Source organism: Triturus cristatus, chromosome 6, assembly GCF_964204655.1.
Source record: "Triturus cristatus chromosome 6, aTriCri1.1, whole genome shotgun sequence".
NCBI lineage: Eukaryota > Metazoa > Chordata > Amphibia > Caudata > Salamandridae > Triturus > Triturus cristatus.
The window spans coordinates 793,194,641-793,266,729 of NC_140589.1; positions in this window are offsets into that span (position 1 = coordinate 793,194,641).

Sequence of the window (72,089 nt, forward strand, 5' to 3'; positions counted from 1 at the left end):
AAACGCGACTACTAGTTAAAAATCCATCGAAATTCCCTGAAAAAAACAAAGGTTACAGGGACATTATAGTTAGGAATTAGCATTTAAAAAACGTTAGAAATTAACTGAAAAAAATAAAGGTTACAAGGGCATTATACTTTTGGTCAGATCTCACATATTACATCACTCATGACATGGTCTGTGACATCACTGATGACATTACTGATAACATCTCAAATTACAATGCCGGCTCACTCTGGAAATCAGCCTGGGGAGGGGAGACCGTGCTGTCCCCCTCCACTTCAGTAAACTGTCTTGTGCAAGTGTGATTCCTCTTGTACCTGAAATCCTTAATGGAGGGGACTGCATCATTGATCTATTGGAGCGCAATCTGATTTGGGGTGACTGTTACAAGTGCTTTCTTTCTCATCTGTTGGTGGGAGCAGAGTCCATGGTCCTCCATTTTAATTACCCTGAATCTGGAAATGCCCAAAATCATCTGCACGCCCGTATGTTTGGACTGCCCTGTTTTCTTTGTAATATGTAAAGATCCCCCCTCCTTTTCCCAAGTTGATGGACAGCTTACAAAAAGGCCCCCCAAGGGCGATTGCCGAGTTTGGTGACACATTCTTAATTTGGAGGACTATGAGGACATCTCCACTAAACAAAGGATCACTTACTTCATTTAGTTAGGGGAAGTACCCCTGTTTAGTGGCGATTCACCTCTTTGTAGCCTGGTCATCTTCTCTTGACGAGGATTCGCGTTATCACAGATTTGTGGATGAAGATGCTTGAGGAATAATCACATTGCCAAAATTACATGCACACCTAATGGTTCTATATGCAGCTTTAGTGTAGAATATGCACTAGACATTTACCCAATGAGGTGGCACTTACTGATTAACCAAATGAAAGTACTCCATATGGGTAGACATTTTCGGGGAAACTGGGGAGTCTTCTTGAAAAAAACAATTGGTTAGATTCTGGCCCTGGTGCTGATTCCACAGAAATTAAACCACAATGGGAAGCACTTACAAATATAAACATTGCAGGCGCCCCAGTTGAAGCTCCACTTCAGTAAAGCACAAATGATCCTAACGTCTTGGCGAAGGCAAAACAGGTGTGTTTTTCTCGTATTCCACGTTGCAAAACAATATGAAATCCTAAATGGTGGTGAATTCATCATTGATCTATTGGAGCATAATCTGATGTGTAGTGGCTGTGATGAGTGGTTTCATTCTTGTCGTTTTCTGGTGAGAGCAAAGTCCATGGGTCACCCTTTGAAATACCCTATATATGCTAATGCCCAAAATCTATTTCACCACTCACATGCCCACTCACAGACATACACAGGCACTAACACACCCATTCACAGACCCACACAGTCACTCACATACCCTGGTCAGACACTCACACACCCACTCACATATCCACACAGACACTAACACACCCACTCACACAGGCACTCACAAACCCACAAAGCCACTCACACACCCACTGTCAAAGGTGGTAAGTTACAGTTAGGATTATAAAGTTAAATAAACATAGAAATTCACTGAAACTGAAAAAACAGAGGTTACAGGGCCATTATAGTTAGGAAATAGATTTTTTGAAAATCTTAGAAATTCACTAACAAAACCAAAGGTTACAGGGACGTTATAGTTAGGCTCAGATTACAAATGTTCAAAACCATTGGAATTCAGCAGTTATAGTTATCTGAGCTAACTATAACTTACGCCCCTGCAATGCACTGCTAATGACCTCATATATTACATCACTCATGACATTTTCAGTGACATCACTGGTAACATCACTGATGATATCTCAAATGACATCACTGATGTCCACCACCTTCCCAGGGCTTTATTTTTTAAATTCATGGGGGCCAAGCAGACCTTTCTTCTGGGGCTGTTTGAAGCCCCGGGACCACAACCTACCCAGGCCAAAAAAAACAATTCAAGGGAGCTGCATGGACCCCTGGGCCCTGGGTGCCCCCACCTCCCCAGGGCTTACGTAATAAATAAAACTCAAACAGGGGCTGCGTGTCCCACTCCCTGTGCATATATGGCCTCAGGCACCACCACCTTCCTGGGGCTGGCCCATGCATAGTCAAGGGGGGCAGCGCAGCCCCCCTTCTAAGTCAATAATGGCCTAGGGACCCCCCAGGCCAGGTCCTACTATCTCCCGGGGTGCCCACCCTCGGTAGATAGCTGCTTGCTTTCACTTGGCAGGAGCTGTGACATCTTCTGGCAAGTGAAAGAAAACACTAACTCCGCTCCCAGCAAGCAGGAACTGTCAAGCTGCTCCCACATGCAGAGAGCAGCATTTGTGGGTGTTCTCTGTATGTGGGAGTGCTGCTGGCTTCCGCTGGAGGCAGGGAGCCAGCAGGGACCAGCAGGGCATTTATGCTCCCACTGCAGTCCCCAATGTAGAGGTGTAAATCCATTCAGTAGTTTTGAAGATTTTAAAGGAAAACCAAATTTGTATATCTAGAGGAGCGGACCCTCGGTAAATCTTACCAATCTCATGCAGAGATCTGATTGGCTGCCACCACTTCAACCAGGAAGTGTTGGCAGCCATCTTGGGACTTGCTCTCATCCGAGTCACAAGTAACAATGCTAAAAAAAGAGAAGGGGGAAGGGTAGGAATACCCTGCTCCCTTAGGCCTGTTGGTGGCACCCTCCGGGGACCCCACCATGGATAAAAGGCATTATTTAACATTTTTGTGGGGAAAATCGTAAAGATTCGTGAATTCCAGTGAAAAGTAAAAAAAAAAATACAAAGCACAGTCTCTTGCGCTTGTTTGAACATCCAACACCGGGTGGGCCAGGTCCTGAGAGTGTATCGTTATACATAATAGTGGAAGGGGGTGCATGCAGCCCACCCTCTCCATTGCCGATATTGGCCCCAGGGACTGCCCCAGGGCCAGGACTAACATAAAAGTAAAAGGGGGGCCACACAGCCACCCTCTGTAGGCTGGCTGTGGCCCTGGGGACCACCACCTCCCTGGGACAATTCCAATACAATTATTTTTGAAGAAGGGGGGCTGCACAGGCCCCTCTCCAGGGTATTATACGGTCCCAGTGACCGCCTCCCCAGGGTCAGGCTGAATCATGAAAAAGTGGGAGGGGGCCCAGTGGCCACTCTCCTAGGCCATTTATTGCCCCAGGGACCACCACCTCCCTGGGCCTGGCTGAATAATAAGAAAGGATATGGGGTGCCACATGGCCCCCCTCTCCTGGAGCCATTAATGGCCTTGGGGACTACCATCCCCCAGGGCCGGCTTCCTATGCCCCAGGGTGCCCATCCTCAAGACATAGCTATTTGCTCTCGCTTGGACAGTTTTGACAGCTCCTGCCAAGCAAGAGCAAACAGTACGTCAGCTCAAAGCAGGCGGGATAGGACAACTGCTGCTGTTCACTGGGAATGGACTTTTCATCTGTTTTCCTGCTTGCTGTCAAGCTGGCAGGAAAACAGATGAAAGGATTGCTCCCACATGCAGGGAGCAACATCTTTGGCGCCTCCCTGCATGTGGGAGCAATGCTGGCTGGAGACGAGAAGACAACAGGGGCCGCAATGGCATTGAGGCTCCCCGCGGTCCCCAATGCTGCAGACTTGTTCCCTTGGGTGGGCTCCAGGGCATCCAGCATCAAAAGGTCAGGCTCCGAGGATTGGGTCCCCGTAGCCTTAATTGGTTTGGGGAGGGTGATCGCCCCCTTCTCTTTAACTGTACAAAGTGATGAGGAAGTACCCCTGTTTGTTGCAGATAAACCTCTTTGCAGTCGCATAGTATTCCCTTGAAGAGGATTCGTACTAGCAGATTTGTGGATTGAAGACACTCAAGGAACAGCCACATTGCCGAAATTCAATGCACACAAGGTTGCTGGACATTACCTCATGCCCTTCACGCAGCAGCAAAACTGTAGACTCCTCTTGGAAAAAATGAGGTTATGTTATGGCTATGATGCTAATTTCATAGAAATTAAACAGTCCCCCAGTTCGAGCTATATTTCTGTAATGCACAAATGACTGTTAGTCCTGGCACCTTGGCGTGAGTCTCCCTTCCACTTTTTGTCGCTGTGCCTCATGTGTTTTGCTGGTGTTAGCTGCTCAGAGCACTGTGCCACTGCCAACCAGTGCCACAGTGCAAGTGCTCCCTATTTAAAATGTATATGTTGGTTGGATTCCATGATTGGCTTATTTGGTTTACTGTCAGACCCCAGTAAAGTGCACCAGGAGTACCCAGGGCTTGTAAATACAAATGCTGCTGGTGGGCTTGCAGCACTGGTTGTGCCACCCACAGAAGCGGCCTGGTAAAATGTATCTAAGGTCTGCCATTGCAGAGCCTGCGTGCAGTCTGGTACTGTCATGCTGACTGGGTAAGTGCACACACTTGCCGGTCCCTAAACCTTCCCTTAACTTCATATCAGTCACCCCTATGGTAGGCCCAAGGGCAGGGTGCATTGTAAGCATAAGGTAGGACAAGCCCTGATGTGTGTGGCATGTCCTAATAGTGAATTACAGCCATTTTTGTTTTTCACTATTGTAAGGCTACCTGTTCTCCATAGGCCAGAATGGGCTGTTAGAATTGTTACATCCTATGATCCTAACAGACCCAGGGAACATGGTAGAAATCCAAGTTTAGAATGCCTGAACTCAGAATAATAAAATACATCTTTTAGTAAAGTTAATTTTAATATTCTGTGTTTGCAAATACCACTTTTAGAAAGTTGGTATTTGCTTGCTTGACCATTTCAGCCCGCCTCTGCTATGATGTGTATCTGCCTGTCTGGTTGTGTGAGTGACAGGGCTGGGCAAAGCCAGAGGGGCAGGGCTAGGTAGCCTGGTGGTGAATAGGAAGATTGGCAGTCAGATGGGTGGGAGGAGTACACCTGGGCTCTGAATAGGATTGTGCTCTGCTACCACAATGCTCGCTCCACCTCCTGCGGAGCGGCTGATGGCTCTGCCCTGCAACCTGAATAGAAAGGCAGAGTCCTGTCAACAGAGTGCTCAAGAACTGGTTTGGACCGGGCAAAGGCCCCTCAACCCCAGAGGAACAAAGGAATTAGGGGTATAAGTATTGGGACCCTGCTCCCAAGAAATTAGATCCTGCTGAAACAAGAAGAACCTCTGCCAGAGGAGAAGGAACTGGGAAAGCTGTAGGAGGAGTAACTGTCCCTGACCTGGGGGATTGGCCTGCAGTGGTTGCCTTGCTGCTGAAGGAGAGGAGAAAGACTACTAAAGACTTTGCTTCAACTTGTGCTTTAAAAAGATCTCCAAGGGCTTGAACTGAGCTTCCCCCTGAACGAAGTTCCAGGACCAGTGGACTTCACCCCCAGCTCCACAGAGTCTTTTGGAAGTGCCTGGTGCTGTGTTGGGCCTTCTGAGGGACTGTGTGTCGCAAGGAGCTGGAAGCGCGATGCAAGGAAGAGAAGCGTGCCGCCGTCGGAGCCGCTGTCGTCGCATCTCACAAAGGGTGTCGCCGCTGCAGCATTGCATCGAGCAGAAGCGTCTCGCATCATTCTGGAAGTGTCTCGCAACGCCGAAGAAGCGTGTCGCCATCGCAGCCATCGTAGCTGTCGCATTGCACCGCATCGAGAGAAGAGTCTTGCATCGAGGAGGAAGCGTGTCGCCATCGCAGCCATCGTAGTTGTCGCATTGCACCGCAACCAGAAAAGCGCCTCGCATCCACGGAGAAGCGAGCCGCCGTCGGAGCCGCTGTCATCGCATCTCGCAGAAGGGGTGTCGCCGCTGCAGCATCGCATCGAGCGGAAGTGTCTCGCAACGTCGGAGAAGAGTGCCGCTGCCAAGGCCGCTGTCGTCGCATCTCGTCAAGGGTGACGCCGCTGTAGCTGACGCATCGAGTCGAGCCTTCTCGCAACATCGGAGAAGCGTAACGCATCTGGAAGATCCCGTCTTTATTTCTTTTGCACCAAGAACTTCAAGGCATCTGCATCGCTGCAACACTTTTGTTGCCCTGCGTGTCGCATCTAAGGTACATTGAATTAAAGTGTCACATTCAAGAACTTAAGAGAAAAGAAGCAATCTTCTACCAACTAAGCAACCGTATTGTGTATTTTTAATCGTTTAATGGTTTTGTGATAATCCTATATAAAGAATCCTTATTTTTAATATAACTACCTGTGTGGTGTCCATTTGTAGTGTTGTCACTTGGTTACTGTATGTGTTGTATAACACACGAAACACAGGGGGTCTAACAGCCAAATTTGAGAGGCTACACTGTCGATACTGAGTCAACAAGATCTCAAAATATCTTTATCGCACACACATAACGTATTAATAAAGATAAAGAAGGAAAAAAGGCTAACACTACATGCATAGAGGAGACCGGTACATCATCGATTATTCGTAAAATGGCTGATTAATCCACAACAGATTGTAAAGGGTTTCCATCAAAGTAGACTCAATGATCAGCCCTATCATTTGGCCAAACCCATGTGCAAATGAGGCTGGTCCCCTGATCAGTTGGACACTCAGATCCGCACCTTATTGTTGTATCAGGATTTGGTCCACCAAATACACAAACCGTCCATGATGACTGATCTTTTGATGGTAAAGTAAGAAGAAATAGTGCAACGAACAAGAAAGTGATTTAAAATAGGATGGAATGTCCTCCTTCTAAATACTTTATTCTACGGACTGGACACGCCTCCTAATTAAAAAATAGAACAGTGCAAAAGAAGACAGTGACAATTATCTGTCTACATAAGGGCCAACATGTTTCTGCCTAACGGGTATTTAATCCCTTGGCATTAGTCAGGGCCTCTGCTCGTATAATAGTTGCACTCCTAATAGTGAAATATAGAATTCACCACCATCACCAAAAACAAATTATAGTAAAACTGGTTAGAAACGGTACAACCTGTAACAACCATGGACATTAACCCTCCGATTCACAATGGTTACTGTGAATTCTGTGAAGGAAAACGTTATATCATTAGTACTGTATTCGATGCATCAGTCTCATGTGCATAGTGTGTCACAAAACCAACCAATAATGTGTGTCAGAAAATTAATTTTTATACTTACCCTTTGTGGTAGGGCAATAGACCTCACCTCACCTGGACACTGCTCAGGTACTAAGAGGCCCCGCACTACAAAGATATAGGGAAAACAAAAGAATGTGGCAAAGTACTGTAAAGACATTTTTTCCGCTTTATACCCTGCCTATGATCATTCCTATAACCAAATGCCCTGTATCTAGAGGCAAAACATGTGAGGTAGATAAACACCCCAAACTCAGTGTACTAAGCCTCAAAATGACCCAGAAACTCGACTACGACACCAAACTTTAAGGAAGATTAAAACTCCTTTGTATGCTTATTCAGGAATTTTACAACATACTGATCTTCAAAACCTGTGATTTGCTAAAGTTTACAACATAGTATAGCTAAAAATATTCTAAAGATATTCTGTGGTAGCTGCTCACCTTTCCGTCGGTACCTCAAGCTCCCATCTGAGACTTGGGGGAGGCACCGATCTGTAGGAGATGCTAGTATAAGTAGTCTAGTGAGGGTTTGTTAGTGAAGTATCCCTCCACCTTTAAAATGTATACTAGATAGTGGCGATCTTATTATGTGTGCCTTCAATTGGTATATATTAGTGGCAAGGACACTATTATCAGACATTTATTGTGAAGTAAGCCTTATTGGTCTTTATTTTCATAAGAAAACTAAGGACACTACTTTACGCTCGAAATCTCGCGAGATCTCGCGAGAGGAAGTGCTCAGAACTACCATATGATGTCATATCGGCCATCTTTGTAGTTCCTAACACTATGATCTGGTAATCATTAAACCGTGATTATTCCTCACGTGCATATGATGTTAGAATGCCCCCAGTGTTGTGAGTCACTGCCTATTTTTCTCCAAAATAAGCCTACTTGAGCTTGTTTTCTTAGAAACAAGAGCGCACTACTTAGCGCTCGAAATCACGCGGGAACATGCGCTCAGAACTACCCGATGACAACATGTCGGCCATCTTTGTAGTTCTGAAGGCTCCAACCTGTATATCATAGAATCACGATTGACCATGTGTTGTTTTTAAAAAAAGTACCAGTCATTGGGCAATGACAGCTGCCCAATGATGTCATTTCGGACATCTTTGTAGTGCAATGACTGCAACCTATTGGTCCGTGATATTCCAATGTTGTTTTTGGGAACACAAATGCTCTAAGTAGTATGCCATGAGTGGCCTCAGAGTGGAGAAGTGTAGCTCACTGGTTAGAGCAGGCATACCCTGAAGCAGAGGTCAGACCCGGGACCAGGGTTCGATTCCCGACGCGGCAGGGTCTGGAGCCCAATTGTCCACGGACTTGATAATTCTCGCTTCGGTGCCTACTCTAAGCACGAGTTCACACTAGGCAGCTCTGGGCAACTAGCTTGCTTAATCTCCACAACGGCCCCCCCGCGGCGGGATGCCTGGCTTTCACCTTGGGGATGCCCAGTATGGATTATCTCACAGGGAAAAACCAGGACGGGTTCCCAATGCAAGCGCTGGGATGCCCAAGGGTAACCGTGCGCGATATAAAACTCCTAATAATAATATTCAATGGGCATAACTATGCAGATGCTCCAAAATCTTAAAATGTGGGAACCATCCTAATGGTTGTGCATAGCTATATGTCACCCTCCAGTGTATGTCAGAAAACTCCCATAATCAAACATTCACAGACCCATACAGCCACTCACACCCCCAAACACATACCTACAAGACAACTCACACACCCACTCACAGACCCATACAGCCACTCACACGCCCACTCACCGAGCTGTACAGCCACTCATACACCGACTCTGAAAGATAACAGGTTACAGTTAGGAAAATAAATTTTAAAAAACCTTAGAGTTACAGGGATGTTATTGTTAGGAAATAACATTAAAAAATGCAGAAATGCACAAAAAAAACAAAGCTTACTGGGACATTAAAGATAGGAAATATAATTTAAAAACCATGGAAATTCACTGAAAATAACAAAGGTTACATGGACATTAGATGTCATCAGTGATGTTCTCGGTGATGTCACTGACCATGTCATGAATTATGTAATATGTGAGGTCATAAGCATTGCATAGCAGGTGCATAAGGTATAGTTAGCGCAGGTAACTATAACTGCTATATTTCTATGAAGGTATTTGTTTGAAATTTCAGCCTAACTATAATGTCCCTTTAACTTTTCGTTTTTTAAGTGAATTTCCAAGGTTTTTTAAATTCTATTTCCTAACTATAATTTCCTTGTAACCTTTGGTTTTTTAAGTGAATGTCTACAGTGTTGTTAATGCTATTTCCTAACTATGACATCCCTCTAACCTTTTTTTTCTCAGTGAATTTCTACTTTTTTCAGATTGTATATGATAACTGTAACATCCATATAACCTACGGATATTTAATTGAATTGATTTTTTTTCTATTGTCATCTTGGTAACTCTAACCTGTAACTTTTTAGAGTGATAATAATATTTTGATCACAGTAGAAGTAGCTCTCCGATGAATTAAAAATCTCCTGGTATGTTTATATTTGAAAGCCCAAGAATTATTTTATTTTGAGCATTTTTATAAATAGTTCTTGACTGTTGTGAATCCATCCTGAGACATCCTGCCATGTATTTCCACAGCTGTGGGAGGCTTACAATAGCGGTGTGTTTCTTGACAGTACTTAAAAATATGTATATACAATTTGAAATTCTTGTTTGAGTTAAGTGGCTTACTAAAATAGTAATGAAACAGACAATTTTAGAGAAGAAAAGTTTAAAACCTTGCTTAAATAAATTTTTGCGATTCTTGATGATGTTGCAATGTCATTGTGACATCATCACGAATCCCATGTGACACAGTAACAAATGGATTTCAGTGGTTGAAACACCTTTCAATCATTTATACAGGACGTCTCCTACTTTCCCCCCATGCTTTAGGTGTGGTTGTGAAAATTCATTCTTCTACATTCATAGCTAGCCAGTTTTTTCAAAATTAAAATATGGCATTTGCTCCAGAAAATACTGAGCAGGAAATTGGAAGCTCTTCATCCGATGAAGAAACAGCTCCCAAGAAAGACAGCATTGCATGGAAGTTCATCCCAATACCATCCCAGAAGAAGAAAGTGATAGTGTAGAAGGTAAAATGCTCCTGTAATACTTCTAATATGCTCAAGCATCTCAAAACCATTCACCCAAGACACCTTGCGCTTGTTGAGAGAGCAGCAGTCCCTGAACATCTGCAGCTGGTGATGCACTTCCAGGCAACTCTACAACTTCTACAGTCACGTCACATCTTCCACTTACAGTTCCAGAATTTGTGAAGTTGGTACAATTTTGTCTCGAATGTAAAATAGTTTTGAGTATGGGAGAGCAGTCTATCCCTACTCTAGTTGAAATTTCTAAGACTCACAAGTGTTCATTTATATTTTTGTTTTAAAACAGTTGATGCACAACTTTTGTGCATTTTCTTCTGAAAAATATGTGTCCCAGTTTATTTGAAAAAACAGAAAACCCCCAAAATTGTTTTAAAATACAATAAAATAAACAAAATTGCATTGTAAACAAAACCCTAAAATACGGTTCTTGTTAGAACCACCTATTCTGGTATAAGAAAGAAAAAATATATGATATATGTATGTTTGTAACAGTCTGAATAAGTCTTGCTATCTCTGTGGGTGTATCAGTGAGTGTATGGGTGAGTGAGTGTCTGTGTGAGTGACTGTATGAGTGAGTGTATATGTGGGTGAGTGCCAGTATAAGTAAGTGAGTGCCTGTGTGAGTGGCAGTATGGGTAACTGACTGTGGGAGTGTGTAAAAGAGTGACTGATTAGGTGTGTGAGTGGGTGTATGGGTGAGTGAGTGGCTCTATGAGTGACAGTATGCCTACATGGGTGTGTGAGTTGATGTATGGGTGAGTGAGTGGGTGTATGAGTGGCTGTATTGGTGAGCAAGTGGATGTGTGATTGGCTGTATGGGTAAGTGAGTTGCTGTCTGAGTGGCTGTATGTGTAAGTAGGTGGCTGTGTGAGTACCTGTATGGGAGAGTGTGTGTGTCTATTATTGGCTTAATGAGTGAGTGAATGGATATGTGAGTGGGTATATGGGTGAGTTAGTAGCTGTGTGAGTAGCTGTATGGAAGAGTGAGTGGGTGTGTGAGTGCCTGCATTGGTGAGTGAGTGGGTGTGTGAGTGGGTATAAAGGTAAGTGAGAAGGTGTTTGAATGCCTGTATCAGTGTATAGTTGGGTGTGTCAGTGACTGTGTCGAAGTGTGCCTGGGTGTGTCAGTATATGTATGAGTTTGTATCTGGGTATGTTAGTGCCTGTATTAGTGGGCGCCAGGGTGTACCAGTCATATTGGTGAGTGTGTGGATGTGTCATTGCCTATATCAGTGTATGCCTGGGTGTATTTGGCTGGGTGTGTCAATGTCTGTATCATTATGTACCTGTGTGTGTAAGTGCCTGTACCAGTGTTTGCCTGGATATCTCAGTGCCTGTATCAGTGGGTAGTTGGGTGTGTCAATGGCTGTATCAATGTGCACCTGGGTATGCTAGTGGCTGTATCAGTGTGTGCCTGTGTATGAATGCCTGTATATGTGTGTGGCTGAGTATGTGTGTGGCTATAGTGATGTGTGCCCAGGTGTGTCAGTAGCTATATGAGTGTGTGCTCTGGTGTGTACCCTAAAAATGAGAAGTTATTAAATAAAACAGGAAGAACCAATTAACAAAGTACATTTCTTCCAATAGATGGTGTCATTGATCTGTAAAGAAAGGAAAAACACATATGAATTAGTATTACAATGACAAAATAAACTTACAATTTGAACAATGCATAAGAACATAATTGAAAGAAATTACAGACATTTGGCGTGCTGTAAACGTATATTAAAATATAAATAAGATTTTCATTTTCCCTTTTTTACTGTTCTCAGTTTCTATACTCATACATTGTAAATGATGTACTGTTGAAAGAATCATCACTAAACAGCTGGGAAAAAAACAATCACATAGATTGTAGGAAAGCAAAAACTGCACACTATCTAGTTGCAGTTAAGCAACACTGTGCAATGCACTCACTACATCTTCTTAAACAATGGTTTTACCAATACTTGCAATACTAATTTGTGAATTCTTATGCTAAAAAAAGAAATCCTCATTATCAGAAGTACTAATAGAGATATAAAATATACTAGCATATGGTAAGCCTTATAAAGACATCACCCCTGGTAGGCGGAATGATGTAATAAATGCTGACAATGAATTTAGAACTAATCAACTTTTTAAATTGTATTCCTACTTATAACTTTGGTTTTAGAATTAAAAGGTAAGAATTTGGTAGCATAAAAGGCATTTTTTGTTTGCATTTAAGGTTGCTGTCATTACATTCCGTCCATCCAGGTTCAGTTTTTAAATAGACAGTGTAGTGTCCAGAAGTAACAGTAAGTCCTTCATGAGAGATGATAGCAATAGTAGCATAAGTTCTTCCAGAAATAAATATTTGTCCTGCTTTGAAATCTGTAATCTCTGTTTCCAATTTACTTCCATCATTGTAGCATTAATATAAGACACTTTCCACTTCTTCGTACATGTAATATTGACATAAGATCTGATCAAAAATTTGGGCAGATATTGATTTGTGTCGCTTTTTTGACCAATCTGTCGAAAGACGCAGTTTTGCAATCTGGTAGTGTTAAGTAAATAAATCGCTGCAAATCTATTTGTGTACTTGACGTGAAAGAATAATCTTTGCACTCATGGTTCCATTAATAATTCAGTCCAAGTAAGTCATCAATACATATTTTTTCTTCTTCCAAAACTCCAAGGATGAGCATTTTAAACTCCTGTGCATCCTGTTGAATGTTTGGAGTAAATTGTAGTGATCCAATACAGATATTTGCAAGGTCTCAAATGCCTGAAGGGCAATGTGTTACAGTTCTGTCACTACATAAATGATGTAACAAAGCACACAGTACAGAACACAATCTCATCTATGATTTCTGTTCAATTGCATATACAAGATGAGGTAATTGAAAAAGTACACTGAGAACAACATCTGCATAGCAGTTGACACCAGAAGGGTTTGACAACTGGTAACCTAGAATATCTAACTCATTGTCAACTTTTTTCTTCTTAACAGTTTCCTTGTTCTCCTTCTTTTCAACAACATCAGCACAATCCTTTGTAAGTTTTCGTTTTGGACTGATGATCTGTTTTTCATAAATGGATACTGTCCTAAATGAGGAGCATATACACTTCTTAACCGATTGAATTCTTTAACACAACTTGGATCAGCACTTACTACTTTGCAATCATCAAAAGCAACCAAATACAAACTGGACAATACTCTAACTCGAGATAATGCTACATATGAAATACCTTCTTTCAACACAGTACTAACAATATGAATAAAAACTGTCTCTACACTTAAACCTTAAAATGTATGAATAGTCACAGTGTATACCAGAGAACCTGGAAACATACAAGTACTTCACAAGCAAAAAACATACTATGCACCTTCCAATCTGCTTTACAATAGCAACCTGATCACATTTTGTTGCTAAGCATTCAACTTCTTTCCTAATTGGAAAGTTAATGAAATCAATGACTTTACCCATAGCACCATTTACTAATCCTTCCTCAACATTTAATTTTCTACACAAAATTACTCTACAATTCTTGCAAACACTTAAACATTTCTCTAATCCTGCAGTTCTAGGTACAGATTTTTCCAATGAATACACTTTCACTTGTAGTTTTTCATTTAGGAGTACTGTCACACCCCGGTTTTCCATTTTGCCTATTGCTGTAAGTAATATCTTTTTCCCCCAATTTTTGAAATTCTTTGTTGAACGATGCACACTCCTGAAGTGAAGGCATTAGGCACACTATGGATTTTTCTTCTTGAATAAAACTGAACATTAACTCTGCAGCTGTCTTGTTTGCAGGAAACAGTCTCTTAACAAGTCAACTTTCTAAGTGACATTTCCCTCATTTGAGACAACACCTACTCCAATGTCCTTGAGAAAAGCTGCATATTCAATGTCAGTCGCTTGTCACATACTCTTAGGTAGTTCCTTGTATTGGAAGTTTAACCAAATGTTTACATTTCCACTACTTCCCAAAGAATTCCTAATTTCTTCATGGAGCAGTGTTTTAAATACAGGCTGTCCTTTGTCAGCACACACAACCTCGCCTCCACAGACTGCATCCTCCTCGGGGACCTGAACTTCCACCTCGAGAACAACAATGACACCAACTCCACCACCCTGATCGCCAACCTTGCCAACCTCGGACTCAGACAACTCGTCACAACACCCACCCACGCCGCCAGCCACACCCTCGACCCCATCTTCTCCGCTAACCCCCATGTCTCCTTCAACCACACCACCGAACTCCACTGGACCAACCATCGTTGCATTCACTTCACCTTCAGGAAGCTCACCACGCACCACCACACCCAACAGATGCCTCACTGCCGCTGGAGCAAAGTCACCGAAAACCAGCTAACCACCACCCTCGCCCAGAGACCATATTCTGACCCCACCCACGCCGACACCACCGCCCGCAACCTCAGACAGTGGATCTACGACTGCGCCAACACCCTCGCCCTGCCGAAGAGACCCCCCAACAGTCACACCAGCAAGAAAGCCAGCTGTTTCACCGAAGACCTCCAGGCCTCCAAACGAATATGCCGAAAACTAGAGAAGAACTGGCTCCGCGAACGAACACCGGACAACTACGCAGCCCACAAGAACGCCACCCGCAGACATCATCACCTCATCAGATCCACCAAAAGGACCTCCTTCAAAGACCGCCTAGACAACAACGCACACAACAGCAAAGAGCTCTTCAACATTGTGAAGGAACTATCCAACCCCAGCTCCAACACCAACGACATCCCACCTTCGCAAGACCTGTGCAACTCACTGGCCACCTTCTTACCCCGCAAGATCACCGACATCCACTACAGCTTCAACGTCACGACCGCCCCGATAACCACTGAGACCTCTGCCCCCACAACCACCACTCGCACCAACCGCCTGCTCTCCTGGACCAACATCAACAACGATGACACCAGCAAGATCATGAGCACCATCCACTCCGGATCACCCTCAGACCCATGCTACATCTTCAACAAAGCCAGCACAGCCATCGCACCCCATCTCTGGAAAGTTATCAACATCTCCTTCGAGACAGCAACCTTCCCAGAAAGCTGGAAGCACGCCAAAATCAACGCCTTACTCAAGAAACCCAAGGCGGCCCCCAAGGACCTCAAGAACTTCCGGCCCATCTCCCCGCTCCCGTTCCCAGCAAAGGTCATCGAGAAAACCGTCAACAAACAACTGACCCGCTACCTCGAGGAGAACAGCATCCTAGACCCGTCCCAGTCTGGGTTCCGCAGCAACCACAGCACCGAAACCGCCCTCATCACCTCCGATGACATTAGGACCCTGCTAGACAACGGAGATACAGCGGCCCTCATCCTCCTTGACCTGTCAGCCACCTTCGACACGGTCTGCCACCACACACTACGATCACGCCTCCACGATGCCGGGATCCAAGAGAAGGCCCTGGACTGGACCACATCCTTCCTCTCCGGCAGAACACAGAGCGTCCGCCTCCCCCTTCCACTCCGATGCCACCAAGATCATCTGCGGCTTACCCCAGGGCTCATCCCTTAGCCCAACGCTGTTCAATATTTACATGGCACCCCTCACCCACGTCGCACGACAGCACGACCTCAACATCATCTCCTATGCAGATGACACCCAGCTGATCCTCTCCCTCACCAAAGATCCCCACACCGCCAAAACCAACCTCCACGACGTAAGGAAGGTCGTCGCCGAATGGATGAGGAAGAGCCGACTGAAGATGAACTTGGACAAGACGGAGGTCCTCATCCTTGGATCCACCCCTTTGACCTGGGACGACTCCTGGTGGTCGACCACACTGGGAACAGCCCCAACACCCACCGACCATGCACGCAACCTAGGGGTCATCCTCGACTCCACCCTCTCCATGACTAAGCAGGTCAACACCATCTCCTCCTCCTGCTTCAACACCCTCCGCATGCTCCGCAAGATCTACAAGTGGATCTCCACCGATACGAGAAGAACGGTCACCCAGGCCCTCGTCAGCAGCAGGTTGGACTACGGAAACGCACTCTACACAGGAGCTTCGGCCAAACTCCTGAGACGGCTGCAATGCATCCAGAACGCCTCTGCACGTCTGATCCTCAACATCCCCTGCCACAGCCACATCACACCCCACCTGAGAGACCTGCACGGGCTCCCCGTCAACAAGAGGATAATCTTCAAGCTGCTCACCCACACACACAAAGCACTCCACATCACCGGGCCAGCACACCTCAACAGAAGACTCAGCTTCTACACCCCCACCCGCCAGCTCCGTTCCGCCGGCCTCAAACTCACCACAGTCCCCCGCATCCAAAGAGAGACTTCCAGTGGCAGATCTTTCTCTCACCTCGCCGCCAAGATCTGGAACACCCTCCCCACCCACCTATGGCAGACCCAATACCTACTGACCTTCAGAAGACTCCTCAAGACCTGGCTCTTCGAGCAGTAGCAGCACCCCCCACCCCCAGCGCCTTGAGACCCTCACGGGTAAGTAGTACGCTTTACAAATTATATGATTGATTGATTGATTGATTACGTTTGAGACTATGCTCACCTCATTAATGATTAAACACTTTAACTTCTTGAGTACTCTTGAGACGTCATGACAAGCTTCACCAGATAACTTTTGGTATTCCAGTTTGTGGTCCACAGGCAGCATGAGAAGTCAATGTAAAGTAATTTCTTTAATGTTGTGTGCAGCTAATCCAGTGTGTGCTGTTACAACACATTACACTCTATAGTCTTCTGTAGGAAAGCAGTGAGAACTTATATTTAAAAGATTTTATAGGTGCCAGCTTGACTGATGATATACAACAGTATTGTCTTAAATATTGTGCATGTACACTGTTTCTTCTCATGAAGGAATCCATGCTCAACTCTGTTTTCACCTTTAAATATATTTATTTTTGCTCGTCATTTAGTTGATTAACTTCCTGTTCCATATCAACATTTGCCTGTCTTGCTTGCTGCATTGCAGTCTCCAATTCATTCATTGCGATGGCAGCCTCCTTTTCAATAATTGGTTGTCCAAGAGGATCTTGACTAAGAGGACCTGAACTTTAGCTGCTTGTGAAACTTTCCTTAGCTATATCAGCAGCAATTGTTTCTTCCTGTTCAATCTCATCATGTAACATTTTCAAATAGTTTGGAAATACCGAACACTCAATTTTATCTTTTGTAGCATTGAAAGAGTTTTGTAGCAGTCAATCTTTCCTAGTATTTCTGATTCAGAATGCCAGAGCTTAACCTCTTCAGTGCCCATGACGAGATAGTCTCGTCATGGAGCACGGTTGCGCTGTGCCCATGACGAGACTATCTCGTCATGAACCCCACCCACTAGTGCACCACCCGGCACAGGAGGGGGAAAGGGCGTGGCACTGAAGGGGTTAAACAGCAGCAAAAGTGCCAAATAGAATTCTCTTTTATCAGCAGTCTGGCAACTCAGTTTTCTATGATTAATTAGACTGACTTTGCTATGTTGTACCAAACAACCATCACAACCAACTACTGCAAATGTACCTTCATATACATTTTCTGTGACATTGTTTCTATATCTGTAGTTTTGGAATATTCCATAAAGACACATACGTGGACTCATTTTTGGATAGTAGGTGTTCAACATGTTTGCTCTGACAATATCTATACTTTCTGGGTCAAGTTTTGCATGGTATTGAATTTCAGAAAAATACATCAAAACTCTATTTCGGGTGCATGCTAGACATAGACCCATCCAAAACAATTCCTCTTGACTTAGAACACAAATTAGCGAACTCAACTGATCACAGCATTCATAAGATTAAATCTCACTGTGTGACAGCATTTTCAAGCTGAAGCAGTAGAGTTTCTTTGTCAAAGACTTTTCAGTAGAAATTTCTTCCCACGTCTTCTTTAGCTCCTTCTTTTCAGATTTCGTTATGTACGATGTAACATAACCAGCAACAGCTATAGAGTTGTAAACCACAAACGGAATCTCCATTTTGGCATTTCACATTTTCAGATTGACAGGACAATAGTCATTGATACATTTTGAAGCTTTCTATTCTGCTTTGGTTATAGGTAATTGTTTGTGATTTTCCAGTAAGTGTATGTCTGACTGCAGACAAAATCTTGCTGGCTCTTCCTTTGGCAATAAGAGGTTTCAGAAATCCAGGGCAACATTTAGTGTAAAATTTTCCTTACGCTCTGCGGTTCCACTGACAGTACCTTCCACATCTATGTGATTGAAAACGCAGAACCTGCTGTTTTAGGCCTTTTTTCATCACTGTCTTTTGCAATGGTACACTTAACAGACTGCTCTTTGAAAAAAAGTACAGACTCATCTGTTTCTGTTCAGAATTTTGGTGCGTTTTTAATCAACAACATATGAATATGATGAGCACCACTTGCTTGGTATTCTTTACGCCAAAAGAGTTCTCCAAGAGGTGGATTATTTTTGCTGCAGATGAACACAAGCATGGCTTGCAATCGGTGGTTAAAATACCTGTGAACATTTGCAGAATCCAAACAGCAAAGTTCTCCTGGGGTCCTCAGATTGATGTCCTTAATGATACACTTTGTTTCTCTCAAAACATCATGCAGGTTATGCCATGCATACTCTGCACAACTGAGGGCACCAAACCAAGTTGGTGCTCCTAAATTTTGCAAAATACATTTCAGTTCACCACAACAACAATACCAATATTCATTAGTACCACGTGGGCATGGCATCAGATTTATCAAGTTATATTCCAACTTCTCATCCTTTCCATTGTTTCCCCCTCCCTATTGCTCAACCCCATGCGTTGGTCTGCGCAGGGGTATCGTTTAGCAGCCCAATGATGAAGCATGCCACAATTTTGTGGGTGAGGGCAGTTTTTCTAACATATTAACTTTGCCATGAACCTCTAGAAGTGAGTCATAACCATTGTTCTCTGTAGCATGTGCACCTGAGCGGGCGCGCACACTGCCTTTCACCAGTGCACACACACTCTCCCACAGCACGCACTTCACTGCTCCATGCAAGACCAAGGGATGGTTTGTGAGCGGTGTGACAAAAGCTCACTTTCTTGGAGCTGAACTGCAGTGAAAGTGAGTTTTCATGGCCGGGTTGAAGAGCAAAATGCGTGTGGAAGGACTTGAAAGTCTTTCTCTTACGTGCATGGGTTTTGCTACGGTGGATGACAGCATTCAGAGCAGGCAGTTGTTAAATTGCTGTTTTCATTATTATTGTTGAGTGGGGGGCCTGCAGGGATTCAGCAGCAACAGTGGCCTCTGGGAGCCTGATGCATCAGAGCGCTGATAAAACGTAATATATGTTATCTGTTGTAAAGCGCTGTGAGTAAAACTACACAAAATAAAAGGTGGATTCTGCCTGGAACCAAAATCTAATCACATCATTTAAGAATTAAGCCCAAAGCACTAACCTTTGATGGCACTAAGAGATACCAATCTAGTGGCTGAAGTGCACAGCCTGAAACTGGAAAACCTGGGATCAGTTTCTGCTTGACCAAATTGTGTGATCCTAGGCAAATACATTATCTCACTGAGCAATTTTTTTGTTCGTTATCACATATAAGAGCATTTTCAAATAATTGAGTCAGGATGTGTGCTGTACAAAAAAACCTTTCTTGTTTTTGATTTAATAGCTTATAAAGTTGTTCTATCTAAAACAGGAATCTAGGCCTTATTTCCTGCATATAACTGACTTGCCTCTTTGTTCACTTATAGCATGGTCATCAGGGCCCAGGTAGGAAGGTTTTTCAGTTCATGTTTAAAAACTTCAATTTTTTAGAAATACTTTACAAATATACTGATGTGCTAAGGTGAAATGCTTCTGTGTGTTGAAGAAATACTCTTTATTGAATCTCAAATACAATTTATTATAATCTAATGTAATGTTTGTAGCGCGATTCAGATGGCAAATATTTTCAGGGCTTGCCTCATACAACGGTTCTCAGAGCCAAGCCAATCCTGGCTCAGCTCTCCCTGTTAATTAGTTGGCTCGCCAACCTCTATTCACTACCCACTCTGCACTGGATTGCAGAAAGTTGGTCATTTGTTCTTAATCCCCTGCTATGGAGCAGAGCGCCCACACCTCAGTCTGCTTCATGTGTCAAGTGTGCAGCCAGCAAAAGGAGAAATCATACTAGTCACAATGGATGGCTTTAAATGGGATGAGAAAGTGGGAAGTCTCTAAAAGGGGTGCAGCTAAAAGAAATGTAACTGTTACTGGGGTTTGTTGAAGGAGTAGTGGTCTTTATAGTGTTACAATCACCAGCTCACTTGTAAGGAATGCATTTACTTTCACCTCATTTAAAATGACACTTCTTATGACAATCCACGCATTACATAGTGACTTTTGCCCCTACCCCTCATCTTGAAAGACTTCACCCCACAATCAATTCACAAGTAGAGGCTGTCTTATGCAGACTGTGAATTAGAGACACCCAATTCTAGCTTCAAGGATTCCAAGCAAAGGTTCTCAATGTCACAGTCTGAGGCCAGTATCTGTTTAAACTCGACTTTGATAGCCGGAGTCAAACAATTCTCAAAATTGTTCAAAATCACAGACACACTTTGCCCTATTTGGTTTTCACCAGTATGATGAGAAAAATACTTTCACTTGTGCTTCGAGCGTCATGATGGATCAGCAGATAGCAATGCCATGGAGTAGAGTGGTATAGTGAGTCTGTCCAGTAGTGAGGGGACGCTGATAATGTTGATGGACAGATTTATTGAGTAGATAATGTGAAGTTCAAAGTCCACAGACCTTACACCCGTGGAGGTCCTGGATTCTGTGAAGGAGAGCCTGGGAAGGGGAGCTCAAGGGCTGAAGGGGAAGAGACTCGAGGGTAGCAATGCAAGAAGGAGAAAGTATAGCAGAAGAAAAACAACAGACCTCATGTCAATATCCCATACTCTTACTGGGCCATGATCACCCTGATGATTCAGAGCTTCAAGGAGTGGTTCACACTCTTGCAGGTAAGACGACCACCACTCTCTTTGACTTGTTCGCCATTAGGATTGCTTTGGAGGATGTTTTCTAATTATATGCTGTAACAAATACCACCTACCTCAACCCCCTCTTCTGGGCTCATAAATGCTGCATTAACTAGCTCTAACCCTTTCAGGTCATTTTCGCCAGGCCACCACTTTACCTTCAGCAACATCTTATAATGGTGCAATACTTTTCTAAACCTGCAGTGCAGGTGCAACTAGAGTAAACATTGCATGTCATGACGAAGTGTATTGTCAATACAAAGCTGTCTCAAAACCTTATTACATGTAGCTTTATGTGTGAACTGCACCTGTTTTCGCTATTGTTATAAACAAAGGTTTGGAGAGCAGATTGCTACAGATTTACATAGCTGGGCACAGCACTCGCATGTATCATTGGATCCTTGGTGCACATAGACATGTCTGCAGTGCACCGAGATCTTACACTGCCGCACACAGTGGGAAAAGATTAGAGGGAACATTGATCATAGCTCACTCTTACTTCTCTTTTTGTGAGTTTAAGAATGTGGTTAACAGAGTACGACAGTGCAGACAAATCACTTTCAAATAACAGGTGGAATATATATGGAACATTCTGACAAAATCTATGGTCCTTGGCATATAATCATGTCGATCTATACTCAGCTGCTGGTATTTGCACGGGGCGGTCATCATATCGTCCACCTACTCCAGTTGGAAATAATTTTGAGAAACAGTGAACTTCTCAGCTTTTCTCCTAGATACTCATTGGAGCTCCCTTAGTCTGTTCCATCTGGCATAATTCAGTGGCACATCCCATAACCTCTTTGGAATGTAGTGGATGGATACTGTAGTGCTCATATATTTGTTCACATTTAGTTCTATCCACTCTTCCAAATTGAAGGTAACATTTCATCCTCTACACAACTTCCTTCTGTAAGAACATCTACATCTTTGTAATACCCATTAATTTGTTTGAGGTAAAATGTAGCATTCTTCACTTTATTCACATTCATTAGTTCTTGCCAGATTATTTTGTTTTCTGTGGGCACACTTTTTACTAGAATAATAAGCGATTCATCCATATCTCTCTCTACACCCACAGTTTTCAATCTTGCATTTAAAATCTATAAAATCATGTATACAACTCTACCTTTAAGGCCTTTCTGTAGCTCAGTCGGTGGTTGTTTTCCTGTCTTTGGTTCCAAACGAACTATTGCATGAAATGGGTATATAGATTGTTTTATGAACATTTAGATGACAAAGTTCCTCTGGAATTTCTACCAACTCTAACTTATTATGTATTGCTCCTAAAGGCATTTTATTCTCCTCTAATTTGTCATAACAATACTTACATATGATCTGCTGTGTTGTCAAATTGAACCGTTCTTCCACAACTAAATTTACAGCAAATTCTAGCCACTTATCTCTGTTATCTTGCTCAGTTTTTTAGAACAAATCTACATTTCGAATTTGGCTTTTGTAGTGAGAGTGTCAGCAGCATTAACTAACAAAGTTTGGTTTCTCTATAGAAACTGCATTAAACTTTGTTATTTTTTTTGCAAACCTAATAGTAATAATATATGCGTTCTGTTCTTCTACAGCTGCACATGCCAACCCTTCATTTTCTTCTCACTCTACTTCAGGACCAAAGAATTAAAATTGAATATCATCACACACTTTTTCAACTTCTGATACTGTACAATACAAAAGTGCTTGGTTTAATTGTCCTGAACACAATGCAGGAGTTTTTACATAGGAAAGTCTTCTAACTAAATTTCCCATTTTTTAATGGTGAACATCCTACATTTGAAAATAGCAAAAGGTGCTTGTGCACACTTTCTTGTATAGACACATCAAAGACTGCCCTTGCGAAGTAGTATATTTTCTCACTTTGCATGGATCTAATCCTTGCAACATTGCAGTTTTTCGCTTCAACCTTTTACCTGGAAATTCACGTAGAAAGGTTCTTAATATATCAATTTATTGCTGGCGAACACTACAAACATTCCTGCAGTCCCATTTATGTACAGGAGTACGTCTATGCATTCCTTGTACCTCCTGAGCTATCTACCCCCATTCAAGTTTCTAGGAACCATCTCCTCTTTTGCAATGGGAGTACCATCTATTACCTTATAGCACTGTCCAGATGTTTCAACGACATGCAATAATGTATTTTCTCATAAGTATCTTTCTTCATTAAAGAAAGTCTCTATACTAAATATATGTTTCCATTCTGCTTTGAACATTTGTCAAAAGTTACTTTTCATAATAGTCTTTCTATTTAGGCTTTATTTATTCATACACAACACTGTTTTATCCAGTGTTCTCATTCTATTTAGTAGCAGGATAAATACTTTACGCTTAAGGGCAAATGATTTATCTACTGGACTTTCTATGTCTTTTTTTTGCTTCAATGTTGCCATTCTTCTCTTATACTGCTTTAAATTTCTTAATAACTTTTGTGTTACCCAACTTCTAAACATTCTTCTTCTTATGTCTTTGAATTATTTCTGCCTTGATGTCAGGTGATGTGTTATTTTAGAACATTTTTCACTTTGAACATGAGTTACTGCTTTTTGTTTCTGAGTTGTTGTTAAGGTTCCCATTTTACTGACATTACTTTCCACATTTTCCATTTGTCTATATACTGTCTTACTTAGTTCCCGTACCATCATTTGTTTTCCCCCCACTGTGTTCTGTTCATCATCTCTTTTTTTATTATCTTTATTTACCAGTTTTATAATAAAAATAAACATCGTTCCAGCTCCAGTTCCATGACAATTAAGAAAAGCAAATACGTGTAACATAGGTCATATAATGCATGACATCCAGTACCACAGAAAGATTGATAGTCTATTCAAACAAAGTTACATTTGCACACTGTGCTAACCTGCTCACCATCCCTCCAATGCTTGTACCTGCGCTTCAAGCAAGACACTATGTAGGTAACACTCCTACTGTTAATGTTATAGATCACATGCCCGTGTCCATGGTGTGGGTGGACCTGAACTAACCAATACCGGCAGTAACCAAGTTGGCATCAATCCATGCATCGGGTTGAGATTGTGTTGTTGCCTTGTATTGTTTGAGAGGACCCCAAATGGCACATGGGCGGGATGTGCTGGGCAGTGTGGAAGCGTACAAGTCATAGTTTAGCCACCCTTCTCCCCCATTTCAACGCTATTTGCCTTTTCGCTAAGAGGAGCCCTAAAGCGGTTAATTTCCTGACTGACTTCGGGATATTGTTCACATATCCCTGTAGGGCCACTTCCGGAGTGGGGGAAAGGGCTAAGCCCGTCATTGTCCCAAGAATATGGTGTATGTCAGACCAGTATGCGCTGATCTTGCTGCATGTCCAGGTAAGATGTGCAAAATCGGCATGCAGGGATTTGCATTTAAGGCAGCAGTGGGGTCTGTCAGGGTCTAGTCTGTGGGACATCGTAGGAGTGATGTAAATGCAGTGCAGAAATTTGAAGTGGATATGTTTGTGGCGGCTATTCAGAGATACTGCCTTGGTTTGCAGACAGCACGCAGTCCATTGGTCATCAGTAATTGGGTGACCCAGATCCGCCTCCCATGCGGCCCGAACCTTAGCATCGTGGACTGGTACTACCTCCATACAGGATCTATATAGTTTGGAAATCAAGTGGCCCCCAGTGTCATTGTCTATAACTATGTACAAGGAGGGGAACGGGTCGGGTTCGACGGGGTAACCGGAAATATTGGCCCTGACTGCAGCACGAAGTCGAGCAAGTTTAAACTCGTCCATAAACGACGCCTCTGCAAACTTGTCTCCATCCGAGATGGAAAAAACTTGGCCGTCAATGTATAGGTCCCCAATGGAGGTCATGTCGAAGCGGGAAAGGGTGCGCTGCACTAGCCCCTCTCCCGTGATGGGTATCCGCCGTTGATTCGAGATCGGTAAACTCGGAGAGTATAGTGGCGGTGCTCCGAACATCCGAACACATTTTAACCAAGCCCAACTGGTTGTGGAGACCATCTGAATGTCAGTAGGGTCTTGTGGGTAACCCAGGGTTAAGACTGTGCGCAGTGTAACAGGAAGGACTAGGTCTGCCTTAGGGCATAAGTAGGGGATTTTGGTGTCAGGATGAAACCAGGCGTGAGCGTAACTGCAAAAAGTAACATCATCTCTTTTTTTAATGTCAGTTTTTCAAGGTAGTACTGTTTCATCTATTTTTTCTCCTCTCTTCCTTTCTTGTCATTGTAAAGTGTTCTTTTTCAACACAAGTATGTATCTGAAAACAAAATACAATATAAATGTAATGTATATACTATCACATTACATATATCAACACCAAAATTCTTACATAATTCATTATATTAGTGTCTCGGCTCTACTCCCTCTCAAACTACATGTTTTATATCTTAGCACCTAGCACCCTGACCTATGGCTTGCCTACAGGCTACCTTAGAGGTGACTTCTATGGAGTAAAATGACAGTTTAAGGCTTGGCAAGGAGTTTTAAATACCAACTCGAACTGACAGTAAAACTGCACACACAGGCTCTGCAGTAGCAGGTTTAACACGAGTTTAAAGGGTTACTTGTATGGATCGTTCGGTTGGAGTGTCACTACTTGAGTACATGTCTAATTAAGTATATCAGTCCCTCTTTGGGTATGACACTGGATGTGTAAGTAACTATGGGGCATATCAACAACAACCGGCGATAATTATCTCTAAGTGCACTTAGCGCTAGGATAATTATCGCCGGCCAGCGTGAATTTTTGTCGCTGAGATAGCGTGCTATTAGCAACGCTTATCTCATTAGCGATAAAAATCCTCACGCTAACATGCTAACGTGAGATTATCGCTGGAAAGCCAGCGATAATCTCACGCTACCTTGTTGATAAGGACAGGCAAACTGAGCCATGATATCCTCCTTCCATAGGATATCATGGCTAAGTCAGAAAAATACCAGTCGTAAAAAAGCAGTGTTAACCGCGGTTAGCGCTGCTTTTTTTGTCTCTAACAGGGTTAGTGACATTCTTGATAATAGGAGAAATGTCGCTTAGCGACATTTCTCCTATTATTTTACTCTGGAACGCCCCCTTTGCATCTCATTAGAGATGCAAGGGGAAGCGTAGAGTAAAAGGGTGCTAACATGCAAATTTGCATGTTAGCACCCTGTTGTTGATAGGGCGCTAGTTTTATCTCTCCTTTTTTGGCTTTTAAAGCCAAAAAAGCAGAGATAAAGCCCTTGTTGATAGGCCCCCAAGTCGCTATGTGACCATTAGCTGTCTTAGTATGTCCATGGGTCTGTATAGGTGTATATAACTGGCAGTATAGATTACTTACTGTCTGTATTACTGAGTATTGGGGTATGTAACTGTATCTACAACTGGGTGTCTTACTGCTGGATACATAAGTGATGTGTGGCTGTATAACTGAATGTGTACATGCCTCTGTATCTGTTGACTTGGTGGGTGAGTGCCTCTATGTTTTGTAAATCGGTATGTGAGTTGCAGTTTGAGTGGGAGACTGGATGTATAACTGGCATATGGGTCTGGAAGTGTGCGTGTGACTAACTGAAAATTCAAAGTAAATATCTTACTTTCTAAGCACATAGCACCCTGCTGTATAGCCTACCTACCACCTACCTAAGGGGTGACTTTTATGTAGTAGAATAACATTTTAAGACTTGGCAAGGATTTTTAAATGCCAACTCAATCTTACAATAGAACAGCCCACACAAGCTCTACTGTAGCAGGCCCAAAGCATGTTTAAAGGGCTACTTGTCTGGATGTGTGACTAGTAGTATCAGTACTAGAGTACATATGTAAATATGTGTAACAGCCCCTTTCTGGGCGTGTCACTGGATGTGTAAATAACTATGATGCTAAATGACTGGCTGTCTTAGTATCTCTATTGGTTTGTATATGTGTATGTAACTGGCTGTATAGATTGCTTACTGTCTGTATTACTGAGTGTTGGGGTATGTCACTGTATCTACAACTGGGTCTCTTACTACTGGATACATAAGTGCTGTGTGGGTGTGTGCCTGAATGTGTAAGTGCCTCTGTCTCTGTCTCACTGGGTGGGTGAGTGCCTCTATGCTTTTGTAAATACGTACGTGACTTACAGTATTTGTGGGAGCCTGGATGTTTAGCTGGGCATAGGGTTCTGGAAGTACACATATGACTTCATGAAGCATCAAATTACATGTCTTACCTTCTAAGCACACAGCACCCTGCCCTATGGCCTACCCACAGCCTGCCTTAGGGGTAATTATTATTTTAAAAAGGGGAGTTTAAGGCTTGGCAAGGGGCTATCAATGCCACATCTATCTAGCAGTAAAACTTATAACTCAGTAAATACATATACTTTTTAAAAGTACATCATTAGTGACATACCTGTGAAATCTCTTTTCTATTCTCCAATTTTTTTTTTTAATTAAAAATCTTTTATTAACTTTGCTCATGACAGCATATATTGCACAACAGTGTTCATATAACATGTAAAAGAACAACATTCCACCATACAGTGGGAGGCTGTAATAGACAATTCTCCAATTTTTTACTCATTATCACTTGAAATCTTATGTGAGACAAAATATAAAGTCTATAGTAAAAGAATAGCATACACTCTTAGTACAAAAGAACCAATAATGGCGATCTTTCCCACTCTACTCTCAGTGATACTGCCGTAGTTAGCAAATCAGGACATGTGTTTAATATTTAATTTTTGTTATTCCACTTCTCAATGGTCAGTGTTTAGTAACCCTTTTTGTACTTTTGTTAAGAAGCCCAATCTGGTAGTGTCTGTGGGAAGATTTGCAAATCTGTCGCGCTGCTCATTGTAGTCCTCCGTGTAACTTCAAGACGGATTCGCAAATTTATACGGGAGTCTGTAAAAGCATTTTTACGTAGTACTGTTAAAGCTTTGCATCAACATTTTGCTTTGCAAGATAGTACTGAATTAGAAGATAACACTCCATAATAAGCAATGTGTCTAAACTACTCTCATTTTAACTTTCACAGTACAGTCTGTTTATTACCCTTCTCCACACAGTCTTTTAGCTGAGTTTCCATAGCAACCCTCTTTGGAACACTCTCTTGTACCTGTAGGTCAAAAGTTCAAAACACATTCTATAAGCAGCATACTAGATTCAAATTCAACAGTAGCAGGTGGGGTTGACTGTTTTGAAATATAGGCATATCCAAAATAGCATACATTTCTTTTACTTTTGCCAGAGCCAATCACAGATCTACTTACTTTTCCTTTAAAATCACTACCTAATTTTAGCTACCTCTATATATGTACACTAACCAATCAAAATATTTGTTTTTAAGTAGGTCCAGTCTTCCATTTTAACTGCCTTTCATTTTGAAAACTGTCTTATTCAGCTCCAGCCTTTTCCTAAGTGTTACTGCTCCTTGCCGTCAAAATGTTTTGAGTGTGGATTGTGGGCTATAGCTTTGTGTTTTGTGCCAGTAGTGTCCTTGAAAGAGTGGCACTGACAGGGACTTGGGTTTGCCTAATGTGGACATTATTTGGGTTGGCCAGAGAGTGTTAAAGTAGCACCAATTGCTGTCTTTGGTTGAAAGCATTGAGGATTACCAGCATCCAGACCTCATGATTGTGCACTGTGGTGACAATGACCTAGGCACACTTACAAGGGAATTACTGGAAATCCTAATGAAGGATACCTTTGCTCAATTGATGTCCGTTTTCCCTCACCCTCCTGTGGTGTTCTCCAACATTTGCCAAAGGCAGAAATGGAAGAGGTCAAATTAATTCTGTCCAAAGATAGACAAAGCCAGGAAACATGTTAATAAAACTGTTTCTGTATTCCTCAGAGACCATAACATGGGCTCTATATACAGCAACAATTTACATTTTGACATGGATGATATCTAAAGAAGCGATGGAGTTCATTTCACAGAGAAAGGCAACAGGTTGTTCCTCAAGAACTTGAAACACTGCATCCTGTTTTATGTGTAGTTATCATCTACACACAATAAACACAAAGGCTCTTCTCAGAGACACCCCTTTTCCTAAACATTGGTTCATTTTCTTTTTACATGACTTTTTTAAATTTATTTTTCAAATTCGTGTATCCTTCACGGATCTACAAACCAAAAGCACATATTCAATACACCACAGCACATTCAGGATTCCCAACTGTGTGATAGACTATGTGCATCTGACTGGGTGTGTGTGTCTGAGTGTGTCTTTGAGTGGGTGTGCGAGTGTCTGAGTGAGTCCATGACTAGGTGTGGGAGTGTATAAGAGGGTCTGTGAGTGGGTGTATGTGTCTGAGTGGGTCTATGACTGGGTATATGAGTGTCTGAGTACATCTGTGAGTGTCTGAGTGAGTCTATGAGTGGATTTGTGACTTCTCAAGTGAGTCTGTGAATGGGTGTGCAAGTGTCTGAATCTGTGAGCAGATGTGTGAGTGTCTGTGTGCATCTGTGAGTATGTGTGTGTCTGGGTAGATCTGTGAGTGGGTGTGTCAGTTTTTTGTGTGGATCCATGAGTAGGTGTGTGAGTGTCTGAGTGGGTCTGTGAGTGGGAGTGTGTCTATGTGGGTCTGTGAGTGTGTGTCTGAGTGGGTTTGTGAGTGAGTGTGTGAGTGTCTGAGTAGGTCTGTGGGTGTCTGAGTTAGTCTATGAGTGGATGTGTGACTACTTGAGTGGGTCTGTGAATGGGTGTGCAAGTGTCTGGATATGTGAGTGGATGTGTGAGTATCTGTGTGGGTCTGTGAGTATGTGTGTGTCTGAGTGGATCTGTGAGTGGGTGTGTCAGTTTTTTGTGGGGATCCATGAGTAGATGTGTGAGTGGGTCTGTGAGCGGGAGTGTGTCAATGTGGGTCTGTGAGTGTGTGTGTCTGAGTGGGGTATGAGAGTATGACTGGATCTGCGAGTGGGTGTGTGAGTGTCAGTGTGGGTCTCTGACTAGGTATGTGTTTCTGAGTGGGTCTGTCACTGAGAGTGCAAGTGTCTGAGTATATCTGTGAATGGTTGTGTGAGTGTCTATGTGGGTCTGTGAGTGGGTGTGTGAGTGTCTGAGTGGGTCTGTGAGTGGGTATGTGAGTGAGCATGTGATGTGAATGTGTGTGTGAGTGCCTGAAGGAGTCTCTGAGTGAGAGTGCAGATGTCTGAGTGGGTCTGAGTGAGTTTGTGAGAGTCTGTGTGGGTCTGTGAGTAGGTGTGTGTGAGTGAGTGGGTCTGTGAGTGGGTACTTGAAAGACTGAAAGGTGTGTGCATGAGTGTCTGAGTGGTTCTCCCAGTAGGTGCATCAGTATGTATGTGGGTCTCTGAGTGTATGTGTGTGTGTCTGAGTGGGTATGTGAGTGAGTGGCTGACTGTCCGTGTGGATCTATGAGTGGATGTGTGAGTATCTATGTGGATCTGTGAGTGGGTGTGTAAGTGTCTGAGTGGGTGTGTGAGTATCTGAGGGGCCTGTGAGTGGGTGTGTGAGTGTCTGAGTGGGTCTGAGTGAGTGTGTTAAAGTCTGTGTGGGCCTGTGAGTGAGAGTAAGTGCCTGAATGGGTCTGTGAGTGGGTGCCTGAGTGTCTGAGTGGGTCTCTAAGTGGGTGCATGAGTGTCTGAGTGTGTCTCCCAGTAGGTGCATGAGTGTCTGTGTGGGTCTGTGAGTGGGTATGTGTGAGTGGGTACATGAGTGTCTGAGCAGGTCTGTGAGTGGATGCATTTATTTCTGAGTAGGTCTCCCAGTGGGTGTATGAATGTCTGAGTGGGTGGGAGAGTGTTTGATTGGGACTGTGAATGGGTGCGTTAGTGTCTGAGTGTATATATATATATATATATATATATATATATATATATATATATATATATATATATATATTTATTTTTCGGTCACATTTGTAAAGCCAACATGGTGGTACATGGGGGCCATGCTGAGCATCGCAATGGATTTGTGAATCCTCCCATGTCGAAAAAAAAGTTTGGGTGCATTTTGTTGCCCATAAGGGGTCCCTCAGAGACCTTTATATTGCACCCATGGAGTCAGGGTACCTCTACCCCAATCCCTTCTATTACTTTCCAGATTTATTTTCAGCCCCCAGGGACCATGGTCCATTATATCAAATGGTGGCCTCAAATTTCTACTCAGGTTGTGCCCAGCAAATCACAGCATTTTTGTTGGCATGAGGATTCATGACAAATCATGGTGGATCCGCGAAGGAGCTGTGCCCTAGATGTACACATTTGATTTTCCCTTAAGATCTCAAAAAATACGGACCGGATTTACACCAAATCACAAAAGTCTCTTTCTGGACCAAGAGCTAACTTTCTGCCAAATTTGGTGTAATTCTGTTCAGCGGTTCGGGCTGTAGTCTTGTCTACATTCCCTATGGAAATATGCATTGGGAAAATGCATTTGGTACCACCCATTTTTCTCTACCCCCGCTTTCAGAAATCACCCTGAAACTTTCCACACAGCAGCTGAGCTCGGGTGCATACCAGTTTTGAAAATGTTGTGAAGATTCGTCAAACAGTGCCAAAGTTATTGGCAAAATAAAAAAGCTTTTTCTGTGAAAAGTAGGTCCGAACTATAACTACCTTCTAGGGACCTATTTCAAATTTCCAACGTTAAGGCATGTTTCTGCAGAGATAAGACTTGCAAAGATGAAACCGGTGGTAATCCTAGGTTGCACTGTTTGGTGCACTCCTGAATGTTCGTGTCCCTCTATTATTTTGTCTTCTGTAGATTATACTTACCCAATGCGTCAATTGCTTTTTTTTATAAAGGTTTTATTATTATGATTTTGTCAGGCAGTATTTATTCTGTCATGTAGGATCTAAAGATTACACATCATCTACTCTCTGTGGACTTTAGTAATTTCTACACTAACATCACTTTTTTTTGTGAAAATCAAAATCCAATAACATCATTGATGAAGTAAAGTCAAGCATATGCTATTACTTTCAATAGCCACTCAAGAACGAAAAGATTGTATGCACAGATGGATATGTGGCAAATAGCTCACTTTAAGGGTAGTAATTTAGATGTTGTTATTAGGATGAGCATCTCAATCGGTTGCCCATTTCTTTCACCGGTCCTTATTCTCTGTGCGTGCCCTAATCGTGATGCAGGTTCAAGGAATCTGAGTGTGAAGACAAATTAACATCTGTCTTGCAGGGCATTAGGTTCATATTGTTGCCCAAGGGACTCATCATCATATGTGTAACCTCACTAAGATCCGTTCCCCTTTCCACGAAGATCATACTGTCATGTGCAGAGAATAAAATTGCCTATTTCACAAAGCTTTTTCTATGGGTAGTTGTCTATTATTCCTGTTCTAGCTGTGGAATAATCCTAAATTTCAGACCAGATTCACAAAGCCTTTTCATTATATATTTGAAACTTATTCTAGGTTTAGGCATAAATTACTCATGATTTTCCAAGAGTAAGACATGCTAGGACACAAACTGGATTCGCACAGCTAATTTTCACATGGAACGATTTGTAAAAGATTTGCCTACGTACATGTAGTGTTAGCCTTACGTATCCATGTTTGTGGAAAAACAGTGTATGATCACTGCCCCTCATGGACATAAACTGTGTTTTCAGCTGGATTGAATGTTTCTCCTAGATATCCATTGGGACAGCAAAGAACCACTGTGAGATTATAATGGTAATTCATAGGAAAGAATGGTGTGACATAATAATTCCCCAATACAAAGTAATTGTCATACAGCTATGATGTGTATTAATGTGTTCATTTCTAATCATTCAGTATGACCAATTATTTCTCAAAGTGTTTCTCTCTGCCTGGGGTGCCTTCCTTACCTCATTCACCATCTATAGATCATACAAGCATTGGCAGCTCAACTCATTCTGAGTTTCAAGAAACATTGCTACCTCTAGCCAACAATTAAACACCCTTCACTGGCTGCATTTTGAAGGGCGCTTTCTTAAAGTCAGTTGAAATCTGATTCAGAGCAGTCCATGAGACTGGTACTCATTCTATCCAAACTCACTTCTCTTGCTAGTCAGATGTCTGTATTCTTCTTCTGGCCAGCTTCAGCTCCTCTAGACCAGATGCTCAAAATTTAGAAGCAGAGTCTTTGCTTCCATTACGACTAAGGCCTGGAAAGCCTAGATTTCTTACATGTGAGGTATTCCCTCCATCTTCTTTTTCTGCGCTTATGTAAAGAATTGACTTCTTGACCCAATAGACAGCACTTGGGCCCACATTTACAAATGCTTTGCATAAGGCTTATGTTACTTTTCTAAATTTTCAGATGTTTTTTCTGTCCAACACAGATCGGGATTTGCTCTGGATAGTAAACTAAAGTTTTGAAATGCGGTGCCCCTGATTACTTTGCATCAAGGGAGCAGTCCGTGGGTGGTGTATGGGTGTTTCTATGCAACAACCCATGGGTTTTGGCACAAATCTCTATCTACAAAGAAATGTAGACAGATATTTGTGCCAAAAACCTACCCCTCCGCTCGGCCTCCGCTGCTCTCGCACACACATACCACATCCACAGGAGCAGGACTTGAGGTCGCTCATTCTCCGAGCCTGGTACACCCTCCCCCAGGACATCAGAGCAGTCACCACGATCATGACTATCCGCAGGAGACTGAAGACCTGGCGGTATGAATAAATCTCCATCTGCCCGCAACTACTCAGCGCCTAGAAACCCTTGTGGGTGAATAGTTAGCGCTCTGTAAGTCTGAATTACATTAATTACATTACACCTTCTTGAGGCAGGAGTAAGAAGGGAAAATGTTTTCATTTCTCCTTGTGTTTCCACTTAGCCTGTGGGCTGCATCGTGCAGCACATAAACAAAGTGGGAAAAGACTTCAAGCAAAGGTTTTGTACTGGAAGGAACCCCTTCTAGTGCAAAAACTATGCTTAAGACAGCGCATATTCCCTGAAACTATGGCACAAGGGTATCTGCTTTGGTACATGGCTGCCTAAAGTGTCCAGTGTAAGGAAAAGACAAAACAGCACCATATCCTAGTAGATATGGCACTGTTCTGTGCTCTTGCTTTCACACAACTCAGCACAGAAACTTTACTTGCTGCACTGCGTTGCGTGACTTCTTGAGAAATCTGGGCCTTCCTAACTAAACTGGATTAAGTGCCAGGACACCCAGCTTGGTACTCATGTGCCCTAAAAATAGTCAATCATCATCATCTTCAGAGAATGCTGTTCGACAATTGGCATAGTTTTAAAGGCCCACTCCCTACTCCATAATCTTACTCTTGTCGATTGGCAGCTTGGCAGATAATGTGCTGTAGTATACATGGTAGAGAGGTATAAATGCATATTGGTGAAATTTATTTTTATGACACAGAGAAAACGTTTTTCTTTCGTTTAGAAATATACTCATTCAAAGCCCCATGAAATTTCAAGGTGTGAGCAGGTTTCCAGGTTTCTTCCAGGTTTTGTGTGAAGTAACTTACCTGTGTGGAAAACAACCAAAAAGCAGTTTATGTGTGCCTACAGATCCACATGCTTGTAGCTGTTCACCAACTTCTGCAAAAAGGCTTGATCTAAACACCCTCTGTCCAGCCACGGCCTGTATAGGGCGTGTTAGTGGGGCGGTGACGTGGGGCGGGGGAGGGGCAGGGTGGGGGTTTGTAAAATGCGGCATACGTCCGATTTCAGGTAAGTTACGAAAAAACCAATTAAAACGAATTTCTTTGCGCGCGCTGCATCGCCAAATGCGATGTAGCGTGCGCAACAAAATTTGTTTTATTTATTGTTTTCGTAACTTACCTGAAATCGGCCATATGCCGCATTTTACAACCCCCCACCCTGCCCCTCCCCTGCCCCACGTCACCGCCCCGCTAACACGCCCTATACGGACCGTGGCTGCCTCTGTCCCACCTCTAAAACTAAACTCAGGCTAGCAGACAACGGACACAAATACCTAATGGGAGCATTGCTATGCCTGAATTTATTAAGGATATGTAGGAAAAAGTTGGTTCGATTAATCAGATTTTTTGAATTTCTTTCTGTATATCATTATTCTTGTGCACATAAGAATATCTTACTCGTGAAATAAACGTTATGAATCAGGCCAGTTGTCAGAAGACTAAAATGAAATAAAGGGCGATCCAGAAGTGTGGGTGTCTTGGAATATGCATCCACATAGGACACATCACAAATAAGTGGCTTCATGTAGTGACAGAGCCCTGAAACCTGAAAAGCAGCGGCGGCTCCTCCACTATGGAGCGCTGCCTCAACCCTGCCAGCAGCCACAAAACTCTAAAAAATAAAACGATAAAAATACAGTTTATCGTTTTCTTTTTAAAACAAGTCTTGGGGGCGGGGACAGATGATGACAGGTTGGAGGGGGAGTGTTTCAGCACTGCTGTCAGTGCGCAAGTCGGTTTGGCAGCCATCTCAGGACTGCCAAACCAAAATGCGTACTGCATGTCTCCAACCCGAGCAGCATTGCCGGATATGCAGGCACAGGCTCCCAGTCTCTCTGAGAGCACAAATCGCAGGTGCTCAGGCTAATCTGGACGGTGCTTTCATGCATGAGAGAAGAATCAGGTTTGGTCGCAGGATAGTCTGGGAGCCTCTGTAGTGCAGCAGAAAATCACTGAATTAGCGATGCAGCGAGTGCAAGGTGGGAAACAACCTTTACTACACAGTCATTACATTGCAACATCCTTTACATTGCATGCCATTACAACGCATAGTTTTTACCCCTACACTATCCAACAGTTACCCTACTGTTGCACTTACTGGAGTGGGAATAGTAATTTTACCCCTGCACTATCCAACACTTACCCTACTGTTGCACTCTCTGGAGTGGGAATAGTCATTTTAACCCCTGCACTATCCAACACTTACCCTACTGTTGCACTCTATGGAGTGGGAATAGTAGTTTTTACCCCTACACTATCCCACACTTATACTACTGGTGCACTCTCTGGAGTGGGAATAGTAATTTTTACCCCTACACTATCCAACACTTACCCTACTGTTACCCACAAAATTATGCGATGTAATGGTATGCGTTGTAATTGTGTGCCTTGTAATGGCATGCGTTGTAAAAGCATGCATTGTAATGGATTTTGCGATGTAAAAACTGCGTTGTAAAGGCATGCGTTGTAAATGTTTGCATTGTATCGTCATACATTTGTGCAAGGTAAGTGGTTTTCTTTTCTTTTTCTCGTCATCGTCTGTCCATCCGCCCCGCTATAAAAAATTTTGATGAAATAAAATTATTGAAAGCATGTGCCCGTATTGTTAACAGGCAACAATGCCAACAGAACAGTTCTGTTTACTGAAGAGAGAGCCCTGGTGGACTATTACCAATGTGGTTAGCTAAAGAAAACTATCCCTAAAACTAATGACAGCATTTATAGTGGTGTATGTTATTATGGTTAATCAATTTTAGGAATGCAATGAGATGTCAGTCGATACATGTGGGAAGTAACGAGTATTGTTTGTTTTCAGGAATGCTGGGAAGGCATTAAGAGACTCTACAGAGTAGACCAGAGCTTCTGGTTGGCCATAAGAAGGAGTTTAATCTCTGCTCCTTCATACTCAGCTATTTAAAGCAGATTTGTGTCTGTCTTATGTTTTCAGATCGCTGCCTCATTGATGCGTCAGGATACCTATATAGAGAGGGACATGATTACATGCTGAAAATGTATCACACATGCAAATGTATCGCCATTTGCAAACAGCAATTCACCTGTGCAGATGCAGTTTCCTTCTTATAACAATGATGCTATGATTTATGTCACATAATGTTATGTTGTGCTTTGATATGCTGCTTTATGTTAGCTTTTATTATGTGATGATATGCTATCAGAATTTTATAACTGCACTGGAAAGACTGAGCTTACAAATGGCCAGATCTATGCAGGTGTTGCATGGGGTTTGTGTTTCTTTTTAAACGAAGACCCAAAGCAAAATCCTTTTCAGGATTTACAAGCTAATGCAAAGTGGTATTTGTGTTGGTATGTAAGAAAAAGTAACACAAACCGGCATGAAGCACTGCTTTGCATCACTCTGCATCAACGGAGCATTCTACGGGTGCTACATGGGTGTTCCTATGCAACCACCCATGGTCTTCGACGTGAACACCTGTCTACTAACAATAGAAGACAGGGCTTCACACCAAAAATGAACACCACTTTAAAGCAGCTACTAAAAAGGAGACATGCTTTCATTTCTCCTAACTATTCCCACTTTGCAAGTGTGATGCACTGTACAAGTAAAAGTTTTAAATTCAGTCTAAGCACAGTATTTTGTTCTGGAAGGGAACCCTTCCAGTACAAAACCTATGCTAGATTCACGCAGGCACCTGTGCACTGTTGTGTAAAGGTGTAAGCGTGGCCCTCGGCAGCCTTATCTCTGTAGACATGGTACGTTCCTGCTCTCTCCCTGTCAAGCATCTCAGCACAGCAACAAAACAACTCTGTGCTGCGCTGCATTATGTGGCAGTTTTGTAAATCTGAGCCAAAGTGTTCTAAGAGCAGCCCCTAAATGACACTGAATAAAAACTGAGAACTGTGATGGCAATCAAGAAAAGACCAAACCTTGGAACAGGTGTGCAGGTACATTTGGTGCGTGATATCTCATTTTGTAACTCTCTTCAGCCAGAGTGGACATTCATTCTAATAATAGAACCATCGGAGAAAGTGATGCTGCAAACGGACTGATATGCGGGAAGAAGAAAAGCAGAATGCCAGACAGTAACATTATGATAACTCAAGAAGCTATGCACACAAAGAAGTACACGGCAGTAAAACATCATCACATCCGCCCAACTGGGCAAAAGTGCAGTGCTATGTTGTGCTATGTTATGTGCTTGCAGAGCACGCACCTGGGACAATGTGACTTTGTGGCCCATTAGTAGATTAATTACAGTATCGCTTTTTTCAGCAATTCCATAGCAACCCCCATTCCTCCTTCGTTTAAGCCATCCAAATGTCCTACTCCTGACCACTCGAAGAGACTTCCTTTCATCAGGGCCTTTGCTTAACATCTGGCCTCTCGAACGACGTATACGGTCTCGCATTTGTCATTTATGTGCCGATGACACAGCAGGCAAATGTCACTGTCTGATTCCATTTACACCAGTGCAACTGCAACGTAATCGGGTTTCACCTTCATATGCCAGTCCGTGCTTCTTGCCAAGACTGTGTTGTGAAAATCAGTGCGTTACTCTCAGCGAGCATGCCAGGACCCAGGTTTTGCATAAAAGGGCCTATTTCCCCAATACTTGCATATGCACTAAGGTTATGATAGGAGGTGACCACATGGTGTCACTGTTGTGCCAAGGAAATGTAACTCAAGACCAGCCATCTGTCTCTCATTAATGTGATGACTGTCAGAGACAGGGGCTTGGAAGGACCAATGGTTAGTGTGCGGCTTGTCCCGCAGGGCCCAAAGAGTGGAATTTATGGCTTCTCTCTTGGACTTAGAGATGAAAAATAAAAAACACAAGACAAATGAAGACTAAAAATTGTTTTGACAGTTTTACTGTTTGCTAAATTCCACCATTAGTTTTTTGTCTGAAAGAAATTATTCTAGAAATGCTCTGTATAGCATCCCTTGTCTCCTCCCTTGCTTCTTTCTTCCGCTTTTTTAATTTGAAAGAATTTAACTTTGACAATTTCTACTTTTCTTCTGTCGCAGTTTATTTTTCTCAGTGTAGATCTCCCCCATGTAAATATGCTTGTTCAATTCAAAAATCTTTATTCGGATACAATAAATATCCATAAAAGCACAAGTCCAAAATCTCAAATATCACAGTTTTCAATATGCAGCACACATATAGGGCCTCATTTATGAAAAGTGACGCATCACTGCGTGAAAGCAGTGATGCGTCACTTTTCACTGCGCCCTCCCTGCGACTCCAATGATGCGTCATATTTACAGTATGACGCATCATGTCGCAAGGAGTCACAGATACGTCAGTATTTCTGACGTATCTGTAGGCGCAAAAGTAACGCATTGCTGGAGTGTGTCACAAAAGTGATGCAACTCCAGCAATGTGTACTTTCACATGGGGCAAGCCCCATGTGAAAGGGCCTGCGTCAGTCTTACGTCTGCTGTGAGGCAGGCGCAAGATATTGACGCATTTGCACCCTAGAAGTGGCGCAGTGAAATCTCGTAGATTTCACTGCGTTACTTCTACGATGCTTACTTACGTGGGAACGCCTACCCTGCATACATTATACCTGACACAGGTATAATGTAGCGCAGGGGTTTACGAAGTGATGCATCTACCTAGATGCGTCACTTTGTAAATATGGTGCAACAAGGTCCAGTTTTTACGCCGCTGATGCGTCACAAAAAGTGACGTACCGGCGGCGCAAAAGTGACGCAAGGATACATAAATGAGCCCCATAGAGAGCAAAAAATGAGGAAAAATGAATCATTTCTCCTCGCATCGCCATGCTAAATCAAGCTAAGACCAGGCAATCCCTGGCATTAGTTTTAGCTGTCTCAGCCTTGAAAGTCAGCGTCAAAAAGCAATGGATGTTGCGGTGGAACGGCCACTGCAACATCTGTTGCCAGCCCCTTTGCCTCAGAGAACTTTGGCGAAAAGGGGCATATTAAAAGGTGGTGTTAAGGCAGCGTTAAGCCACGTTAAGTATGTGGGAAATGGCGCTACGTCACCGGAGCATCAAAAAAAGTGACGCTCAGGTGGCGAATGGGGCTTGTAAATATACCCCTTTGTCTCTATATTAGTTGTCCCGTGTGTCTCAGATACACAGGGTTACATTACTTTCAATGGACTTTAAAAGAAGGGTTTGCTACAGGTGTTAGCTATGGAAGGAAGGGGTGAGTTGTTTACAGTATTTAAATACACCATTCCAGCAATCTTGAGTTGCAGTTGTATATGGATGCAATAAGTCGTAAGACATTGCGGGGTTTGATTACATACGTAGGCTGTTACTAACCTGTGGCTAATTGTATTAATACGTTTGCTAACGGATGAACATTTGACTGATTTGCAAATACTAAGGATAGTCATTGACTGTAAATTTGATTTTAATTCTAAGAGCCTGTGGATACGGATACTTACTGTTTTTAAATGTTTTGTCAAGCTTTTACGTTTTAGCTGTAACTGAATAAGGAATCTTGACTTGACTTGATTATATACTATGCGTACTGATGATACATTTTCAATGCCAAGGAAATATAGCTTTACTCTGTAGGGTAATTGGTTTCGTACCGTCTGATGCATTTCTTTTTAAGAGACATTCCTTGAATATGGCTGCCAAGTCATAAGAATGAATATGGCTGCCAAGTCATCAGAATGTCATGGGGAGAGGAAGGGATACCGGGTACCCTTTAATCATCAGTGGTGTCACAGAGTTCACACCCTGTACCGCCCTTTGCGCTTTAACAGCCCCTTATATAGAGTGGAGGGGCAAGAAGTGGGCAAAAATGAAAACCACCATGACCAGACTGGGACAGAAAATACAGAATAAAAGTGGCCCCCATGAATTGCATAGCTAGAAAAGAGTCCCATGTTTGCAAAGTAGGGCAGTTTGAACTCCTGATGATACGCTGTATACGTTTTTTGCAACTTATGGAAGACTGCATGGATTTGAGCTTTTTGCAGTATTATTTGTTATAATAACAGAGAAATTAACAGCAAAAACTAGCCCAGCAGATCATAAAAAATCGGCCACACACTAATCTTTCAGACCGGCTCATTGTGCACTGCCTGACTGCCCTATAGGCCAGTCAGACCCCCACAAAACAGAAACCAGAGCTCTCAGAGCCTTGTTTACCTTCTGTTCAGTAATCAGGAATTTCAAGGGCAGTGCCAGGAATGCCAAAGTGTAAGTCAAGGTTTCGGGGGTGGATTTGGGGGAATTCAATCAATATTTTATTGTTTCAGTCTACAGATGTAAGCCAAACAATATAAAACACAAATCATATGTGACAATAAAACATTAAGATGCACAATGCAAATCTTATCCATATAAGCAATTGATTTTAGGTTCTTAAAATACATATTATTAAAACAAAAATATAAAATGGGCAGTTTAAAACGAGAAAATAGTGACTCACTCAGGTGTAACTATACGATTTGTAAAACAACACACATAGTCATGTCACATCATTTTAGAATTCTACAAACTAAGCATAAACCAAATACCTAGTTAAATCTGTGGATACTATGACCTAGAACCACTATGCTGATTAACGTCCCTGGGCTTGAAGTGCAAATATATCTCAAGCAAGCCACTTCTGGTTAACATGCACGGTCTTATTCAACTGAACAGATGTAATTTTACACTCCTGCTGCTTTTGGTATCACTGTTGTTCAAGTCTTCTTCATCGTCTGTGTCTGTGCTTCATCCAGGTACTTCAACAGACCTGTTGACATCAAGGAGACCAGAAGAAATCTCCCAAGGAGTGAAGGAGTCACTCCCTTGCATCTGCAGACAACGCAGCAAAGCTTACCAGTCTGCTGCTCCTGTTGTCCTACGGACTTCCCGAGGCTCAGTAACACAGGTGGTAGTCCTGCAACTCCCTCAAGGCCTAACCTGTCCTGTCTGCAATTTTGAGGCCAGTATCCCTCAGCATTACTGCTGGGACCAAACCCCTGCACACAGCGTTGACCTGCCAGTGCCAAGGCTTGTTGGCTCTGCACTCCAGAGATCTTCAGGCTACAAGAAGCTCCACCCTCCAGCACCTCACCTTCCAAAGATCAGCATCCTTACTAGATCCTCTGCACCGTGGGCCTCCATCTTTGGTGAGCTGCCTTCGGCCTGTGGGTCCTCTTGAGGGTCTTTTCTTGCTTTATTGGGCTCCCATGCTTGCTTGAGGCCTGCACTGACTCTACCCCACTTGGTGAGTCCCTTGGACCTTGCTGGTCCCAAAGATTTCTCCTTTTTGTCTTCCATGCCAGTTGCGGCTACCAAGGCTTGTTGGTGCTCTGGCCGGACACCGACCACCTAGTCACCAACATCCGGCATGGGAAAGTTTGAGCATGGCTCCTGGTCTTTCTCAGAATTGCCTGGTCCTCACATCTGCAGCGACAAGGTCACTGTCAACTCTTCTAAACCTCCAGACATCGGTGGGCATTGTGACTCCGTGCCTCCTGGTCACCTCTGAGTGGCATAGACTCTGTCCCCTCTGTTTGCAGGTTCTTTACTTCCAGAATCCACCCTTGAATTCCACCGGACTCTTTCCTGAACATGAGGCATTTTGTTCAAAATCTTCCAATGTCATCTACAACTGGTTCTGACGTCTCTTAACCCCTAAGCACCTGGCTTTACTGGTGTAGGTAACCTGGTTCCTGGGGCATCCACAGGTGGGATGGCTCTCCAATCTTCCATCCTCCAAGGACAATTTTTGGTTTCCTCTGGGAAGGGTCCTTTTTCTTCAAAACTGTAAACATGACTTCTCCATTGACTTCCATTGGGCACGCAGTTGTGTTTCTACTCTGCACACCGCCTCCGTGGGGTTCCTGGGCCTTTACCTTGTGTGGTTTCTTGTGTCTTCAGCTCCTCTGAGTCTTCTCGGTCCAAGTCCCGTTCTGCTTTGCAGTTTGCATTCACTTTTTTTAGTATAGAGTTTGGTCTACCTCTGGAGACCAATGTATTTTGTGCTACTTGCCTGATTGCTTTTGAAGTGTTCTTGTGTATTGAGTTGTTATCTCCGGGTAGGAGATATACCAAGGTGTTAGTGATTGTGTGTATAATAAATATACTTCTTTTTGCTAAACACTGTGTGGTTTCATTAGAACTAACGTACACTAAAGGTTAAACTGGTAAAACAAGCTGCTCAATACTCCTTAAAGATAAGCCTGAAGGCTGCTCTCCACAACTACCACTTTGAGAGCTTTCTACGGTTATCAAAGACCACTAAAATCACCATAACCATTGCCTGGATTAGTGCAAGGTGCATCATTTGAATACCTGTGCACCATATACTAAGCCAGCCTCCTCCAATACCCTTAAGGTGGAAACAACATTGTTAATGCAGCTCCCCCTCCTCACCAAGGAGACATCATTGGATATTTAAACACACAAAAAATTGTGATACATTCCACATCTTGTGTTTACAATCTTGAACACATTTTTTCAATCTGTAAAATATATATGTGTTAAATTCATGCAGGTGTTGCTTGTTTGTATGTACTTGATTATTGAGGGTTTAAATGAAAACCATGTTATATGTAATCATGACCTTTGGATGTATGTGATTTTAGTTGTTTTTTCTTTATTTATATAAAAGAAATTATATGTGAGTGCTACACAGAATAGTTTAAAATTAAATAATATTGATGTTTCGGAAAACGTTTAATTGACACACATGATTTGTGTTCATGTTGTGATCTATTAACTAATGTTTTATCCATGGATAATGCGAGGAAGCTTGCTTTTTTTAAAACATGTTTTTATTGGCATTTGAGAAGTACAATTCAATTATGTAAGTGAAAGCAGGAACATACATCTGAATTATACAGTAGGTGTCATATTCACAAAAGAGTCATCACGTCACAAGCGGAGTATCAGCATTCTGCCAGACAAATTTTGGCTGAAGGTATCAAGTAGTCAAAAACGATCATCTAAGCATTTAAAACCTTTAGCAAAACTTCAATCTATGCGTGCAGAGCACAAGTAGTACAGCACTGTTATTGGCTGTATTCCGTGGCATTACAACCATGTATATCAGTGTACTCAACTTCTCATAACATCCTGGTCTTCCGGTAGTCATGATTGCGGATATAGATATGTTGGTGAAAAGAATCAGCATAATAAAACATGCAATCAAGTATAATAAAACAAGAAACCAAATGAAACCTCAAAGTCACCCGTTGGGCATAGTGGGGTCAGATGACGAGGAAATGTGCAGCAGGAGGACTAACAAATGTCGTGCCGGGGAGAGGAGGACTGCTGTGAGGGGGAAGATGGACCACTCAGTGAGTGGATTCTACAACAGCCTCTGTTGATTGTGCACCTATTATAGAGTCATCTGGTACAATAGCACTTCCTGTGTCCCAAGCTCAGATCTCCTTGGTCCAGAGATCTGCCAACGGGCGGCTCCTGACTGCTCGGGCATCCTCCCTAATTAGGCCTCTCTTTTTCCGCTCGGGCCCATGCTTTGACATTCCTTTCCCAGGCATTGACTGTGGGGCTCGCCCTAGACATCCACTTCAGGGCTATATGCCGTGTCGCTAGGATCAGTGCGAGGTCCACAAATCTAGTGCCAATCTTGCATGTCTTGTGCCTGGGTAATAGACAAGGAGGCAAACCACTGCTGTACGTGGGCGAGAGCATTCCAGAATCCAATTGAGCACGGCAATGCCACGTCAAGTGTGAAAACCCAACATCCGGTTCCCCACACCTCAGACAGGCCCAGGGCTCGCCTCCGTGCATAACCTGCAGAGCATGCTGTACCCTCCAAATGTCCAAAAGGCCCCAATCGGCAGCCCAGTAACGGAAACCCTTTGAAGTCATTTCCATCACCGTCCCACACAGGGGGGGCATGGACCTGTCCAGACTGACGTACGCCACGCAATTAAAATTGCCTCCCAAAAGCAATTTGTCTGCCACTAGGGAAGACAATGGTACAGTCAAAGCCCAAAGAAAGGAGATTTGATCTTGATTAGGAGAGTATACACTACCCAAGTTGATCTCCCTCCCCAATAGCCTGCCCTAACCAAGACGTAATGACCTCCGGGTCAGTGATGGAACAGATACCCACAAAAGGTGTCCCCACCCTTATACACAGCAGCACCCCCCAGGGAGTATGCTGAATAAGAGATTGCAAATATATGACCCCGCCACCTTTGATGTAGATGGAAGACCTCCTCCTTAGTGAGGTGCATCTCCTGTAGCATGACCACCTGAGCCCCCAAATGGCACAGGTAGCAGTGAATACTATACCATTTGGATGCCAAACCCATTTCCGCACGTTCCAGGTCAATAGTTTTATGGTTTGATGTGAGTTTGCCATGATGATGGGCTTGAACCCTCCTTCCACATTCCCCCTTTCCCCCGGCTGCTCCAAAGCCACCCAAGACCCCCCGGGTGACTGAACAATACCCCAACCATAAACTCCCACACGCAAGGGCAGTTCACCACTGGCTGGCCGTCCAAATCTGTACAGGAAAAAACATTATGAAGGTAGAGCCACCTACTAAATCCCAATAGGGGCAATCCAAGGGGGAGCTGGCAAGATAACACAAGAAAAAGTCCCAAATACATACCAGCCCATCTATAATAGGAGTTTAGAAAAAAGAGGGCCAGTCACGGGGCAACACCCCCAGGGGACCACACCATCCCTCTCCCCCCGGTCATAGCCTCACCAAACATAGGCCAGCCACACATGGGAGTCCCCCTAAGTCAACACTCCATCACTGGTGGTCCACAACAGACTGGGAGCAGAGGTAGGAAAGGTCATCATTAAATAATGTCATCAACAGATTGCGGTGTAATTGCAGGCAAGCTCCTGCCTCCGAGGGCCAAACTGCTGGAGTCAGAAATCATGGATTGGTGCTCAGAAGAGTCGTCCTTATCTCCTACCAACTTCTGCGAGGTCACTATGTCTTCTACGGCCTGCAGTGCGGATTTCAGTTCCTCCTCCGTCTTTGATATGGAGGGCCCCCGCCAGGCGAGGCTCCCAAAGGGCATTTTAAGACGCCTCCTTTACTTATGCCGGGTAGAGACAGGGTTCCCCCGGAACCCTGCAGGAGCTACCCCTGTTTTGTATGATTCTATCGATGCACATAATGCAGCTAGAGTATCGCAAAAATGTGTTTTACCATCAAGTGCTATGCGGCGCCTGGCACGGAACATCAGTGAGTATTGTATGTCCTCTGCACAGAGAGCCTTGTTGGCCCCCCGAAGGAAGCATGTTGTTGTTGCACTTTTGCTGAGAAGTCTGCAAATATTAGCACTCTGCTGTTGTCGAGTTCATAAGGAAGAATTCATTGTAGCAGCTGTTGATCTTTCACAATTATGTGCGATCTCTGAGAGTGAGTGGCGTCAAGCTGTGAGCAATGAAGTTTCTATGTTGATGGTCATGAGACATGTGGAGTCAGATTGGCCAAGAGAGAGAAAGCTTAGTTTTGAATTTAAGACATATGTTCAGGTGGTGGATGACTTATCCATTGAGGATGGTTTATTAATGAGAGCTGATAAGTTGATTCCCCCTATGAGTTTGAGGACTGCCATCATCCTGCATGTCCATGAGGGACATTTGGGAGCTACCATGATGAGGAAAAGAGTCAGACTGTCCTTTTGGTGGCCTTCTATGGATAGGAATGTTGATGATGTGGTCATGGAGTGTGTTATCTGCTCTAGCTGTGATACATCTGTAAAATTACACACTTCACCTCTCTCTCCCATAGAGTTACCGTCCGCACCATGGGTGAAGTTAGGTCTTGACATAGTTGGTCCTTTCAATGCTCTTGATGTTTCTTTGAGGTTTGCACTAGTCATGATGGACTACTATCGCAATAGACGGAGGTGTGGTTTGCGAGAGAAGTGACCTCCAGAACCGTTGTCGAGTTTTTGCAAGATGTGTTCCTGGAGGAGGGGTTTCCTGAGACTCTTGTGGCAGACAATGGGACACAATGTGGGGCTTATTTACAAGCCCTTTGCGCCACCGGTGTGTCACTTTTCCCATTTTAAAAATGACACAAAAGTGGCGCAAGGTGCTTGTAAATATGCCCCTTTGTGCCTAGTGAAGTTGAAACGTTTCTAAAAACCAGTGGGATTAAATAAACACCTGAACAGCTCCCTGTGTTGAGGGAGTGTATTCAATGGGCGCTTGTAAATAACTGTGTGGTGGTCAATGCTGTCAAGACCATGCTTTGTTTTTATTGCACTTCTCCTCATGCAACCACTGATGTGTCACCTTTTGATCTGTTGCAGGTCGCAGAGCCACCACCACTTTTTGTCCCAGTTGGATTAATAAGCGGGTCAAATTTGGACAGTGGACTGATGTGAATGTGAGGATTTGTTTGAGCATGACACAGGAGAAGCAAAATAGATACTTTGATGCAAGGAAGAATGTCAAAGATATTAAGGTGATAGTGGGAGATTCTGTTTGTGTGAAAAAACCTGCACATGTGAGGATGGGTGGTTCTAAAGTTGGACCACTCACCAAGGTTGTGGAAGTAAATGGTGGTTCTGTCAAACTTGAAAATGGGCAGTGGTGGAACAAGTGTTGGTTGGTTATTTCCAGAAGTGGTGAGGAAGGTGTTAGTGGTCACAGTATGGATGGTTAGAAACTGAATCGGAACAGATGGGGATGAGACACAGTTCTAGAGTGAGGAATGTTCCTCTCCACTTCAGGGACTGATGTGTTTGGGGGGATATTTGTGATATTTTTATGGTTGGTTTACTTCGTTGTTTTCTTTTCCTCTTTTGTCTTTTCACTTTTTTCCCCCTTCCTTTCATTCTGGGTTTCCAAATGTCATGTTTTTATTAAAAGGAAAACCTATGTAGTGGTTATTGCTGATTGTTCAGCTCGATTCAGAATCTCACTTTGTGAGGGTTCCATGCCAAGCGTTGATGGTTCTGACAGTTGGTCAGACACTGCCTGAGCTCTGCCCTGAGGTTGTTTAGCGTTACTGGATTAAACTAATTAAGGAACTTACCTTGCCTCCGCATTGTCCTTACTACAAGACAGCAGGTAGGTAGGCAAACCACAGTCTTCGGCTAGAGAAGAGGGCCCCAGGAAATCCACTTGCCTCCTCCAGACCTCAAGGGGGAGCCGCCTCCGTAGGGCACTGTAGGCAGCAAGGGCAGCCACCAGAATCTCTAAGCGAGGGCCATGGCCGCCAGCCACCGGCTCAACTGTTCCAGTAGGGGCAAATCATGCGTGGGGCAGCACAACACTATACCATTGCCTCACCTCCAGGTCTGCCCTTGCCGGGCTGCCATAATCCTATGTGGGCTGTGTAGTGCAGCATAAAAAAATGGAGGAGAGCTGATCCGCTCCCCTATGGATGAACCAGCCAGATGATGCGGCCTTCTTGGCTGATAAGGCAGGCCCCATGGGTACGTGCCCTGCCGGGACTCCCCTCCTGCGATGGCAGAGTACCGGTGTCCCTCAGGGGGATGGGGCTATGAGGCACCCTACACAACAGCAGGTGTGCCTTTTTATGTGAGGGGGCCCCAAGCGTTATCCGGGCAGCCCCGGGGCCCTCTGCACTCCATCCAGTCCTCCAGACTGCGATGTGGGTCCCGACTTCTCCACTATGGCCTGCCAGTGGCCACCGGACCCAACACGTCTCAGCTACCCCCGGCTCCTGACGAGTCCCACCTTTCTGGCATGTCCAGCACCAGCTCTGAGCCGTAGTCAGGGACCAGTCATCCCGCAGCACCTCAGGGCTCGAGAGTCGTGCCCGCCATCTTGTGCCATGGCCAGGGGTCTTTCACTGCTCGCGGTCATGGATGGCTCTGGATTTTAGATGGGCTGTTGCGGAGCAGCAGTGCTACACGTTTACTTTCTTTGGCTTTTAGGCCACACCCTGCGAGGCAGCTTGCTTTGATTGCATTCCTGGATCCCTTCCCCAAATAAGTCTTACAGGAACAAGCCCGTGTTTTTTTAGATATGGAGACAGAACAGAACAGCATAAAATGCAAGTCAGTTTTATTATCTCCTTGATTGCATTTGCAGGTGGTAGAGCGCACACTTTTTTTTTTACCAGTTATTAGTGTAAGTTATTACTGGCAGAGTCTCTGTCCTGAATCTTATATATATATAGTGATTCTTCTATTTCTGTATATAATTGATCCAAATATTTATTTACATGCGTGAGATCTCTTCATTAGTTTATCTCCTGATTAACTTTCAGAAATGACCAGTAATTCTCCTTTATTAATTGCAGACTTGAGGTCACCGCTTTTGGATTAGTCCAAAATTCGATTCACCTTGATTATAGTGCTTGCAATATGCTTGAACCAAGGTAGTTTGCATGAGTTGTTGATTTGCCAAATGTCATGCATAGATTCAAGATACATTTCTGACTCAGCTTTAGTCCAGATTCGAAACTAGTACACAATGAGCTTGAGTTCAATAACAGTGTAGACAGTTTTTGTCAGAATCCTTTTCAGAGGGCCACAGAGCACACAGAGGCTAGTGGGCCCAACCATCGTGGTTGAGGCATTTTAACCCTGATGTTACGGGACCTGACCCACTATGGATACTGAGCAACTGGGCCAAGTACCACTTCTGCCCTTGACTCATAACTCAAAGTGCTACAGCACGAACAATTAATCAATGTCCAGTCAATTACTAGTTTTAATAACAAAATCAAGTATTTTATTTCTAACTCTACACATGCAAAGGAATAATAACATTCATTCACAATAACTTGATCTGCTTGAGGTCAGGGCACTACTCATTTTCAGGCAAATCACTGTCCTACCTTTCCTCTTATAATATGGTCGGGGTTATTCCCCATTCACTGGTGGCCACATCCAGGGAATATTTACTATTAGGCCGTACTGAAGAGTTCCCCTTTAAAAGGGTCTATGGTACTGCAGCACCGTTAGCAGCGAGTCCTCTGGAGCCCCAAAGGGCTTACCCACTCCAGCAGTATGGAAGCGTTCCATGGTGCAGCGAGTGCCCACTCCAAGGGTGCTCCCGAGTTCTGATCCTGTTCAGTCAAAATGGGCTGCTCCTGGTGTTTGCAGTAGAACCCGACAGGTGCAGACTCCCTCCTGCCAACAGTGCTGCTGGTTCGTTCCAGTGAAAGGAGCTGCTCTCACTAGTCAGACACATAGTAAGTCACTTTTGCCCAAATGGGAGAGTGGAGGGCACTCAATACTCCAACTCCCAACTGGAGTTCCAATGAGAGTGTGACGTCTTTGGCAGTGTCCTTGTGATCCTTGGAGAATCAATCATGTGCAGTTCAAAGTTGGAAGGTTTGATCGACCGGTCACAGCAATAATCTTCTTGTCTGGGCATCGCCTAAACCTCTTGCCAGGGTGGTACCGGCAGCCCCACCTGGCATACCGGCTGCCACAGTACTAACAGTCTGGCACAGACTCCTCTGTGCAATCACCTTCACTATGGTTGAAATTCCTGGCATATAGGGTCATCGATGTCGGTGGGCACAAGTCACATGCTCCTGGTACAAATAAGATCAACGGTGGCCCCCTCTGGCATACAGGGTTTGTGGGGCAAGATGGTGCAGGCCTGGCACTTCCACGTAGTGCTCTTTGCATGGCTTAGATTGTGGTGGCCCCCTGGTGGCATATTGGGGTATTCAGACCTCTGTGGCACATTGGCAATGAGCTCATTGGTGTGCAGCCATTCTCCTCACACCTCGCTTAGGGAGTCCTTGTGGTAGGTGTCCCCACTAAAATGTGCTCCCTACAACTCTCTCCTCTTCCTACTAGAGCACACTGGTCTTGGCAAGCAGTCAGCACTGGTGCTCCAGGCTCCATGAGCAGGGTTCTTGGTTTTTCCTGGATGACTCACCCAGCAAGGAGACTAGCAGGTTTGGCTCCCAGTCTGGATCAAATTCAGAAGTCTTGCAGAGCTTCCCCTGATCACACAGCCCATCTGGCTGCTTGTCAGATGACAAAATGTAGGGTCTCAACCTCCCCTTCTTATAGTTCATTTTGGTTAGATAGAAAACTACATATTACTTTTAGATTTGGATCCTTTCCTCTTAACATGTTTACGGTTAATTGATCAATTTCAGCTACTCTATCCTCCTTATGCCCTGTATGTAACATCAATACTGAAACTCCAGCTCATATTTTTTTTGTTTGTGCAGTCTACACTTGACCAAGGTTCACTTGGATTAAACCAGTATGTTACCAGATGGGCACATTGAATTATTTGAAAGTTTTAAGAATATTAAGAAAAGACTCTAGGCCACTTTGCGCTTGAGCAGTAGCTACATTCTTGGGAAGTATGTGGATTAGAAGGAGGAAAGGCATGCTAGCCCAAACTGAAACACAATAGCTCAAGACATTGCCTTATGGAAGGAACTGATATTACCCAGATGCAACCCTAGCGCTGATTTAATACAGTGGCGGTGCATGATTCTCATTGTTTACAGAGCAGACCAACAAAAAGGTTTTTGTATAACGATTAGATTTTTCTAACTTCCGTAGTCCATCCACCCTAGGAGATGCTTCTGGGCTGTAAATGAAGTGGAAGTTAAGCACTACAAGGCAGTTAGCTTGAAGTAATTAGTACCTAAGCCCTCAGAAGGATTCTGGTGGAGTTTGGCTGGTAACATGATCTATTATGTGAAATGAAAATACGGGTGCTTTTGATCATAATGGCTTACAATTATGCCTGTTCTATCTGGTAGTACTATCTTTAAGATCGCAATTGTGATTCACAGGGCCTGAGTGTGGCTTGCTTGTGTTATAATGATACTAACGAATGACGCTAACAAGTGTGAGTTATTGTAAACATTGCATTTTGCAATCTATATATGTCTGCCACTCCGCACTTTATACTTTATTCATGGCCATCTCATTTTATGATAATTAACTTTTTTCCCTTGCTCGCAATCCCACATGCTATAAAACGAAGTGGAAATCTGTATTTTAGGAACCAATTTTATATACTGTTTCTGTAAAAGGGATAAGATATGTATTCAAACAAAGATCTTAATCCACTATGTACTATCGACTGTTATTTCACATTTTCATAGGAAATATTTCTTCAGTTGTTTAGTTGAGCCACCTCTTATATGTGTTTTAAATTCATGTACTTTGTAAGCTTATATGTGTGAACAACATTGTGACCGTGCATTCTTTAATCTGTCTTATTGTATTTTGTTTTTAAATTTTATGGCATTTTTTGTTGATTAGTTTTTAACCTTGAGCTATAAGGCATTTCCAGACACCAAAATTTGATTTAGGTCTGGGTCTTTGAAATTTAATATTGGGATTTTACTTCTTTTGAAGTGTGCACTTCTCTTTTCTTCTTTCTCGTTGAAAATATGCCTATCACAGCAGGCAAGACTCTGAAGCTGAATGACCTACAACACAATTGATGGGTGTTATCAGAGTTCACACCTACCTGCATGTCAGCCACAGTGATATGTGCATCAAAAGGTTAACTTCAGACTCTCAGCCCTACTTTTTATGATTCTCTTATTAGCCCCATCTCCTCCCTGAGATGTGTCAATGCCTCTTCCTTGTGATCTATCACTGAATCATAGAGAAGACTTTTGAAGTTTAAAGGGTGAGTCTCTTACTCAATTCCTGTAGTATGTCCCATCCAGCTCACAGGAATGCAGCAATACACAAATCTGTCTGTAGGATTCCCATCCTCCTCATGTCTTCAACAGGCAGGCTTAGACTTCCCAAAGTGGAATCCAAGGTCCTCCATAAAATGTACCAATGCAGGCTCCCTTACTCAGTGTACATTAACAGCAAACTTACTGTCCAGCCCTGTTATCTCTTTGCATTGTACCATTACAAGTACACATACATTCAGTACACACATTCAATCTGTGCACATTGTTCACCACTGAAGCTTTTCTATATTATACTAAGGTGTGCTATGTGCTTGCACACACACTGCCATCACACACTCACCATGTGTGTACTGCACAACACTTCATCCTTCGTGTATTTTACTTCACCCAAGCACACATACACCCAGAACATACTTTCATTGAGCACACACAGAATAGCACCACATCTTTCATGTTGTCTATTGCTCGCAGGCATACATACACTCAGAAAATGCACTGATTCCACATGTACTACACAATACTGTTCTATCCCTGTATGGTACCCTAACCAGGCACACATTCATCCAGCGCAGGGTCACTACCCCTGTGATGCGCTGCACTCCACATTCACGTGTTGTAGGCCAAGAGGAGTAAAGCACACAGCAGTAGAACTTTAATTCAAATACCTTTATTACTTTAGTTAAAAAGAAATACATTTGAAATACAGTAGCAATACATAAAAATCTGAAGCAAATATATAATAATGAAGAATTTAAAAGGACTACATACCAAATAACATTTGGACTGCGATAAAAATATATCAAAGTTATCCTATAAAAATGATCAGATAAATGTTATGACAGATAACAGGTATTACAAATTCATCAAATATTAAGTATAAACCCCAGGAAGATGGGACAGATGGATCATCTACATATATCCCAGCAAAGTCATGTGTGAGCTTGTATTGCTTAGGGAATAGGATACATCAGCGAGGGGAAAGTGAAAGATGGGAAGAGAGAAAGAAAGAGAGAAAGAGGAAAGGATACTAGAAGGAAGGAAGAAGGATGAGATGGTGTGAGGGGACATCTGCTACACCTATAAAAAATTAATTAAGAAACCAATTCAAAAGGATATTGAGCTACCAACCCCTGAGAAGACAAATCCATATAATTATTCAAAGAACGCCACACACTACTAGCAATTGAAGGCGAATAATGTTTATTTTCAACAAAAGTATGAGCTCAATGAAAATATGAAACCCACGCCCACCAGGAATGTTAAGAAAGGAGATGAAAAGATTTCCATTCTGCGAGTATAATATAAAAAAATATATATATTTTTATTGAAAAAAAACAAGACATTGGCATTGCAAAAGCGAATTACAGAGCTTCTATCACATGACAAATACAAATACTGAAATTGGGCCTTTATGAACAAAACAGGTCTATGGTTCGGACTCAAGGGGATAGTGTCTCATCTTCTGTCAGTATCAAAGGATCCACACAAATATCCCCCCTATATGCATTCCAGTTACCTCAGATTGAGGACCACTTCTTTGGACACCCCTGTGCAATATATACAGTTTTCTCTCTAATCATGCACCAATCTAGGTTCTTTTTCCAGGTTAACAATGTAGGTGCTACATCCGATCCCCATTTTTGTGCAATATCCCATTTCGCGGCAGTGAGGCCCAGTGTCACCCAGGTTTTCTCTGAGGTGTTGAGATCTGTGGGCACCCATATGTTAAGGAGACACCATTTAGCCTCGGGGAGTATGTCTTTATTTAGGACTGCCCTGAAAGTCCTATGTATCCCTTGCCAGAACTGCTGGATGTGGTCACATTACCATATGATGTGCATGTACATACCCACTTGCCCACACCTCCGACAACATTCATCCTCATCTCCCCTCCCCATGCGTACCAGTTGAGGCCCTGTGACATATATCCTTTGAAGGATCTTGAGTTGGACAAGTCTCAGTCGGGCAGAGATACTCACTTCTCGGGGGGAGGCCACCACCTCCCGCCACTCATCCTCATCTATCTCAAGGCTGTCTTTTAGCCAGCAATCCTTAAGTCTCTCAAGGGGGTCAGGGGTATTATTGATCAGTTTCTTATAAGTAATAGAAATCGCTTTTTGCGACAAGTAGCCATAGAGGAGTCTATCCTCTAGTGGAGAGGATTCCGGGAGCTATGTGCCCCTCGGTAAAGCCGTATATAGGGCATGGCGGATCTGTAAATGTCGGAAGGATTCTGTATCTGCTAACTTGTACTGTTGTTGTAGTTTCTTAAACTCCACCACCTTCCCTTTGGCCCAAAGATCTCCTATACGTGATATGCCAATGAGATCCCGTCTATCAAAACCCTTGGAGGTCCTCAAGTGCCCCAGACGTTCCAAGTCCCACAATGGAGTGGCCAGGGTTAACCTACCACTCCACCCCAGACTCTTCTGGGCATCATGCCAGATCTGTACTGTGTGTCTAGTTGGGCCAGTTAGTGGAATTTTCTGGCGGAATGTGTATAGTGCTTTATTATAGTTTCCACCCGGCAGAAGCCATCTGTCCATAGCATAGCCTGGGTAATGTGGGCTACGGTATGTGCCCTGGTTGACGGCAATAAGGTGGGCAGCCCAGTAATACTTTTTAATGTCCGGGAGGCTTATACCGCCATCATACCAGTTGACGACCAGTTTTCTATTGCTATTCGAGGTCGTCCATTCCAGAGCAACTCCCTCTGCAGCCCCTCAATCTCCCTGAAATAACAAGCCGGCACTGGGTTTGGGGCGTTCTGTAATGCGTACAAGAAACGGGGTGGCGACATCATCTTAAAGAGAGGTGCCCTTCCGAGGAGCGAGAGAGGCAGTGCCTTCCAAGTGGCAGTATCGCACTGCAGCCTTTGTGGAGGTGGGTGCAAGTTTCTGTCAAAATGCAATTTGGGGTCAGTAGTGACAAATATTCTCAAGTAACGAAATACACCATCAGTGGTTTGGATGGAACAATCGTCGGGCAGTCTGGGGGGAGTTCCCTTGAGCATATACATTATGGATTTATCCCAATTAATTGAAACACCGGAATGTCTCCCAAAAATCGTGAAGATATCCAGGATACACCTAAGCGACCTGCGGGGGGAGGCTAAAAAAAGGAGTATATCATCTGCATAAAGCGAGCTGCGATCCTCCCAGTCCACTGACCATTTCAGCCCTTGAACAACGGGGTCTCGCCGGATCCAGGCCACAAGGAGCTCCAGGGATAGGGCAAATAATAAGGGTGATAGTGGGCACCCCTGACGGGTACCTCAGCTTAATTCAACTATACAAGAACGTTTATTGTTGACCACTACTTGTGCCTGCGGTGCAGCATACGGCAGTCTTATGCAGGAAGTGAAAATAGGGCCGAATCCCAGCTTCTCAAGCACCGCCATTAAATAAGGCCACTCAAGGGTGTCAAAGGCCATTGAGGCATCTAGGGAAAGTATGATCTCTTCCTCCAGGATCGTATCCACCCTTCCCAATACTCCATGGACCCGTCGCAGGTTAAGGGCTGTGTTTCGTTGAGGCATAAATCCCGATTGGTCCGTGTGTACCAAATTACCAATGACCTTAATTAGCCTAGTAGCGAGTATTTTGGCAAGGATTTTGGGTTCCGCATTGATCAGGGAGATGGGTCTGTATGCGGATCATTTGCCTTTGGGCTTGTTTTCTTTGTGAATCACCACCAAGGAGGCCAGACGCTGATCCAGTGGGAAAGTGCCTACACGTCTATTCTCTTCATACATTGCCTTCAAATATGGGCATGTCAGGGCATACCTTGTACATTTCTATGGGGAGGCCATTGGGACACATGGCCTTCCCCGGTTTAAGACTTCAGATGGCCAACGCTATCTCTTCAGTAGTGATGTTGCTCTCTAAATAGGATTTTTCATCTGGGGAAAGCGCAGACAGTCTTATATCCTGCAGGAGAGCTCTGGAGTCTTCCTCATCTAAGGGTGAAGTGGATTTGTATACCTCGCTAAGATGTTCTGCAAATTTATTCGCTATTTTTATGGGGTTATTGATTATATCACCGTCTTCTACTGTTAGTTCTGAGACTAGTCTGCTAGCCCTTTCTTTCATGTCGAACCAGACAATCAACTTGCCGGCCTTGTCTCCCCATTCGTATATATTCTCCCATCTCTTTCCACACCCCATTCCTTGGCTTTATCTGTTGCTATGTTTTTATACACTTCTTTCTTTAAGTGGAGGAGATGCAATGTGTCTGGAGTTATATCACCATCCGATAACCTTTCCAAGTGTAGAATGTCAGTCTCGATTCTCTCCAATTCTTTGTATTTATCTTTCTTAACTCCAGCAATAAGGGACAGAGCACTGCCTCGTATAACTGAATTGAACGCCTCCCAGAGTGTCTGGGGGGATTTGACCGAGTTAGGAGTTCTTTTTTGACCATCGGGTTCCACAAGTACCATGGATTAATTGGTGCGACCCCTCCCACTTGTGTGTCTCCCAACCCTATTTGCACCCACAGTGGGGAATGGTCCGATATGCCACTTGCCAGGTGTTCAGCCTCTCGGATGTAGGCAAGTTGTGTGGCCGGGGTGATCACATAGTCAATACGGGATAGGCTTCTGTGGGCTCCCGAGAAGAATGTGTGTTGGATACTGGTGGGGTGTAGCGCTCTACATGTGCCTATCAGCCCAAGGGAATCAAGGAAGTCAGGTAGCAAGCGGCTCGAGGGAGCTAGGTTCATTGGTGGGTAGTGGTCCAGGGAACCCGAGACCACCGCGTAGAAGTCTCCACCTATAAGGAGGATGCCCTAAGGGAGTCCCAATAGCAACGTCCCCAGGTCGGTGAGTGTTGTATGTTGAAGGCCAGGTGGGACGTAGACCGAGATCAGGGTAATGGAGTGTCCCTCCAACTGACCCGTGACGGCCACATATCTACCCCCATCGTCTGATCATGTCTGCTGCAGGAAAAAGGGGCATGCATTTTTTCAAAAGGATGCCTAGCCCCCGTGAGCTAGCTGTGAATCCGGAATGGGCGATCATCTTGTAACCCCCCGATTGAGGGCTGTAAAAGTATATCCCATCAGGTGGGACTCCTGGAGGAGCACCACATCTGGGGAGTGGCGTTTAAGGTATTGGAGGAACAAAGTGCGCTTCAGCCTGTCCCCGAGTCCGTTAACATTCAAGCTAAGCAGTTTTAAATGTTTGCCTCTGTATGTTGCCATTACCTTCCTTTGTGTGTAAAGTGCACTATCTTCGTATGCCATGTCTCAACTGTCCTTAAACTCAAATGCAGATTGACAAGTCCCTGAACTTCCCCCTTCCCCCAACCACCATTCCCCCCTCCCTGCTGCCCTGCACTCTGAGCCTAGAACTTCTCATACAAAATAACTGTGCAGAGTGCCTGTCACCCAACTTCTGAATCATAAAAGAAGGTAACTGTGGGGAACAATTGCTCCGGCTCCCCGCCCAGCCCACAAAGTGAAAGGTCCGAGTTACTGCCTCTGCTAGGCCTCCGCGATGTCCAATTTTACTGAAGGATAAGTACTCCTTGACTAGGTCATGAGTGATAAAAGTCATTACCTGGTGACCCACAGTTGTCTTTCTTCTCCTACCAGTGAAAGAGTCATGGGTGTGTCTTACCAGACCTGCGAGCGCACCCTCACCTACCTACCTAGGATCTGTCCATCTGTCTCGCTTCACTTGGCGTTGTGGTCTCTCGAATCACGCCAACCCTCCAGCCAGTCCACTGCTGCCTCAGGGTGCTCGAAGAACCAGGCTTTCCCATTGGATTCCACTCGCAGACGGGCCGGAAAGAGCTTCGAATACTTCACTCCTTTGTCTCTTAGTTGCTTCTTGACCACAAGAAAGGAACGCCTGAGCTTCTGTACATTTTGGGTAAAGTCCGGAAAAAAGGATATCACAGCGTTGTCATATTTGTGCGGTGGGGCTACTCTGGCGCTCTGCAAGATTGCGTTGCGATCCCTAAAATTTGACAGACGGGCCAGTATTGGCCTTGGGGGAGCCCCAGGCTTTGGTCTTCCCCTGGGACTCTGTGGGCCCCCTCGACCACGAACAACCAAGACAGGCCTTTGGGGCACCTTTAATCATGCAGAAGACTTTTGCGTCCCAACAGTTTTCCTATCCAATTCATTTCACAGTGCAGCCATTGGGGTCTCCAGGCCTAGATGTAATAGGCAGCGTAGAAAATTGATTCTTGATTTTCAACATTCCAGGCACCTTGTTACTCTCCAAGAGCCAAGGTTTTCGCATGGTAGGCCTGAATTATAGGGTCGAATAACTTTTAGCCACATTTACCAGAGAACTGTGAGACAGAGTTAGCATGCTGGGACAGATTAACTTCACATTTTACCTTCTCTTTGACCCAAGACAGTTTCTCATCGAACCTTATCCACAAGTAATCATATTAGCCAGCACAATCCAATGCTTTGCAATAGACCGTAAATACATTCTTAGTGTTAGCTCTGGCAACCCCCACTCCAGGGTTGGACTGGAACAGAAAAGAGGCCTCAGCATCAAAATAAATTGGCCCCATTAGCGAATCAGATAGCTAAAAACGTGACCCACATTAGCAAATCAGGCAAGTTTTAAAGCAATGTTTGTGGTAATATCATGTAAAGCAGTATTAAACGCCTCCCCATCAGATCATAAAACAGGCCCACAAACAGCAAAAACATAGCCCACAGACTGAATCTGCATGAAATTTTCCCCAACAAATTCCATTCAGCTCGGCTCCTTCACGTAAAGTTTTATGCCCATCCGTCAGGCGGGGGCCCAACAAATGGAGGAGGTTCCAAAGCATTGATTTCTCCTCTTAATTCCCAAAACAAATTTTGGTGACTGATACAGAAAAAAACAGCTGAATGAAATTACTCGAAATTTGAAAGAAAGTTATTCAAAAATCATCCATTTTGTGATTTAGTATAAATCCGGTCAGACGTTTTAAAGAAATTAGCACTTGAGGTGGGCATAAAGGGAGGAAAAAGTTAGGCATAGCTGGACGGTTGCTCCCGAGGTAGTCCAGCTGTACTGAAAATTAAAAAAATAGGGCCTTCTGATTAGAAGTGGAAGCTGTCTCTCCCATCAGTCATTTCAGTCCTGTGGTGCTGGTACCAGCTCCAGTACTGTGGGCCAAGTGATCTGATTGGCCAGCTGTAATTCTGAAGAAAATGTGGCAGGGCCAGTATAGAATGCAGAGACTCAGTCCACATGTACTGAAAAAGCATTTAAAAATGGCACATGGGGGCAGGGTGAGGACACCCTGACCTCTAGACACTTGTGGGGTGGACCCAGAGGTACCCATCCAGTGGAATGCAAAGAATTTGTGTCACAAGTATCACAATACTGCTGTGTGAGCCCTCCCATGACTAACCACAGGTGTAGGCAGTACAAACATCTACCCCATTGCACCATGCTACCACAGAAGCTTCCCCGAGGAAGCTTGTATGGTACTGTGGTACCATCAGATAGACGTTTTCAGATGGCAGGTTCCACAGGAGTACCACAGTACCCTGAAATAGTAATTTTAAAAAAACACAATGGGAGAAGAAAATGTAGGTCAGTGTGAATGGCTTAAGCCGTGTGCAGTGGGGTTGTTTGCATGCGTAGGGATGGCCATTGGTCCAATTAAGACTATGATCCAAAAAAACAGAAAATTACAGTAAAAAAAAGGTTAAAGTGATGTTATAGTTCGGTGTTGGAAGGAGACACGAGTTCACGTTAAAAAAACAAAACACCCTGAAAACTATTGAATGCACCATATGGTGCTTATTACCTCACATATTACTAGTGGCGTCTGCTATGGAGAGTGGAGGTGAGGTGGTCGGGGGGCAGGCGATAGGGGGGTAAAAAAAAGAAAATTGATGTACTTGGCCGCCGCCACTCCTCCGTTCTTCTTCTGTGGACAACAAAGGAACAGGAAGCTCCCCGTCTCTCTCAGGTAATCACGATGCTGCTGATAGGAGCGTTGTGATTGGTCTGAGTGCCTTGGTTAGGCGATCTGAGAGGGAGTGGGAGCCTGGTCATGTTCTCCACCCCGGCTTTAATACAGCCAGAGTGCAGAACATGCAAAGTGCGTATGACGGTTTGGCCAGCCCAAGACACTCCTCCCCCTACTGGCTGAAAGATCAGCCCCGCCCCACCCCTTAAACAAAACTGGGCCAGTACCGTAAAAATAAAATGATAATATACTTATGTTACTTTCATTTTATTTTTCGTGTAGGGCGACCCTCCTCCGCCTTAGCGGCGGAGCCGCTGCTGCATATTACATCTCTCATATCATGTTAATCTTTATTTATTTTATTTTATTTTAAAGAAATAAGAATATGTGTTGGCCATTTGCATAGGGATGGGTGCCGGGACTTGCTGAAGGCAATACATGAAGGGGGGTTTTCAGTGAAAATATAAATCTTATGTTAGCTTTAGGAGAAATGACAGGTCATCATTTTTTCCTACAAATATTTCGACAAAATATTGCCCTTTTAACAACTGCTTAGTGCGCCCTTGTAATGGGGTGTTTAGGTGCCTGTTAAGCTGTGGTATTCTTATGTGAAGCTTGCATGCTAAACCCAAACGACTAAGGAAGCATCCTTTTCTGAAGTTTTGCCAGCTGGAGCTGATCTGTGCTTAAATAAGGACGCACATCTCATACCTCTAAACCCTCCAGAAAAATCTGGGAATAGTTCCAACTCCGTCACAAGTATCCTCTCTAACAGCTCCCTCTGTAATTTATTGCCTCGCGGCGCTAAAATGGTTCAGTTGATCAGCTTGATGGAGGAAGTGACAGCTGATTCTTCAAGTTAAAGACCTCGTTCTGAAAATGTGATTTTCGTTTGACAGCTTTGGCAGTGAAGTCAGCTGTTAGATGCTGGCGCTGCTAAAGTTTTTTTTTTACGCCGCGCCCCATCAATATTCGTCAGGGAAGGTAACTGTAATATGATCAGCTACTAAGATGATATAGTGAACTGTCACTTGTACCCCGAGAAAATGTAGGCCATGGCAAAGAAAAGCTAAAGACCAGTAGGATGGTAGAAAAGTTTGCTATTTGTTTTTGTATTTTTAAAAATGTGCTCTGTCAAGCGAGCAAAAAATAAATAAAAATAAATCATTCCTGGTGGGAAGAGAGAACCACCTGTATAGGTGTTCACTGTCAGGGTCCTACCCATTAATGTGTAGGCAATGAGGGCTGGTTCGGATAATCACCCTTACTAGATGCTCCGACAGAATAGAACACGCGTAAAGACAGAGACGTTTTAAGGCATGGGCAAAGTGGGGTCTGGCCCAGGGCCCCAGCCTTTTAAGGGCCCCTTGTTAGATCCAGCTTTGTTCTACACACAGTCCTGCCTTGATGACCCTGAATGATTCTTAAACATAGATTGTTTTAAATACCATTTGCCTTAAATGTATTTTTAATATAAAAGATGTGCGGGAGTCTATTGCAGATCTGTTGCAGAGAAGTGTTGTTTGCTTTTCAGCACAATGTAACAACCACAAAGAAGTTCCTTTTAGATCAAAACAGGACCTGTCATGTGAGAAATGGCATTCGGTCGCAGAGATTATTTGCAATAATATCAGTGAGCTGCTGGCATATTACAATATTGAAAACACACATCCCAATCCCTGATTAATAGATACAAACACATTTAGAATTTGGACCAGTGCGCCTGTACACGGTCAGTCACCTGACCAAAGAGTGCATGAAAAAGCTGAAATTAGATCATGAATTCAAAGCTGTTCTGAACAGAGGCCTCTAGAATACTTTGGGCCCAGGGCCCCCAAAATCCTTAAAATGTCCCTGTGTAAAGCATATTGTATGTGGCGCAGTGGTCATTACATTTGGAGAAAGTCAATTTCTTTGCAGTAGAGTCTGTCCGTTCAAAGTATTGTTGTCACGACCACTTCCAGGATGTGAGATATAGTATGCTTTGGATATACCGAATGTCTCTACTTACTGTATATGTAAGCGACACTGGAGCTATGTAGCAGGGGAGAATCAAATTATGTGACTAGGTTGACTAACTATTGCAGCAGGAAAAGGTGTGCGACGTAATGCTGCACAATATTGGTAAGTATTACTTAATTATTTTGTTATTTTTACACATGTTAATAGCGACTGGGCAAATATTTAATCTCATTAGTACCAGATTAACACCCACATACAGCAATAAGCAACTGAAAGGTGACCAGTCAACCTTTACGGAGAGCCTTCTATTGTATTCCAACACATGTTTAAGGGTGGGCGAAAACTCCGCCCCGCTGGCGGAGTTTGGGAACTGTTGCCCACCCCGCATTCCGCTCAGAACGCGGAGTTCTGGCAAAACTCTGGGTACCTCAGCGTGGCGGATTCTTTCTCATGCAAAGCACACCAACGTTAAGTTGACGAGTGATTTCAGGGGCTAGAACGCCTCCTGGTGAGATTTCTCAATGAGGGTGGTTGCAGCAGGCCGAGACTGTTTGCATTGAGAAAGCTGCCACTCAAGTAGAAAATCTACTTGAGCAGCAGAAAGAAGCAGTGCCCTCTTGTGCACCAGGTGGTGCTGTTTGTACTGATTTTACAGCACGGAGCAAGCTCCTGGTGCTAAAAATCAGTGTGATGGGCCGAATTCCGCCCACTCATGGAAGTCCTCGGAATCTCACAGAGTTCCGCACACCCCTACACATGATGCAACATTTTTAATAACTTTTGATCTGTTTACTCTAGAAACAATTTCTTTTTAATCTGCAGGTTATTAAGAAGATGATGCATATGTGACAAATGCAGAAAATCTATAGTTATTTGGAAATGTATGTGGACATAGAATGGCATAATTCTAGTGGTCCTGTGTAATGTCAGCTGAAGAGGTAAGAAGGTCCAGAGGGAACAGTAGGTTCAGACCAATGTTTTCCCAGTCCACAAAGTTCTCTGCTTATTTGATGCTACTTAACAGTTTGGAATAGCCATGGGGCAATAGAGGGAAGATGCAAATAGAGTGCTGCATTTTGGGCGCCTGTTGGTTTTATTTCTGGTATTCTTTTGCAAGGACCCAGGTGAAATGCTATTTGAGGACTTATGAATATGCATAAAGCTTTAGCCCAGTCTCCATATTTTCTTTTTTACTACAAATGTCACTCATAAGTGCTCCTTATAATATTTTTATCATTGTCGATAACGCATTGCACAGTCAAAGAAGGGGCGCTTGTAGAGATGTACAGTAAGTATATCATGTTGCATTCAGCAGTCTTGTATATTGTATGAACTACCCTATACCAACACAAAAGGTAGTCAGAGATTCACTGAAGGACATGAAAGTGTCATCAATTTTCAAGTCTCCCATGGATCCACGGTTACTGCATTTCCACCAGGACCTCAGCACCACACAGAGCTCTCCTACTGAAATGAGACAGGGAGTGGTCTAGGAGGTCGGTTATAATAATAATACAGAATTTTATAAAGCGCGAACAGCTACCTCACTAGGAGGTGTCCCGGCGCTGCAGAACAAGATATAATGTTGACCAAGAGAGCTAGAGGTGTTAGCGCCTAGCGCGGTTGAGCGAAAAGCCAGGTTTTCAGCATGCGCTTGAAGCAAGCTTCAGAAGGGGCCTGTTGAAGAGCAGGGGGCAGGCTGTTCCAAAGTGTCGCCACATTTGCCGAAAAAGTCCGTCCTCCCAGCCGTGCTTTTTTTGCTCTAGGAACTGCAATCTGAACACGGTTGTTGGATCGGAGAGAGCGGGTTTGTGTGTATCTAGGCAATCAGGCTTTCAGATAGTTTGGGCAAGTGCCATACAGTGATCTGAAAGCCAATGTAAGTGCCTTAAATTTTATTCTATTTGCTACTGGTAGCCAGTGAAGTGAGAGAAGATGTGGAGAGACCGAGTGCTTGAAAGGAATCCGCATTAATAGTCTCGCAGCCGCATTTTGGACCAGTTGCAATCGATGTATAAGGTATTTTGGTAGGCCTAGATAAAGGCTGTTAGCGTAATCCAGCCTAGATGTTACCGTGGCATGGATTACTGTTTTTCGGCAAGTTACTGGCAAGAGTCGCAGAATCTTACGGAGATTTCTCAGCTTGCACAGACAGCAACCGACTTTTTGCTGGACGTGTGATGCAAAAGACAGACTGTCATCCCACCGCACTCCCAGGTTTTTTGCCGAGTGGCTGGGCGAGGGGGGTTGTCCCATCTCTGCCGGCCACCAAAGATCAGATGGGGGAGGGGGGCCTTTACCGAAAAAGATCACTTCCGTCTTGTTAGCGTTGAGTTTTAGTTTATTTGTGTTCATCCAGCAAGTCACATCTTGGAGACAGCCCTTGAAGCTTGAAAAGGACGCCTCAGACACTTCTGAATACGGAAACACCAGTTGGGTGTCGTCGGCATATGAAATAGCCTTGACCCCCCAGTTGGCAATCAGCGTGAAGAGCGGAGCCAGGTAAATATTGAATAAAAGTGGGCTAAGAGCCGATCCCTGAGGGACGCCGCAGCTGAGGGCCTTAGGTGTTGAAGAGACAGAACCCAGCGCCACCTTCTGTGTTCTCTGGGTCAGGTATGACTGTATCCACCCCAGTGCCTGGTCCTTAATGCCTGACTCCGCTAAACGTGACAGCAATTAGGCGTGGTCGACCGTATCAAAAGCGGCCGACAGATCCAGGAGCACCAGCATCGCTGAGTCCCCTGAATCCATCGACCCACCTCACTGACTCTGCCACCTCAATTAGTGCTGTATCAGTGCTGAAGCCGGGTCTAAAGCCTGATTGCGTCTCGTGTAATATATTATTTTCTTCAATGAATTTATTCAGTTGGCGCTGGATTAGTTTCTCAAGCATTTTGCCCGGTGCCGCCAGCAGAGAAATCGGGCGGAGATTGCTAAGATCCCTGGGGTCCCCATTTAGTTTTTTCTTTAGCGGGAGGAGAGTGGCGTGTTTCCAGATATTCGGGAACACCCCAGAGGAGATGGACACATTCCATATTTGCTGAATAGTGGGAGCCACAAAATCAGCTATGGTGTTCCAGAGTTTTGGAGGGCAGGGGTCGTCAGGAGATCCTTACTTACAACGGCTAAGTTCTTGCGTAACCAAGTTTAGAGCTATTGGCTCAAATTGTGTCAAGGTAGCGCAATCCGGCATTTTACCAGCTAAGTCCATTTTTACCGTTTTATTCTCTGGCCCAAAAGATTCATAGACTTGTTTAATTTTTGAGTCAAAGAAGTCAGAGATGCTGTTACACAGCTTGGTCGACGGGGGAACCTCCCTCTCAACACACCTAGGTTTGAAGAAGGACTGTACTATTTTAAAAGTTTCTCTGCTCGAGTGTTCAGCTTGTTGAATAGAGTCAGCGTAGAACTGTTTTTTTGCCTTTCTAATGGCTTTGTGCAGTTTTTTTGAAGCTTCCTTATATCGGACTTTATCTGGGAGTCCGTAATGTAGCCTCCAAAGCCTCTCCAGCCTTTTGCAGTCCGACTTTAGTATTCTAAGGTCCCGAGAGAACCAGGGAGCGGACGGGGAATCACGCTTGGATGTCGCGTGTGATGCTGGTGCAATAGATGCCACCATGTTTCCGACCCAGTCATTGAGTAACAGTGCGTCAATCTCGACATTTGAGGTGAGGGAAGGTGTGTTCTGGGCAAGAACTGGCCCCATCGTAGCGGGAACTAACTTCTTCCATTGTCTCTTCCTGAAAGAGCACTTACTTGTCACAGGTTTGTCCACCGCTAACTTTAGTTTAAATGGAATCAGCGAGTGGTCTGACCATACCAATGGCAACGGTGTCTCTGCCAACACGTTGTCAATATTAGAAAATATTAAATCAAGCGTGTGGCCCGCTCTGTGCGTGGGGCCCTTGTTAATGAGTCTTAGGTTGGCTGTATCCAATGTTGACCTTAGTAAAGCTGCATCGAACATGCACCTGACAGCAGCTCCTTATCTGTACTCTAATCCTCTGAAACCCAACCTGCAACAAACAGAGAACACTGCTGAGTAGAATCAGACTACCTCATGCACCTATATGCCACCATTTCATGTTTAAGCCTTTGCTTATCTATCTTTACCTTGCTTTAATTCCCACCCCATTCCCGAGGGTTCAAAATGCTGGCGAGTTCTTTGAACATAGGAAGATCGTGCAAAAGAAGTATCATATTTTTGATTATCTTGCTAGACGGTATTAATAAAATAGGGGTGATCCATTACTTTAATAACGATGGATTAGAGTTCACTACATATCTTGAAAATGACAACGGGCGCCGGATGGTTATCTGTCCCTCATGCAGGATTGAATTAGCTCAAGATCGAATTCTTTACAAGCAATACAGCTGCCTGGCTCTAATACATGACGCATGACAGTAGCTTTGCAATGACCTTACATCTGCATCTAAGACTGCATACAAAATCTAAAAAGCAATGAGCCCATTAAGGTTATAGTGCAAGATTTACATAATTCTAGAAAACATCTCATTATAATAGAATACATTTGTTTCCTGTATATTATCATGTCATCTGAAGAACTAATTTCCCAACAGAGTCTACAGATGGGGTCTCCATCTTCCAGTCACCTGCAGATTGAGGCTATCAAGTTTAGATAAGCGCTAGCGTCCATTTTTGCTCATTCCAGTTTTCAGGGAGTTTGATACATGTGTGTGGAGATGTAATTTGGTGGATGGTATTGAAAGTTTGTGCAGTTTTTCAAAGTGATGAAAACACAATGATGGCCACAAATTATAGCAAGATCGTTTTTTGTTCCTCTTTTCCTATTGCTGCAAAATTTCCAGAATATAGGAAAAAACTGATGGGTAGATCATTCTTCATTTGTTCCTAGAGTAGACCACATAAATGAGTTTAATGGGGTAGGGCAACAATTAGAGAAGGGTCACAATGGACCTGATGAAAGCCTATTGATATAGTAACACTCTGGGGAGGCAGAAACATGTTGACTTTGATATAAGTGATGAATGAGGTATCATAATTAATGCCACACATCCCACTCTCTTTATGTTTTGATCTTGTATAAGATAGGAATAACCCTAAAAAAGTCTCTATGTTTCCCCTTTTGTAATACAAGTGTAATCCTTCACAGACCCTTCCCATATCCAAAAAAATGCTTCCATTTCAGAGCCTTGGATGAGCCCTTCTAGCACCAACCGGTGCTGGCAAAAAAACACCTCTAGGATCACGCCTGCCACTTAGTGTGAAAGGGATGCAGCCACCCAGGTCACCAGAGATTCCTTGCCAAAGCGAACATGAATGAGGAAATGGTGCAGCTTTGATGAGTACCCTTTTCCCATATCGAGCTCACAGAAATCATGGTATTACTTAGGCGATAAAGCGTTGTAAATGTCCGATCAGATGGTGTGTACTCACCTTAAGAAGTCTGCAATGTGACTTCACAGAGTCAATATGAATCTGACTACTTATGCAAGACCTCTCTTACTTGCGAACTTGGTAACGCAACTTCAGCACTGCGCCAACCTTACGCCGGCAGATGCGTCACGTATCTGCTTGTCCTTGCGCCATTGGCAGTGATGAAACATACATTAGACCAAAGAGATCGGCCCCATCAAGTCCCCACTGATTATATAATATCATTAGCGAACCTGTGCTTAAAGAATAACTTCTTTAATTTTAAAGAAAGTTTGTATCTACAAGTCTCAGGAGTAGAAATGGGTTGCAGCTTCTCGCCAGAAATTGCAAATCTAGTCATGGCAGAATTTGAAAAGAAATGGATATATAGCGACACCAACCCTTTTAAAACCTTTGTAGGGTTTTGGTGTCGCTATATAGACTACATATTTATGATTTGGGATGGAGAAGAAACACAGCTGATAGACTTCCATAATTGGCTAAATTCAAGAACAGTGGAGTTTAACTTTACCATGTCTAAGGACCGTGCAAAGATACATTTCTTTGATGTATTCGCACAACAAGAAAAAGAACAACTAGGGGTGAGTCTGTATACAAAATCCACAGACCGGAATACCCTGTTACACTTTTCCAACAGTCATCCCCGCACGTTGAAAGAAAATTTGCCATATGGGCAATTTCTTCGTGTAAGGAGAAACTGCACCAACAAAGAGGATTATTTCTCTGATGCTGAGAAACTTAAGAGTAAACTGATAATCCGGGGATACCCTAAAAAGTTGGTGAAAGGTGCCCTAAAACGAGCATGGTATACACCGAGAGAAACTTTATTAATCCCGAAACAACAGGATAAGAACATCCCCTTGACATGTGTACTCACGTACGATCCAAAAGCGAACAGAGTTAAAAAAATTATTCAAAGAAATTGGAAAATAGTTGAACATCTAGGAATTTCTAAACCACTGTTTGCTTTCAAAAAGGGAAAGAATATTAGACAACAACTTGTGAGAGCAGCAAGGCATACAGAGAAACCAAAAAAAGACCTGAGAACCCTATTGAGTTTACCACCAGTGGTGGGACATTTTCGATGTCAGAACTGTTTGGCGTGCAACTTAACAGAAGATTCCAAACAGCTGAACATCAATGGTCAAATACACTACCAAAGAGTATTCTCGAATTGCAATTCAAAGAATGCAATTTACTGTATAAAATGTCCATGTAATAAATATTACATAGGTCAAACGACACAAGCCTTAAAAAAATGCATTCTGCAATATAAATCAAGGATTAAATGCAAAGTACAGGGTGCACCATTGGTAGAGCATTATCAAAATTTAAATCATTCCGAAAATGACATAAAGTGGTCAGTCTTATGTGTGATCGGAAGTGTGAAAAGTGAGAGTCTTCAAACTAAATTAAACAGATTGTAAGCTAGACTAATTGAGAAATACCATACTGCTGTAAGGGGCCTAATGACAAAGATGAGATTTGGGCATTATTACAATAAAATATTTTTCATCAAATGGATGCAATGAAAATATGGATGAGAAGATCAATAATGGGCGTTAAGGTACTATTATTCACATATTATTTTATTTTTATTTTTCTTTCATCACCATTGTTAGTTTATTCAAAGTATGGGTGAGTATATAACAATTTAGATTTTGAATTGTGACATGCAGCAAAGGATGACAAGATGGGCTTGTGAGTCAAGAGGCAATGATATGAGAGACGATAAAAAATAAATAAAATTAAAGATGTTCCCACCGTGAGGCGGTTTTCTGTATTTATCAAAACAAGAGATATCTTTTGCAGTATCGATACTTATTCCCCTCTGTTTATACGTGTTTAAGAATTAAATACGAGATATAAAGACAAATAGGAGTTACAAAATACAAATAGATTGAAACGAAGAGACCATTGTATATAGGGTCAGTCTATTAAATAACTGGCCATATATAATATAGCGTAGTTACCTTTCCTTTTCCTTTCGAGTTGTGGCATTTGTCCTTAATAGTAGTCTGTTTTCGATATCTATTGGATCAAGCGGGTCCTTTTTTAGTTTTGATGACCATTGCCTCTATATGTAGACTGACTTCTGCATTGTACGCGGCTACATGAGTGGAGTACGCGGTGGAAGGAGAGAGGAATAAGAGCTCTATACTTCGAGATAAAAGGTACCTTTACAAGATTAGACTTTACAAGATAGAACAAGAACCTCAGAGAAAATCTAGTGGGATCTGGTTGACTCATTTTATTTTTCCTTTCCGTTTTTACATAGTGATGTTGCCAGAAAGAATTCGTCAGTTGCATGAAAAGAAAATACTGCTTTAAGATCGTTTAAAAAGGTGCAAGGTATGAGGAGTAGTCACAATTGGGTGAAGACAATGTATATACAAAATATAAAAGAAGTATTGATCGAGTTGTGCACATGTTTTTGCATTAGGTGGATGAAAGGAAAAAAGATCGAAGAGAAGCCCCTTAGAAATTGGGTTTAAAAGTGAATAAACCGCTCTTCATTTAGTAAGTAATAATTCTGACCGATAAAGGTGGGGTTAGTAGGAAAGAGATATATCAAGGTAAATTAAGTTGCCTTGGATATATTCGGAATTTGGAATGAGGAGAATTTGGTTATTTTCTCAGTTTTTGAGACAGCGCGGCAAATAGATATACACACTTTTGGTATTCTTTAAGATTTGGTGTTGGTATAGGTTTGTCTAATTACACCTCACTTTTCTTTTGATTCCGAGCACGTTTTAAATATTGTTTTAATAAGAATACACAATTTTGGGTGTGGTATATAAATTAGTTTAGATGTTGGACACCTCTTCAGATAAATATATGAACACTGTATTCTGTTAGACTCATGGAGTCTGTGGTTCCCATAGATGTATAGATGTAAATAATGGTTAAGATGTTGTATATATGGAGTAAAAAGGTGTATTTAATTTATAGGTTGAATTACGAAGTTGCACATTCAACTGCCCTAGTCCTGAAGAGGCCTGAAATAATTAAGGCTGAAACGCGTCGACAGATAATTTGAAGACACCTATATGAATTTAAATATGATTAAATAGATATAAAGAATACTCAATAAGTGTATGGTGGAATAGATAGACCTTTGAGTTTCTTTAGAAGAGTGATCTTCATTTCAAAGGAATGCTGGTGTGAAAAAGTGTTTAAAGCATCCTCATTGATTAGTAGGGCAAGGAGAAGAAGTGTAAAATGTAAATTTGAAATATAAATATGTATATATATGTAAAATTTGTTTATATATATTACGAAAAAGAAGAAATACATGTTATGTAAAAAGGTATAATAAATAGTGTTGATTTTTTTGACATATATTAGTGTATATATTATTGGGCTGTATTTCCTTTGACTTTGGATTTGAAAACTTAGATTTTTCTACAAAAATAATACGTTTAGGAAGAGATAACTAAACTACCTCTTCATTTAATAGCATTTTGTATCGATCCCTAGGCATTACTTTACTTTATGACTTGCATTGTAAATGCGGCGCATCTGCGGTGGCGCATGGGCAAACTTGCGTGACGCATCTTCCCTGGCGCATCCATGCTGATTTGCAGGGATGCGCCAGGGAACATAAATCTGCCCCTAAGGGGTCCCAGATGAGACCCATGGCTTCCTCGGGTAAATAACGTTGTGGAGATCCTTTTGGTTCAGTTGTCTTGAGGCAAAACCTGGACTGAGCTTAGGCGCTGTGTTAATACCAGGTGCACCCAAGATGGCCACAGAGATTTGCCAAAATCTCACAAGATCTCAGCAGTGCCCGATGGTCATAACAAAACACATGAAAGCCAATATAGTGTCACCAAAGAAAGGCTAATGGGACACTTTAAGGCATAATATCATGGGATTGTTCTGGGAGCTGAAAGAAAACATAATGAAAGTATAATATTGCTAGCACCATTATGATGTTATAACATGAGATGGCTCAGTGGATGAGATATCTTGATAGCATAATTGCGCTCGGACATTGTGTAAGGTAAGCAAGATCTGTGGTTGTGTCTAACGTGGCAGTGTCTAACGTGAGCAAGATCTATGGCAGATTGTGACAGTAAAGCAACTGTATCCAGCCAATAAATTTGGGGCTGAAGTTCATGCAATGAAGTCCACAAAAAAGATATTCATAACAACCGATCAAAGGCATTCTTAGTATCAATGGAGGCCAATGGCAGTGTTACATGATCTTTATTTATCATTTTGTATTATGTAAGTTCTACTCTATCTTTCCCCATCCCTCTGTTGCCGTCACATACCCTGCTGGTTTTTGGCTGTACTTAGAACATTATATATGAACGTTCTATGGTTACAGTTGAACAGTTATTAGTGGATGTTGGCCTGTTTTGCTGAGACTCAGAATAAAGTGCTCCTTAACATATCTTACCTAAACAGTTCTTTCAACCTCATTCCGACATTTTGTGACAAATTCAAGATACTACTTAATCGACCGTCCTTTGCTGAGGTTGGGAGTCGCAGTGGCATTTCCTCATGGTTGCTGCTTTTCCTCTGTGTGACCTGTGAGGTTCGCTTCCTGATGACAGTGTCTATGC